At 42.7% G+C, this 72,089-nt stretch overlaps 1 pseudogene; it reads right to left on the bottom strand.

The window, feature by feature from the left end:
* Positions 1 to 15,725: 15,725 nt before the first annotated feature.
* On the bottom strand, positions 15,726 to 55,688 carry LOC148026420 (uncharacterized; annotated as a pseudogene).
* Between the last annotated feature and the right edge of the window lie 16,401 nt (positions 55,689 to 72,089).

Raw genomic sequence — 72,089 nt, 5'->3', positions numbered from 1 at the left:
ACTCTCATCTCACTGAAGGAGTAGTAGTCCTCGTATTCATTGTTAGAACTATCCTCATCTGACTACTTATCATCTCCTAAGTCTTGATAGGGCATTTCCTTTTCATTGGTGACTAAGGCCCAATTATACATTAAGTTCAAGTTGTGTACCCTAGTCCACCATCACTTAGGTTCATCCAAGAGATCCTTGAGTGGCTTGAGATTGACTGTTGGGTTGGTAGCTAGCTTTTTTATTAGATGCTCTAAGATCTCAAGGAGTTCTCGCTTGTTTTTTGGTATGTAGAATATGACAAGGTCGAGTTGTCTATGCGAGCTCCTAGCCATCATGTAGACAGGTACTCAGGGTGTGTCACTAGGCTTACCAATTGCCGTAGTGGCTTGCTCGTACTCCTCGTTATCCGAGAATGGCAAATTGATCATGGCTAGCATGTGCATCCAATCTCGCTAATCCTCAGGACAAGGGATATACTTAGCGAGAGCGTCCCATATGATTTTCTAACTTACGCATCACCCTTCAACATGGTTGAGATGGCATCTAAGTCGACTAGCGTAGTCTTCCAAGTATCCATCTCTACCCTTACTACTTTTGTTTTATTGCCTAGGAAGATCAGACCATTGCCCCAGTCTTCTATGACTTGTGTGCATTGCGCATCCAAGGTCAGTCTAATAGGATTTCATAGTCCACTTCTTTCATATGAAGTCTATGGAGAACTAGACTCCTGCGATCTTCGATGGCCAATTCTTTAATACTCCAAATGTCTTTACTTTCATTCTATTAGCCAATGTGATATTAAATCTAGCATTCTCAATAAGCGGGTTACCCCAAGTCTGGTGGAGCCCCACAAAAAGGACACTAAGGAAATAGGGTTTCTACTGCAAGGAAATCTATCTTGTATCATCAACCACCATCTTTTATATGATTTCAACAAAGAAAACAACACCAAGAACAAGAAATCTTCACGCAGCTTCATATAAACAATTCTCCCACTACTTTAACTTTAACAAAATCCATCATTCTCTTCATATTCTTCATAGAATTCATTGATAGACATAAAAAACACAAAACAATACTCCACTTTGAATGGAAAAATATATCATATGATTCATCTTCAAAGATATCATGGCTTTCTCTCACAATCTCTCATAAATAGATATATTATTTTGCATTCAATTGGCTATCTTCCTCTTTCTCTCTCTCTCTCTCTCTCTCTCTCTCAAGCAATCAATAGTACATCTCCTTACTAAAATACTCAATAATTACTCATAATAATCCTTCTTTGGTCTTGGATGCCCCTTCCAAAAGGTGTGTCTGATATGAAAGCTCACCAAAGCCACTACAGTGACTCTTCATAGCTTATCACTGTCACTTCACTCCAATCTTCTTTTGAGTCTTCAACAGTTGCTTCTTCCACTTACTTGAGCTCTTTTGAAATTACATTCACCAATTTCCAAGGCTAGAAAAATTTTCCAAAGTCTCACATACATTCCAAGAACACTTACAGAGGTATACAAAACATAATAGAACATGAACATAGGCTCTACAGAAACTCAACAGAGGGTTACAGAAGGCCAACAGAAAATATCAAAACCACATAGCTCATGCTAAAATCATTCCAAACTATCAAAAATCATTCAATGATCTTTCAAACAACCTCAAACTTCATCAATCATTACTCCATGCTTCATATAGAAGATAAACAGAACAAAACAGAAGTTATCAGAACCAATCGGAACCTCAACAGAACCTATCAAAACATCACATAGCCTCATATCTCTACTGGAAAATATCATAAGCTTACAAAACATAATCAACCTCATCCAAAACACTCTTAAACACTTCCAAAGCTACTAAACATCATTCAAAATCCATCAAAAATCAACTATTCAGCCCTCAAAAACCTATATCTAATAAAAAATATTACAAAAGGAAAACCCTTTATCCAATAACATGTCTTATAAACATAAGAAAATCATGACAATTTCATAAAGGATATAAGAGGTTCTGCATCTTCACTTCTTAAGCTTTCCATCCACCATCACCATCACTGAAAATCTCTGAAAATATATCTCTCAAACAAATCCAATATTTAGCCACCACTAACTCATCACATATAGAAATTAACACAACACAAACACAAAACAACCATCTGAATGGCACCTCCAAAAGAGAGATATATCGTTATGAATCATGAAATATACATCCAAAGATATCAATGAAGATGATCCCTCTTGAAGGCTTGATGATTATGAAAACGATCCATGGATAAGGATTCATCTACAAAAGTTTTTAGAGGATTCTGGAAAAATTGAAGGCAACACATCCTTTCTGGTAAGACAAGGTATCTGCTAGGCAGACAAAGGGCATGAAAATATAGTACATCCAATTATTGGGAATCAATGTTCACATTGACATTCATGCATAAATTTGGAATGGCCTTTGGATCATTATGTGAATGCCTATGCATATATGCTAGGTACCAAGCAAAGTGAGCCATCAATCTCACTGAAGGATCTGTAGATTGTGAATATTATTGAGCAAAAAGGAGATAATTTTGATATGCTTGACTAGCAGTCATTCACTCCCTTGGAATTAATGGATAATTAATCTGCGGTCTTGTAAGAGAATCAGTTAAGCTCCATCCTCTTTGTCTAGGAATCTTCTGATCAAACCCTGCATATCCACTAACCAACTGAGGGGACTGAGAAATAGAAGTGGTAGGAGATGGAAAAGGAACGGGTAAAAGAGGATGAAGATATGGATAGGAAAATTTATAAAATGAGGAATGAGATAAAGAGGGATTAGCTGAGATTTTAGGCGAATCGATTAAGAAATGTGTTAATTGATAGGCAGGAAAAGTAGAAGGAATATGTATAGATGGTGAAGGACAAGACGGAGAAGGGAAAAAAACTTGATTCAATGAAAGAAAAATAAGTAAAAAACAAAATTTAAGGGGCACCCTGAGGTTGAAAAAGGAGAGGTAAAATGATTGTTGAGTTGGACTTATAAAGGGAAAAATAATCATCATATCGATGGGCCATTTGTTGATAATAAGATAAGCTAGGACCAAATGGACCTAAAGCATATCATCGATGGTAAGCATCAAAGAAAGATGAATCAAAGGGATGTTGTTTGGAAAGATAGGCTAAAAGATCCACACCCTCTATTGGTTAATGTTCTGCACATGAATAGAGGCTTTATTCTATCTTTGGTTTAGGATCACAAAATCAATCATTGTATGCCATGAAGTGTCAGGGCAATCAGCCACTTTGAAGAAATAACACTGAAACATTTCATCTATTAGCAACTCCAAATGTTTGACGTACAAGGAAACTTGTAAGACCCCATCCCCAACATAGCAAGCTAGATCTTCATCATTTGGAATCAACAGATCACCTTGTAAATACATATAATATATCAGCATTGTATCCGAAGTCACAAAGTCTTCAAAAACCATTTGGACTACTTCAGTCTCAATAAGTCAAAAGACCAAGCTCCACTTCATCCATCCTCTAGAAGAGCTAGATCCATCGTTGAGAGCTTAATATAGAAGGCTAACTTTTGTAGCTAATAGTGCACAAAGAATGAGTGATCTGGAGGAACATACTCCTAGAATTACTCAAATAAAGACCATAATAAGTCCATCCTAGATTGAAGCCTTTCCACTTTAGCAGGGAACAAAGGGCATAATGTGGCTTGTTGCTCGTTGAAGAATTTCCAAGTCCGTAGGGGACAAAGAAGGAATTGGACGTATAGTAGGACTCTATGAAGAAGAACGTGACTGAACCAACTGATAGTTAAGTTGCTGAATTTTGATGCTGCTCTATTCTAGGGTGGTATTTGCTAATTTAAGCTCCTTTTTCTGGGTAGCTATCAAAGCTTTAAGCTCTTGAGATCCCTTCAATAATCTATCCCTCTTCTCATTCACATTAATCACTCTGTAAAAGCACAGGTTCCCCATTCTGTTGTGAAGGTCATTTTGGATTGATCTTCTTCTGCAAGTTAGACTTAATTGTATCCGTTGAATCCATCCAAGAGGGAATAGAGATCATGGCCTGCCACCACTGTGTCCAATAGTTGGTCTGTGAAAGGGATAGGGAAACGATCCTTCTTCATCTTGGAATTTAGCTTTCGAAAGTCCACATATATTTGTAGTCTTCTGTTCTTCTTGGGTATTGCCACAATGGGTGAAACCCATTCACTATTAGCCACTAGATAAATAATCTCAACTTCAAGGAGGTTTAATAATTTGGCCTTCACTAGGGCAGAATAATTCGGGCTTCACTAGATTAGAGATCCTCAATGGAATTGGATGCGCTAGAGGGGCCTTCTAGAGTGCAACTTCATCAAGTGATGAATCAAGAGAAGAGTCTACTAAGGAAGATGTTCACCAGGAAACATTAAATGAGCCAATAGAAGATCAAGATTGAATCAAATATATGAATTTGATAGAAATAGACCTTGGTTCATTGAATGATTCATGACCGATCGAATTAGGATCTCTACTCAACATGGAAGAAAGGAAGGACTATGTGTCCTTAATCCAAGAATTCCATGATATATTCACCTAGAGTTATGATAAATTGAGAGATATTCCCCCAATTTAGCCATGCATACTATTTTTCTAAAAGAGAAATGTCGACCTCTCAGTGTAAAAAGTGAGGTGCATCCCTTTTGAGTTAAGGCATGGGTTATTCAAAGAGTTATAAAAATTACGTAAGGCTAGCTTGATATTTCCCATACAACACACAGAGTGGTGTACATTGGTGGTTATTTTAGGAAGAATAATAACAATTAAATCCCACTTTGTGTTGATTTCAGAGAGCTCACAAACAAGTAGTTAAGGATTATTATCCATTTCCATTAATTGATTAAATCTTAAATCAACTAGGAATTAGGGATATATACTCCTTTTTGGATTGTTTTTCTAGCTATAATCAAATAGCCATCAATCACAGAGGAGGATAAGTTAAGACGGTGTTTATAATTATGTTTGAAGCCTTTACATATCATGTTATAGCCCTCGAATTATGTAATGAATTGGGTTCTTGGCAACGCACGATCGACAAAACCTTTGATGGCATTTTCCTAGAAGAGCTAAAAGTTTTCAGTGATGATTTGGGGCAACTACCACTAGGGATAGATAGTTCATAATTTTGAGAAAATGATTTGAGCTCTGCAAGTAGTTTTTCATTGCTCTAAATGTGCATTTTGGAGTACCCTATGGATTACTATTGGACTATGTAGTTAGTTCAACCGGAATCATGACTCGTCCAGAAAATATAAAGTCATTGTTATTATGAGTCCATTGCAAAACCCTAAGGAAGTGCATTGTTTCCTATTTTCAATCGGATATTACTGATGATTCATTAATGCACTAGCTAAAAGGAAATTATCATTGATAAATTTATTATCATTCAACTTTTTTTTTTGGAGTGATACATGAAAAATATCTTTCAAGGATGTAAATCAATAATTGGCTAAATCGCTAGTCTTGAAAGCATCTAAAAGAGGTAAGATGTTCTATGTGTTTTCAGTAGCCATAATGTATAGTATCAGCTATTGCTTAGCTCAAATATGGGATGCGAAATGGTACCATCTCATTATGTTGACCACTCACACAAATTGAGTGTGTCCAAAATTAATTACACATATATGAAAAAATTGTGCCTCAGGATGATCTTTGCCACAACCAAATTTAGACGCTATATGTTGTACAAGAAGAAAGTAGTATTTTATACAAAGGCAGAAGGGTTGAGATTATTATTGAACAAGTTGCAATTTCTCGATTTCCTAGAAAAGTGGTTAATCACTTTGTAAGAATTCAATTACTAGATTTTAAGAGTAAACCATCAAGGTTACAAGACATTGTAGAATGTTTTACAGACTTTAGGGAGCCAATTGGCTAAAGTTAGCAATCTTGAGGGTTTGTTTAAAATAGACACAACCTCCATTCCATCCTAGTGTGCTATGATAATGCATTATCTATCCACAAGAGAGATTGGAGCCTCTTTATCTAAGGCCAAGAAAAGGAAAACTAAACGCCAAACCTTAAAGTTTACCTTAATTGCATGAACTCTATATTGGCAAAGGGTAGATGATATTTATCATCGATGTACTATACCTGATGAAGTTCCTTTCATCTTGGAAGAGTGTCATGACTCCTCTTGTGGAGGGCACTTTGCTGCATAGAAAGCCTTAAGAGCCCAATATTGATGGCCATCCATCTTCCAAGATGCATTTGCATGTGTAAAGAGATGCAATATTTGTTAGAGACATGATAGTGAAGAGAATTGAAAGTACCCATTGACTCCTATTATGGCTTTATTACCATTCGGAAAGTGGGGCATTGACTTTGTAGATCCAATTATTCCATCGTCCTCTATACAAAAGAGGTATATCATAGTAGCGATGGACTATTTTTGTAACGTGTCCACTAGAATCATCCCGGACACGTCTTAGCAGTCCATCGGGAAGGATGTCTAGAAAGCTCCGCCCGGCACTCCCATGGAATGTTACGGGACTTGCGATCTAGGTCTTCCCGCGTCTGCCACGTAGCGGAAGTATCCTGGCCGTTCCCACTTAGGATCGACCTGAATTTGGGTTTTCCTGTTTGGTCATTAGCTAGCAACAACTAGCGTCAGACCCGAGCGAACTACTTTACGCAGAAACGCCTGGTCTGAAGCGGATTCATGCTGCACTTGGTGAGAGGGATGCAAGGCTCGACCTCTCTGCCAAAAGGCATAGTCCCATTCCGTTCCCCTAAAACAGCGTGAATCGGGTAATCGGTAATTCCAAGTCATCGTTCTCATTACTTGTTTCGGTGATGTTGATCATTCTTTTGTTCGTCGAAGACTTTGAGAAAAGTTCACGGCTAACCGGGACCACCCATCCATAGGACGGACCCATGGTCCATCCTCCGCACTTTCCTCAGTTTGTTTTAGTTATGTAATTACCTACCACATTAGTTTGACATATAACAAACAGCTTCTTTGATTAACCCTGTTATGCACTGGTTCCTTCACGTAATCTTATCACAGGACATAAAGAAAACAATGCCAAACAACTTCTTTATTATCATTTTATCCTTTTATCTTTGAAATACAAGGAGTTCCCGCCCGTAGGTGTATTCATAATCCGCCCGAAGGCTATCCAGTAATCCACCAGGGATCACTAATCCAAGTTTCCGCCCGTAGACTAGTATGCGGGCCTCGAGATCCAATCCCGAGTCACGTTAGCCTCTTGTGCAGGGCCCGGAAGGCGAGGGATTTACGGCCAGAGCCCCCTCTGGCACCCAAGCGTCCTCCTGCTCCAAGTAGAACTCAACGGAGAGACCTCTCACGGCGGGTTCGGTCCACGTTCCCGGCGCGGTTAACAACCCCCTTGGTTAGGGTCAGGCAGGCAGTTGGGGGTAACTGAAGATGCCTCTCCCTTCAGGCCTTCAACCTGAAGTATTTAGATATATTCTCATCCTTTAGTTCATTGAGCAAACAATGCAAACAGTGCTTTCTAAATTTTTACAAGCACAATCAATTTCCAGTGATCATTTAGCTGGCAAACTGTTAAGGAGTGACTCCTTTTCTCCGAATGCAACCCGCATTCGATCCGGAATCAATTGCAACTTGGCAAGATTCCTATCATTCTTGGGTTAGGGTCATACCCTACCAATACTTTAGGTTTTGTTGTGGTAGGTTCCAGCGACCATGTCGCTTTAGTTTATTGTCTGGTTATTTGCTTCAAGGCAAATACCTAACTTTCCTTTTCCTTGGCAATTATCGCCCAAGAAAAGTGAGTAACAGGATGATTACTCATCCTCTTGTAAGTTAAATTCTTTCAATAACTTGCCAACCTCATTTCGAGAGATGACAAAACTCTCTTGTGGACAAATCTCAAGTCTATACGATGATGCAACCTTTTTCACATGTGTTGCATCTATTCCACGGGATCATTTCACCCATTGAATGGTGTTTTCTGGTCACGGAATTACCTCCAGCCGAATAGCAGGGTTTAGGGTATCCTCCAACCCATTCCTAATTATGTTGTCCCATGGTCCTAGAAATTTGCAACTCCGTCGGAGTTTCATCATTAGAACGAATGATCCTTAGGATAAAACCTTAGATCATTTTATGCATGAACATCCAATTGATTCGACATTTCGTGAACGTGTGTAAGATCTTTGGGTTTGCGGGTTTAGACTTGGCAACAAGTGTAAAACTAGGTCGAATTCTTATTGCACTTGGCACTTGGGATACCTATCATATCGACTGAGCCATGCCCATATGAATCCCTTGTGTTTTAGGTTACTTAGACAACTCAATATACTTGTATTGCGACAAGGATGAACCTTCTAAAGGTAATAAACTAAATCTACAGTAGAACAATAGATACAACTTCACCAATACGTGTAAACATGCGATTCACTGCTTCTACGCATCACATGGTTCATGATAATTTTATTTTTTCTTGGTGTAGCAAAAATGCCTGATAATCTGAACACTAACTCTCCTAGGTCCTACTAGGACTTACATCAAATAGTCATGCCACTTGCAAGTCCATAGATCATTTTCGTGCCTTCTATTCCTTTTTGAATAACATCTTATGGGTGTTAACTTTTCCTCATAAATCATTACAAGGAAGATTCATCTAAAAATGGGACATGCCATTAATCTTTCCATGCCTAGTAAAAAGGTGTACCTCAATAATTTCAACCTTGTAATGAGGCAACAGTTGTCCTAGGCTCGTCACTTTTGAATACACAAAAGGAAACTTGCTAATAAGGTCCTACAAATGCATGGACACCTTATGCCCTTTCCATTAACTCCATTGAACGTACCAATGATCAATTTTCATATCTTAAGCTATTTCTAATAAATGTTCAAATAGCCAATCCATTTTCCAATTGCATTTAACTTGACTAGTTGAACTCGAGCATGCATGAGTGCTTCCTAATCCATGAAGTTATCGTGATTAATTCAATACTTCTGTGTGGAATCCAAATAGATAAAAACCTGGACTTGTGGACTCCGGGAAATATCCTCGTAAATACCAGGAGAAGATCCTTCCGCAGGCACGTCTTGTGACTTTTTAGGGCCCATCATGACATAATTACGGACTTCCAGGTTGCCTTTTCCCTTACGCAATCGGTGAATTTGCTCGCCCTGGTACACAGCCTCAAGATCTTGTTCTTTTCTCCCTGGTACGCAGGAGATCCCTTTCGAAATGTGGATCCTTGAGAATACCAGCTTGCGGAATTTGGCCTTATGGAAGGCCTCGCAGGGTTGGAGCTTAGTTTGTGGAAATGGACCTTGCAAGAATGGAGGCTTTAGGGTTCTTCTTCTCCTTCCCTAAAATCCTAGGACCGGCCTTGTGGGTGATTGGTGGGAAGGCCTTATAGGCTTCCTCTTCGAAACCCGAGGGGAAAAATTGGGTTTTTGGAGGATCTAGTGGGACGGGGCTTTAAATCCGAGCCTAGAAGGCTTATGGGTGATCGGTGGGAAGGGACTTGTGTTGGGAATCCACGAGAAGGGGGGACTTACACCGGCTAATATGGGTTGTGTGGGAATGCAATGGGAAAGGGGAATTGAATCCCGGGGTAAAAATGGGCTTATAAAGGGACTCCACGGGAAGGGGGCTTTGAGAAGCCCCCTTAGAAGCTTCCTAGAGAAGCTTCTAAGACCTTCTGGCAGCACGTGGCCACGTCAGGGGAGGGTCCAATGATCATGGGAGGAAAGGGTGTGGTCGAGGCGAGGACGGCGGCGGCCTGGTGGTTTCCAGCGAGGTGGCGGCACCCTGTCGGCGGCTCCCCCCAGCGGCCAGCGACTTTCCCCCCCTCTATTACCACACCGCCTGGTCTATGGCGATGGCGGTAGCCACGTCTCCTCTCACCTCCTTCAGCACGGCGACATGGCGACCCTTCCCTCACACGGCCGGCCTCCTCCCTTCACGTCCGGCCCCTCCCTTCACGTCCGGCCTCTCCCTCTCAACAGCCTTCTGCCGCCATGTCCTCCTTTCCCCCCCCCCCCAAGAGGGGGTTCTTATAGGCCTTGGGAAAGAGGGCCTCCACACACGTGGAGGACTCCTCCTCATGCATATCCGTCCCACTCCTCCTTGGCCATTCCTCCCCACACTCCCTCTCCTCCAGCCATGCATCAGCTGGGGGAAGGGATAATAATTAAAAAAAATTTGCCTAAAAATCTCCAAATTGCCCCTTCAAAAAAAGGGTGTTCCCTCGCGGCTTTTTACGGTCTTCAACCTCAGCCTCGTATTTACAATGTGGCGGCCTCATTTTTTTGAGCATGCAGGTATGGATTAAGCTACCAATAATACGATGTAGGTGATACCCTTGCACAGGATTTACACGGCGTGCGGGAAGTCAATATTTACGGTACGCAGTACGCGGAAATATTACAATTTTACAAAATGGTTAAAAGCATGAGCAACGAGGAAGAATGATGCAAATGAGACTAATAGCTTTCTTCATGAATAGATAATCCATCGATTTGGTCTGCCAAAAGAGTTGGAGTTGGATTGTGGAACTCATTTCTTGAGTCAAGTGATCGAAAGATTGATAGATTAAACCATAGATGATTTTAAGAGCTAATGTATACTTTCATGGTATAGAATATGTGGCAAAACTTGTATTTTATACTTTCAAAAGTGTGGCAATTCGTTCTCTAAACCAAAGATATCCTATAATCACTTGGTGATTTTACTTCTATCTTATCTTCTATCTTGCTCATTCTCAAAAACCCCCACAGTTTGTGGTTAAACACACTACCCTTGATAGTATGGGAGCCAAACTCTATGAAGAGGAGCTTGATGTTCATGTTACAACTAGCTAGGCGACATCTCTAGGTGCTAAAGACCTTGTTTTTACCATTCTACAGTGTAAGGTAACCTATTTCTGCCACCTTCCTTGCTGCATTTTGAACTAGACTGCAATACACACCTATGTTTGATCCAATGGACCCTTCATACTCATTGGACGGTACCTACGCTGTCAAAGGGATTTATGGCTTTGGTATGAAAGTGTATTGGCTGTTGTGTTTTGAGTATGTCAGTGGTCTACATATGGGATTGTGAAAGACAAGTTTTAGAAGACACTGCAATAGATTTCCCGTACCAAAATTGACAAATGTTGATCATGCTATATTGGGGAAGGACTCAAGTAAGTCAAGAACTAGAGTTTTCATGCATGAGATTGGAATTAAGCGGACAAGGGAAACTTAACTAAGTCTCAATAGCCTAACTTTAGAGAAAAAAACAAGCAGTTTTATTTGAAACGCAGTAGTGTATTCAAAAGAAAAAAAAAAACAGGACAGCGCCATTGTGGGAGGAGCATGTAGTCCTAGATGTCTTGGGGAGAACCCTTTTGCGAATTGAACCTACTATGATCAATATCATACATTTCTATCATCTCATGCACATGCTGAAGACATGTTTTGCTCACCCATATGTTGAACATATAAAAATTATACGGTGCAGCGAACAGAATTTGAGAAAGAGATAGAGATAGAGAGTACACAACAGATAAGAGAGCAACAGATAAGAGGAGAATTAGAAAATTTATTTAGCTCCAAAAAATTGATATAGAGATGGCTCTATCCACCCGTACGCTTCCACAGTGAAGCTTAGATGGTGATCTAGACAGAAGATAGGTGAAGAGCTTAAGGCTAGCTGGAACAACTCTGACTAGTTGAAAGATAGATGATCGATGGCTGTGAAGGGGTTTAGCTTTTATAGCCCGTGAAGGTGGTTAGGTCAGCATGACCGACCTACCATATGAGCCTCCACTAGTTGGCTAGGGAATATTCTAGGGAAAATTCCCTTTACTGTCAGGCCGGGGGCACTACCAGGGGCCCCTTTTAAGTCCCTTACCCCGCAACTCGATGCAATGTACCTCGAGTTGCTACCAACTTAACTACTTAGTCATCCAACCCAAAGATTAGACCCACAATGGTTACCTTTTTACCATCCGGTCACATAGACCTCATCTGATATATAATCAGGACTCAACCAATGTCCGAGCTCACATTTGGCTTCTCCTCATAATGGGGGCCTTACAACTTTGAGCACCATGGATCATTGGTGGCACCTTATGAGGGTGGGGCATTGAGCATATCTAACAGAACATACGTATATACTTCGTGGTTAAGAAAATAAAACAAAAAGAAATCTAGAAGCTTTGAGCTGGGATAGGTCATCTTTCATACAAAGGGTAAACATAGACATTACATACAGATCACAGATACTCCTACAGATTGCATAGAGGCTTCAAAGTGAGAGCTTGTGATAGTTTACTGTTGTCTAAACTAGGTGTATAGCAGAGTATATATACTGTCCATAAGGTTTTCTAGATTGATTTATGGTATTCAAAGACTCATTGAATAATACTAATGCTCTATGGTTGATAGATGATTGCCAGAACCAAAGTACATGCTTTGGAGTGATTTTTGGGAGGAATGTGTATGTTTTAATGTTGTTGTAATGAATTTTTCTAAAAAGGATGAAATGGATTTTGAAGGTCCATAATGGGTTGATAGAGATATTGATGTTTTTTAATGGATAATAGCACTTCCGGCTAATGATATCCATCATTTACTACAGGGATTTTGTTATATGCATGGTAGTACTCCCAGAGATTTCATAGAGGCTTCAAAGTGAGAGATTATGATAGTTTATTATTGTCTAAACTATGTATACAGTGGGGTATCCATTGTCCATAGGGTTTTCCAGATTGATTTATGGTGTTCAAAGACTCCCATTGAATGCTATTGGTGCTCTATGGTTGATAGATGATTGCCATAACCAAAGTACATGCTTTGGAGTGATTTTTGGGTAGCATATGTATGTTTTAATGCTGCTGTAATAAATCTGTTTGAAAGGGCTAAAATGGATTTTGAAGGCCCATAATGGGTCAACAGACATATTGATGCTTTCTCATGGATGATAGCACTTTCGAGTGATGACACCCAACATTTACTATAGGGATTTTGTTATATGCATGGATATATGAGGCATATGTCATTGATTTTGGAGTAGAGATATTGATGAAAGTTAGAGTATATCTAAGTCATAGTCTCAGAGTGTGTTATGGGCTAGCATCCCAAGTGTTTTCATGCCTAGGATTTGGGCATATTATATGGATGTAATGACATTGCGTTGTTGAGCTACATGTGATACAAGATCTTTGGATTGTGCCTTGATTATTGTCTTTGGACTCATCTAATATTTATATTCTCTTTCTTTCATCCTATTCTAGGACTCAAAATCTCTATCACAAGGAACTTTCAATCGATCCCCATATAGGAAAAAAAGAGAATTCCCCATGGAATTCCCTAGTTGAAAATACATATAAGTGGGGAAAGTAAAAACTAGGGAAAATGGGACATTTCCTAGTGAGAATAAGTAGGGAATCACATAAGACCTTTCCTATGTAGAAAATATTTCCTATATAGGAAAATACAAAATTTTCTATGTAGGGAATAATTCCTATATAGGAAAGGAAATATTTCATATATAGGAAAAATTTTCTAGAGGTGATTCCCTAGGTACTCTCACTAGGAAATCTCTCATTTTTCATATTTTTTACATTCCCTACTTATATGTACCTTCAACTAGGGAATTCCATGGAAATTCTTTTTTTTCCTTATCACTTTATCTACTTTTCCCTTCCTCTTAGACATGCTAATATCAAACAAGAAATTGCACAATAAATTTTTAACTAGAAAATTATATAGAGAATGTCATCATTTCTAAGTAAGAATCAATAATATACATCTAATGATCAAAATAGATTAAACAAATTAAGACATCAACATCTACTTCTAGCAACCAAAAGTAAAATGAAAATAATTTTAAAGGAGCATAGAACTAAAAACTAATTAAGCAACATGTGTGTCTTGATTGTTTTATCTCTTAAATCTCCAATATGTTGCAAAGTAATAAATGTTTGTCTACCCTCTTCTCTAAATTTCAACATGGGTGGCCGATAGATATCATCATATGATGGTATGCGTATCACTCCTATTGATACTCAAGTGATCAAATATCATTAGTTAGTATAACCATTTCAAAAAATGACTCATTGTCAACATAAGAAAGCTGGTAATACTTGATTCTTGGCTTGAAGAAGTGTTAAGGCAAGCAATCTCAATGTCTTCCTTTCTTGCATTGTCTCTTGTGTCATCTTTAGTAACTTGTTTACCTATATATACATAGAGTTAACCAAAGCTCACGATAATACAAGGTTATGAAAAATTTCAATAACACAAAAGAAAGTAATTAGATATTTTGTATCAATTTGGATCACTAAATTTGTACAAGTTTTTGATCCTTAAAGTTGGTACCTGCATCTTGACTTGAAGAAACATTATTGCGAGTAACCTCCTGATCTCCCTTTCTTACATTACCTCTTTTCCCATCTTTTGTTGTTCTTTAATCTATATTTATATATATACACACAATTACTCAAAGTTTAAAAATATGAATAACTATGAACATTTTAAATTAGACAAAGAGACTAATTAAAGCTAGTTAATCTCAAAATGAATCACCTAATAAAGCAAGATGTAAAATATGTACAAATTTTAATTTTCAAAAGACATACCTGTATCATGATTTGAAGAGACATTAGGGCCAATGACCTCCTTAGCTTTCATTGTTCCATTATCTCTTGTACCATCATTTGTGATTTTGTTACCTTTATGTACACATAATAAACCAAAGTTTAGAAACATAAGAGACATTTGTAAAACATCAAAACACGCATTTGTAAAACATCAAAACATCAAAACACGCATACCTTTTTTGCCCTGTTCTTTACACCATCTGATAGTAAATTGAGCAGGTGAAAATAAGGAATTCATTGTTTATACTTTTATGGGCTCACCAACTTCTTCTTCTAGTTTGAAGCATCTTACAAACTTCCTGTTGAACAATGCGCGAGGGAGACGAGGAACGGAGGAAGAGAGAAGAGAAGAGAGACACGAGACACCAGAAGTGGAACCCCAGAAGTGCATCAAGTGAGCACACATTAGCTGCAACATCAGCTCCTTAGCTAGAATAGATAAAACATCAAGTAGAATAAACATAAGCTTGAACAGACGAATCAACTGAAAATAGACAAACAACAACTGGAAACAATGAAACATCAGCTAGAACAACTCAACAGCTAGAATAATAATGAAACATCAGCTGGAACATCTCAACAGCTGGAATAAGAATGAAATGAAATATCATCCCATCAGCTCGAAACATTTCTTATAAACAAAGCGTGGAATAATTTCAACGCATTAGCTGTAATATAGATGAAATGATATGAAATGTAGCATGAAGAGCCAAAAATCAGCTGGAAGAAAGAAACATTTAGAATAATCAAATGATGAACAAAATACCGACAATCATCAGCAAGATCTCATCAGTTTTCTTACTGTTGCTCAGAGCCCAAGCAAACATCTCAGCAATCTGCTTTTGGGACTCTAGGAACATCTTTGTACGCCTAGCCTCTAGATCATCACGAAATCGCTCAGACTCTCTCTACATATGCAGTTTCATCTCTTCTAATATGAGAAAGCGCTCCCCCAAAGTGTGGATCACGGAGACCAATCTAAGAAAGCGCTCCCCCAAAGTGTTGTCAACTAGGGGCTGTTAATGCCTCAAGCTGGACTTTGAAGAAGTCCTATGGTTGAGGAATCTGTCCATCTTGAAAGCCTTCGCGGCCTCATAGTCTATACTATGGCTGCGCTTCTTGTGGAGAGATGTGTAAAAAGTATCATGATCATCCAGAGACCGGTTGCGATACCAGCATTATCACTTATGGGACCATATGCATCTATGGCTAGACAGGTGGCAATGGTACAAAGCATTCCAAGAGCTGCAACTGTGATCCCGTACATGGTTGCTAGGGTATGGATGACATAGATAGCAACATCAATAGCAAATATTGGAACAATTACAGACTTGTAGCCAAGTGCCAAACCAAAGATGACATTGGTAGCAACTCCTGTCCTACAAGAATCAGCAACATCCTCGACTGGTCTGTATGTATTGTTGGTGAAATACTCTGTAACATAGCCAATTACCAACCCTGCCCAAAGCCCTACTCCAACGCAAAAAAATAGTTTCCAGTTTTGAACCATCTTTGCACCACCGTTAGGATCATATATATAAAACATGGATGGTAGTGCCAGTCAACAAACAAAAGCTGCACCGAATGTCATTAAGATGGTGGATATCAGCAAGTGTCTCTTCAGTGTAGATTCAATATCCCTTAGATTTGAGATCTCGAACACATCAGTTGCGAACAAGGTTGTGATGAGGCACACCACAATGCCCATAGAGCTAATGAGTAGGGGGAAGCACATAGCAGTGAAGTCATGATTTGTGCCAAATGATGACATGGAAGCCACAACAAGAGCTGCGCAAGAAGCTTCAGCAAAGGAGCCAAACAAATCTGAACCCATTCCAGCAATATCTTCCACATTATCACCCACATTGTCAGCAATGATCGTTGGATTTTGCGGATCGTCCTCTAGGATATTCCTTTCTACTTTTCCAACAATATCTGCTCCAACATCCGCAGTTTTGGTATAGATTCCACCTCCAACCCTTTCAAATAGAGCCACGGATGAGCATCCAAGCCCATAGCCAGTGATGGCCTCAAAAAGGCCCTCCCAATCATCCTTGTAATAAAGTTGTAACAATTTTATAGTGATGTATAAAACTATGAGGCCATTAGCAACAAGTAAGAAACCCATCACCGAACCTGATTGGAAGGCGATTTTGAATACTTGCCTATCCCTTTTCTGGCTTCCAAAGTTGTGTGAGCTTTCGCATATGTTGCGATCATCATGCCCAAAAATCCCGACACTATGGACGTCAAAGCTCCCAATATAAATGCAGTTGTAGTGAAAATCGATGTAAAGAGAGCTGGGGCACATTCCTGCTTTGGATCGTATCTGCAAGGCTGGGGCTTAGTACTGAACCCCTTCACAGATCCCAGGAACAAGAAAATGACAGCAGCAAATATGCCCATGAAATAAACCAAAAACTTGTACACTGTCAGCAAAAAGGATGTGGTTCCTATGGATATGGCTTGCTGAATTTCAGCGCATTTCCTAATAGCTGCTGCATCTGATTCCTCATCTAATCTATCCTCTTCGTCACAGTTTGATGATCCATTGACGATGTTGTGACTGTGGGTGTCGTTGTTGTCTGATGATCCACAACAAGACAAATAATGAAATGATATTTAAATTATTTGCTCATGGAACCATATTGTATCATACTTACTAATGGGGATAAAAAGATGCATCAAAAGCATGATAAGATTCCTCCTTTCCCTATCATATCTTCTTTTAATGTTTTGTATAAAAACCCTCAACCCATAACCCAGAAGGATTTCTACTAAAAGAACAAGAAACTTCCATTCCACTTACCTTGGAGCCTTCAAATTTGCTGAGTTATCAACTTGAACATGTCTAGCAATAGAAGATACCAAATTGAAGTTATCCTACAAATTATGCAGATCATCATCAACAATCATGCCTCTTGATCCACCCATGTTGTTGGGCTGGAGCACATGCTCTTGACCAGTGCTGCCTAGGCTTGATCTGCTAAGTAGCATGGATGTCCATGGCCAATTTAAGGATATGCTAATCATACCACCTGACCTTGAAATATCAGCTTGATTCACTTGATTCATGATATGGCCAGGTTGATCAGATGGATCAGAATCCTTTGTAGTCATGTTGGCCTTAATCTCGAGGAGGTTGCTGATGTTCAGGATATCTTGACCAAATTTGCCATGATTATCGCATGAAGTGACCAAATTCTTCATGATCTCTCTATTCCTGCAGCCTACAAATCAAATGTTAAGATGGAATATAGTCAATCACAAGAAGTTTTTTTGACATAATTTTCCCATGTGGAAAAGGGAACTGTTTTCCCTTGGTTTCCCCTAATAGTGTTCAATAACATGAGCTTCTGCTTGGGAGCTCCTCTCTCAGCCAACCATCACAACCTGCTGATCTAGGGGCTGCTGCAGCCTATTCATTGCCCTCCACCTACTACTGATGACAGTCTACATGTGGTTCTATCTACTAGTTTTTCTCCTAATTCATCATCCGCACCTCAACTATTACTATTTGAGATCTTTCAAGTCAGCTACAACCAACATGACCTGTCGAGCTGTTGCATTTCCACTCCAAGCCTGTTGACCACTTATTGTGGACTGCCATGTAGCATCTCAATTGCTGCATTTCAGATCTGCCCTGCTTCATCTGCAAATTACATCACTTCATGATCCATGTTTTGCTGTTTTAGTACTTCATCATCAATCTCCTTCAAGCTTCTTCAAGATTTTCATTATTTCTATATCTAACTCCATGAGTCATCTAAAATACAAAAAACAATATGTCTTTGCTATGGTCTTGGCAGAGTTACACTTCCTCTCATGATTTAAAGAGCATCTGATATTATTGAGATGCTATTTGTAAAGCCTTTAAGCAACAAGTGGCCAATTAGCCTAATTTAAAGTCTTTATTTAAAAAGGGATCCATTTCTTGCTAATGTGCAACAAGTGCAGCATTGTACCTTGAACTACAATGGTAAAAAAAACTAGTCAACTCTTTCAGAGATATCTTCTTTCTAGCTTGAGCAGAATCAAGTTTCATTTGCCAACTGTAGAATTCCTTACCTGAGGCGCTCCATCACACCATTCAATAATCCCACGAGCAATCACATTTCCCTACATGCAGAAAAATCAGCCTATTAGCAACATCCTAATAGTGATAAGACATGTACAATTTATTGATTTGACCTATGCTTAAAAGCCACAAACCCAGATGGAAATAACATGAAGTATAGCAAGGGCAGCATTGTATGATTCTCCTAACCTACATGGGAGAGGCAAACTATATTGTACCCATCCTGAAGCTCTGGCCCATTTGATTTAACACACCTCAAACAGCTCTATTGATAGGCAATAACCACTTGAGGATTCAGAAATATTTGGGCTGATCCATTCAACATAAATGTCCCTAATCTCATCAGTTGGTTAGCTAATCTTGGTGATCTCCAAATCAGTTCAGTTGATTAACGAGCGTCATAAGTCACAGTCTTCATTAACACCTTAAATCTCTTTACATTCACATGCAGCATAACATATTAAAGTGAACAAACTGCTTGTACCTTTGAGGTTAACCAGGGCCTTTCTCACACTTCTCTCACAATCGGCACAGTCCATTCGGACTAGAAGCTCCACCATTTGCACGAGAAATTATACCCCACAAGTTAGTTAACAAAATACTGCTAAGGCACAGAGTAAAACCGCTTCAGGAGCTACACTACATTCTTGCAAAGTTAAGATGTTGAATTGGAAAGGTAAGCAAATGCATCATTAATCTCTGCCCATTCCAAGTACATATTCATTCAAATGACAAGATTAAACTCTGTGTAAAGGAATGATCTCACTTCCTTGTAAGGATTAGAGCCATCTTCTTTTTGCAGCTGAGGCCAAAGCTAAGCCTAGCACACTGGGCTACAATAATGCAGCAGCTGAGGCCAAAGCTAAGCCTAGCTTTGCATCTCTTTCATTTGATGTTGAAGCTGCTATTCTAGCTGTAACAATAGTAACAGACAAGGCTGCTTGCAATCGAGCATTTTTTGTTATGAATTTCTGTTTTCTTCGGCCTTTGAACTAGTTTTTGAATGATGCAGTTTTGACCAGATTTCGCAGGCACTCCAAATGCTTCTCCAACCATGATTTTAGATGGAAGCAACTACCCGCTTTCATGAAAACAAATGGTTGTTCTCGTCTCATCCACAGCCAAGTCTTTAGCTCCTCAAGCCTTCTTGGAGTAGAATGACAGCTTCCAGGACTGTACCTAGTATAAGCAAAATATGAATGATTTCTTTAGGAATCAAAGGAGACAAATCAGATGGAGCATGGCATTTATCCAATGCGAAGCTCGGTGACAGCTGAGAACTGTGTGACACTGAAATTTGGTTGATTTGATTGAGCTCATGGAGTGGAGTACAATCAAGTTTTTGTGAGTTGATCAATTGGGATGAGGATGTGCAGCCCTCAACAGTTGATGTGCTCTATGAACGTGCCAAGAAATCATGCATTCCATTCTGGGATGCAAATCCAGGCATGTTGAAGGGTGATCTTTCATACTCCCAAAAGGAAGAGGGATCATCAAGATCACATAGGCCATCTGGAGCATATGATACATTGAAATTCATGGTACTATCTTTTTTGCAAGAGATTTCACAGTAGGGTACTGAGATCTGTAGTCGCCCTGCTGTAGATGTGCACTGCACAGAGAGCTGCTGCTAGAGGCAGAGAGGCGAGGGTAGGGGCAAGGGCAGAGGAAGAAAAAGACGGCCATGGCCATGCATATCATCATCTTCATCAAGCCGATCACGTCCCTGCTCCCTTCATACTGCCCCCTCCCTATCGCCCCTATAGTGATGCCTCAATCGCCCTGCACGAGGTCCCTACCATCGACCTCTCGCCCTTGCTGTGCCAACAAATAGAAGGCAAGAACACCCATTCGGGCCCCTGCTTCTGCCTCAGAATGGCTTCCCTAGGTGCCTTATCACCTTCTCTTACAGCTTCGGAAGGGGGAACTCCTGCGGGAATCACCACCATCGGTGCCATTACCATTGTTTCCAGTGCCGCCATCTCCCCTAGATGTAGCAGAGAAGCATCACAGCAGGGCTTACCATGAGGTGGTGCTAGCTAGGAGTGTCTGAGGAACGTCTCTGCTTGGACGTTGATGCCGTCTCGCTGGGATGGACAGCACCTGTCGATCTCCTCTCTGGAGAAATACATCTCGGTGCTGCTGGATGTGCCGGCGCTAGAGCTACTGCTGCTACCAAGGGGATGATCTGATTGGCACAACACAGCAGGGATCTCGGAAGGTGTGACCGCTGGGGAAAGCCATCAGCATCTGTCATGCTGCTGATGCTGAGGCTGCCGCCTGCGGACCCGGAAGCGAGCAAGAAAACACTTAAAAAGCACCCTTCAGGAAGCTTTCTTGATCCACGACAATGCTTTCAATTCGAGCAGTTCAGGATTACGGCTCACAGGTATAGTGCGAAGCAATTGAGGATGGAATATCTTTTGGTTGGCGTAGTCCAAATCAACCACAACATGTCGATTTGTCAGAAACCCAACCTGAGGAGTCCCTGTCCTACTCTGTACTATGGCTCCAAGTGTACCAAATGTCTCCTGACCTGCAACCTGTGAAATTCACCAGAGAGAGAAACGTATCAGAATTTTCAAACTAGTAATGATGCAATAATTATTTACATATATTGCAACTAAAAATCTGCCAATCTTCACATCTACAGTGTAAAAAACACCATCAGTTGTTTAATTGATATATGATGAAGCATGTACACACTCTCAACATTTCTCAAAGTTTATGGAAAGGAGGGGAAAAATGTGTGGAAAACATCTAATGACACCAAAAACATAGAAACATATGAGATGGTCATTTCTATTTTCTATACACAAATATGGACATCATCATGCTGCAATTGAGTATATCGGTAAACAAAATGATGATAGATTCGAGAGTGATGCCCCTCGAATATCAATGTAGACATATCAATCTGCCACTAAACTGTACACTATCATAATGCATCAAATGCCCTCATTTGATATGCTAGTTTATACAACTCAATTAAATAAAAAATACTAAACAGTTTGTTAGATCAATATAAGACATCAATCTTGATTACATAAAAGGGCCTACAGTTGAATTTAAAACCTCCCCAATCAGAGCTATGGTTTGAAAGTTATGCCCATTTTTGTGCACTAGGGTCACTCTAGACAGGGTGCAGATCGCCGCTCCAAGATAGGCATAGTAATTCCATTCCAAAAAATTCTAATAATTTTCTATCACAAAGGTTAATAGCTCATCTCCAAGAGGACTTTGTCCCCTCCCACTTGAGCCAAAAATCTCATCAATCAGAGTTCCCTATAAAAAGTTACGCCCCTTTTACTGACAGCAAGTCCTGTGGATTGCATCCAGATGGTTGGCTAGAAAGGCAAAAGCAAGGCCCAAGAGGAACTCTAGAGGGAGATTTGAGACTCCTGAACTTCCGGTGCCTGGTGAGTGTTGCATTTTCTAGTGCTTGAGGCCGCTCTCGTGTCATGTAGTGCTTATGGGCAGTTAATTAGATTCAAACGGCTCTAATCCGATGATTTCTACATGGGAGATTCTGATCCCGTGATTTCTACAAATTCATCAATAGCCTTGTCTTCTATGATTTTACTAGGCTGGGAATCTAGAGAGCTATGCGGTGTATGATGATCCATAAAACCACCTCTTAGACTAGAAGTTGGTCAAAAACCAATATGAGAATGTCAACAAGCAATTCGCTACACCTATGAAGTTCTATTTTCTTAGCATAAGACTTTAGTATGGCCATGTAATTATATGCCCTTCTCAATTGCTCATATGCTACCATAAGCTCCAAAATAGTGGGGAAAGGCCCTACCCACATGTAGCCAACAAACCATACTCTATATAACATAAAAGCTTTCTCAAACCACTTCATAAACTATATGAAGTTTACCACCTAGTATTGAGAGAGGAAAGATATGGTCTAAATTTTCAAACACAATTCAATGCATGATTGGAGCAAACATACTCACTAAAAAAATTTAGTAGACCACCCCTAAGCAAGAAAGTACCTGGCAATCACAACCTGGTTACAAGTTGTCTTCATTTGCAAAAAACTGCAAGTTGAATGTCATCTCTCTTCATTCAAGTAGTTGTTGTGGTTTGCGTTCATAAATGGAGCCAATGATCTCTTTCTTTACCTCTTTCAAGTAGACCAACAAAACCACCACTTTTGATGCCTGTAGACATTTGACTACAAAACTTGTCCTTGTAAGAATCAACTCAATTTTGCATCTCTCAAATTTGATCCACTACTAAAAAAAACATGTTGAAGAAAAGGACAAGAACGATTCTTAAAAGAAACATGTTGACAAATTAAAACTAGTTAGAAGTGAAAGGAACTTACATAGCACATAATGCAAAGTATATGTGTCCAAAAGTAGAATCTTGACCAGCTCCTTTGAGCTTTTCCAATGAAGCTTTTCGCAACTCATCCTGGGGAGATCCTGATCCCGTGATTTCTATAGATTCATCAACAACCTTGCCTTCTACGATGCTATCTTTTATATCAAGCTTGAGTCATTTTGTCATCCTTTTGCTGCATCTTTAGCAGATGCAAACACCTGATGTTCAAGGCAATCCCTTAAAACATTGCAACTCAATAACAATAGTACAAAATTGAAGGAACCATGACAAACATAATGGCCATGTTCTATAGTAGCTCACAGACCTCTCATTTATCAGGAGGATTCACCAATAGCTTTTCATTTATTAGAAAAAAAAGTTCCAATCAGTACCTGAGTTGGACTTGGTATTGTTAATGGACTGGCAATTGTTGCTCCTATTACATTACCATCTAGCCCTGCTAGTTGTTATGCAAGTGTCTCCTTTATTAGTCAAAAGGAAACATCTAGAAAGACCTATACTAACCTAGAAATCCAACAAAAAATATGGTATATATATGAATCTAATGTCAGCTAAGTAAATCCAATGTCATCAAATTAACAACATACTAATGCAACAAGAAACATGGTATATATATGAATCTAAAACCATTTAAAATTTCATCACAAAAGTCAGAATAGACTTAGAGAGGAAAAGAGTGCTTACCATTATAAGCTTACTTTTGTTTTGTCGTATTGAATATGTCATTCGAACAATATAATACAGCATCCCTTGCATCCAAACCTCCAAATAGGTTGTAAAACAATCATGCAAGCCCCTTTTCTAGGCCAAAAAAAGGATCATTTCAGATTGTAAATCACTTGCTCTCCAAATGCGAATACAATGCTTCTAGCTTCATTGTGTCTCTGCTCATTGTATCCACCAATTACTAGATAACCAAAGACTAAATCTTCTTTGGTTCTGCATTTAGATATGCTAGCTAAAAAACATGGCTGTTCAAAGCAAATGCTTTACTCAACCATGCCTACATCAAACCCAATTCTAGTTTCAAATGTGAGAGCAACCATGCTGAAACAATAAAAGCAAACTGTACAACATGTGCACAATAACATGAGAATTACTAAGCATGACTTTTGTATGAAGTGTATATCTCAATTAAACCAACATTAATAGGTTGGAGAGCATGGTGCGAAATCTGGACTATGAAGCATTTATAAAATGACCAATGTAGACCTCAGCACACTCATCTTGCACACTGAAGATTCTAAGTTTTCTAAACTCAGAACCTGTAGTCACCATGCTAGTTGTGACTTGTAAGTGAAGGTCTCCATGTTGTGCAACAACAACTTCCAAGTATTTCAGCTGCATTTTTCAACTGGTCTGCTAGAGTTTATAGTTGGTGTAAATCTGCCAGCCACAAGCTTTTTCAAAATGAAAGCAAAGACAATCAAGTTGCATGAGAATATAATTCAGCATATCAATAAAGTCAATGAGCATGTATCATCCCTTCCATTTCAAGGATCTATTGATGCAGAGTGCCATTGCTAGACATCATCGCTCTCATTTTGTGATGATATGCAAGCCCCATTTTTAGCATGTGAATGACACCTGGTCATATACATAAGGCTCCATCTAGTCTTAAGGCAAGAGATACCATGGAATGAAATGTAATCAAAATGGAAAACACTGCTCTCAAGAACATGTGCCTATGATGATACAAGCTCAATATACCTTGGTAATGGTAGGAGCGGTATGAAGCAGCCTCCATTTCTCGAGTAGACCCAACATCTTCTTGTCACAGCACGGACATGCATACATTATCCCTTTGCAGCTAAGTAGCATGTTGTTTCGCTAGGTGTGCCTGCACATGGTTAAGAGTGTTGCAGTTTTAATAAAATTCTTAAAAATTGTAAAATTCATAGATTGATGTGCTCTGTAAAGCAAAGATATGGTAGTGTTGAGGTATGGTGAGCGAGCAAGAGAAAGAGATGACAGCCACATTCCTGACCATATAACCCAATTAATAATTTCCAAGCTCAATATGTAGATGTGACCAATCTCGAATTATGTGAACCTTTATGATACCTCAACTAGGCAAAAGGACAATGAGATTGTAAACAATGCATGACATTTTGAAAAAAATCCCTTGACCAGGCAGTGACACCAAACCTCACAATAATGATCGATCCCTAAATCTATTGTGAATCGCAAAACAATTACAGTTGAGCAAGCTATGTACTAGAGAAAAAATGCAGATTCAAGGTTTGACTCACCTACCCAGATAGTGGCTCGATCACAGATTAGCGTCTCCAGCAAAGGACATATAAAGGCCCAGGTATGTAGCAGGGAGGCACGCAAATGGAGCTCGAATATTTTGCATGACACATAGAGATCGACACTCGCATATGCTGTCACTAGCAAATCTTCCAGATGATGATGCCGTCTTTCTTGGAACAACACGCGCTATTGAATATGTCTCTGTCATCCTTGCATCCTCCACTTTCAAGGACTATGTAGTAGATGTCATCGATGATGCTCTAGATTTCCTTCACAGAGGCCTTAATCTAGTGCAAGAAGCACATGAAAAAGAAATCTCAAATGGAGAAGCAACCACCGCGCACCGGCTTGTCCTGAACCAATACTTGTATTCCTGATTCTGCCCTCTTCAAAAAAAAAAAGATGCTTCTTTGTGTTTTTTTCTATTGTCCTTGCTAATTTCAGCACTATGCTTCTACCAATGCACGATATGGCACAAATCCTTCAAGCTGTGAATATGGACTACAAGCCCTCTACAATACATATTACTTTCTCTATTGTGTATTATGGAGATGTCATATGTGTTGGGCGAAATGATGATGATGAGGCTACTTATCTGAGTGCCAAATAATTTATTTGTGCAATAGAAGCCATAACATCTCAAGCAAGTGCAATTCTTCCATTAGTAGTGTCCAAACTAGTAATATAAGGTAGCCTATTTTGGTTCAAATTTTCTTTCCAATCAAAAGCACCCTCAATCCAAGATTCCTCTTGAATAGTGGCTTTCTGTTTGTGAAGATCCATAGCTTGCCACGTGACTTTAGATGCATTGGTACCACTCCATTTGGCCTAGAACAACCCTCTTCTACTTGCAGATTAATCATTCAAACTTGTCCTAGTTTTGATGGCTACAACCCTACTTGCTTTTTGCATGAAATTACTACCACAACACTTTATAAACCAAATGGAATCAATTTCTATCTTCAAACTTTATGGAGGTGGTTGAGATCAATCATGGTGGTGCAGGTTCAAGCTCCCGGGTGAGTGATTCTTTGCCTAGATGCGCTCTAGACCTCTATTATAGGGTTCTTACAAGGATTTGAGGTCCAACAAGTCAAGGGGGACTAATTACAATCTTGAGGGACAAACATAATGATATATTTTATCTTTCATGCGATGATCAATGAAGGGACATATTTGGTGAATGTGATGCAAGTTTGAATCATGTCACATCTAGAGAGCCATCAACTCAAGGGGAATTAGTATGATGAAATTAAAATCATGCATGATATGAACATCCTATAAAGAGGTTTTTCTCTCATGTTTTTGTTTGTCAAAAATTTTTGGGATTATTTTGCAACTTTCACCAACATCTGACACAACCTTACATCTTCCAATTGGCACACCACAACTCAAGTGTGAGCAATTGTTGGGAAATTTCTAAGGCAATTATCTTGATTCCATTGTAACTCAAGAGACTCCTCAACATTCAGATTCCGTTGTATTTTGATTTCTTTCCCAATTTTTGGGCCATTTCTAAGTCAATAATCTTGACTATAATAGCTTTAGCTATTAGGATATCCCAAGATGTTGGGCCTATCCACCACAAACCTACTAAAGTATGGTAGGTTGCCACCCAAATCTTTATAATGATAGCCCATAGTTGTTGTGCATCCAACCTCTTAAGTAGTTGAAACACCAAGGAATATGTTCCCTCTTTTGGTTTCATTAATCCAAGTCATTTTGACCTCTCAACTATTCAAAACTCCCATGCTACAACATGCCATCGATATTTGTTTCCTTCATGTTCAAGTTAGTCTCCATATTAAAAGCCATCCTGGTAGACCTACATATTTGAATTTTAAGTTGTCCATACTTGCATTGTCACCCCTCACGCCAATCTCAGGAGCTAGGTGCCTCATTTCTTGAAGAAGTTTTGAACCTCCACATTATGTGCCTCAAAAGAGCATCCCTCTTCTTATATTCCCACATTACAAATGCATAGTTGTTGTGCATCCAACCTCTTAAGTAGTTGAAACACCAAGGAAATAATGATAGCCCATAGTTGTTGTGCATACAACCTCTTAAGAAGTTGAAACACCAAGGAATATGTTCCCTCTTTTGGTTTCATTAATCTAAGTCCTTCTTTTGACCTCTCAACACTTAAAAACTCCCATGCTACAACATTCCATCGATATTTGTTTCCTTCATGTTTGATTTAGTCTCCACTTTCAAAGCCATCCTGGCAGACCTTTATTTGAATTTTAAGTTGTCCATACAAATGGCAAGAGGTTGACAAATTGCTGAAGGTTCAAATAAGAAATATACACCTCAGCTATCTATATCAGTAAAAACATGCAAAAAATTGATTGTTGAATATATTGTATGCAAATCAAGAGCAACTATACTGACAAAATTGCCCACCTCTCATGTCCTTTCTTCCTAGAAAATTAAATTGGATCTGAGAGCACATAATCTACCTTCAATAACCACCAATACCTTTCATGGCTTCATTAGCACATGAAACTCGATGGGATCCATTTTCATCTCCTAACACTATAATATTGAAGCAATTGAGGCACACTTTAGAAACTGCATAGGCACAAGTCGTCCAAAAGCTCACATGCCATAACTAGAATCAAACTCTATTTCTATTTCACACGCATCCATTTTCTCTCTCTGTGATGTATTTTGATTGGTGTAATTCAATTTTATCTGTGGTATCTTTGATAACTATATTGCATGAGATGTATTCTCATCACCATATTGGGATTGTACTTTTGTTACTTGTAAGTTGCATTTAAAGATTTTAGCTCCCACAAGCCAACAACTGTGATTTATGAATAGACTTGGAATGGTGCTTTGTCTAATCTTGGATAGATGTACTAGGTTATGAATAGACTTGGAATGGCACTTTGTTGGTTAGACATACTAGGTTATGGATGTAAAGAGCCAAAGCTGACTTGTGAACCTCATCACCTCGAGGAACATTGTTGGCTTAGGAAGGTTTCATAAATGCCCAAATGAACAAACACCTTAGAATGCATAAACCAAAAGAAATGAAAGGCGGATCAAACATGATTTGGGTGCTCCTGATTTCAAATTTGTCTGGATGCTTGCATGCATTTGATTGGTGGCAATGGCTAGCCACTCCTTTTTGTGTACTATAGAAAACTATCCACTCACTTGTCAAATTTAGCAACACTATGATAGTTCTATCCCCCATTGAATATTTGCAACCTCAATTAACAGGTTTGTTGCACACATTTGTCCCCAAATGAATATGAAATGACCCTTAGTTATTCTAGAGTATTGATCCAAATGGAAAATACTTTTGTCTTAATTTGTATGGTTAGGTCCCTTACAAATTACATGGATGTAGCTCAAAATGGATGTTTTCTAACATGGTCACTCTAGAATGAGTTGTGATAAAGAAGTAAAAGTGGATTTCTTGTCTATGGCTAGGGCCCCACCCAAGCTTATAATGCCACCCTCAAATTCATTTGGAGAATTGTTCTATAAGAATTACTACCAGCCAAGGCATCACAATGGGCTGTTGAATTATGTTGCTTTGTATTTTTTATTTTTCTTTTTTATGGTTTTAATAGTCATAGAGTGTAACTCCTCCTCTCTAGGGACCTCTAAAAGTTAGTCCATAAGGGGCCTTACTAGGAGATCCCAGGGTCTTTGAATTATCTAGAGTATACAACATATGTGTCCTGCTATTTTAAGAAATACTAAAGGAAGATTACGACTCTTGGACACTTGTTATCACTATGGCACTCAAAGGCAAGTGCCATCTTGCTCATTTAAAGAAGTTATACAAATACCAACATTTTCTCCTAACAAGAGTAATAGGATATCTCAAAAAATTTGCATCATTTCAACCATCTAGTCATTAGTTGAAACACTATAACTATTCAAAATCTTGATGGTTTCTCATCCAAGGCTCATAGGGTGCTAAACTAAGATTATGTTTACATTGGCATGTCCAAGCTTGCAAGGGTGAGTATTTTACTATTGTTCTTAAATTAACCATGATTTGTAGACCAATTCATGCAAGGAGTGCACGGAAACCTATAAGGTTTTCAATCCAAACATTGCCATGTGTGTCATTATTCAATATCCTATGTCTGCATGAAATATTAAAACATGTGCATTAAATGGTTACATCATCCAAAAAAGTTAGAGAAAAGAGAGTAATATTGCACAAAATAGGTATGTAACTACTTGGTTTGAGGCCTCCTTTTTCTACAACATGGTGGTCATTTCCAACATTTAGTGCTAGGATAAACAAGCCCACGACTATATTTAGATATGGCATTTTGACTAAAAGTGAAGAGGCTTGCATGTGTGTGTATCTATGTGCATGTGTATGCATGTGCACACATGTTCATGTGTGTATGTGTGCATGCATACATGCAAACACTTGTGCATGCAACATGTTCATATGTGTGTGTGGGGGGGTTAGAAAATCTAGGTTCACCTCCATATGGTTACTTTCAATTTCATTAATTTTTATATTGTGTTTACGAGCTAGATTAAAGCTTGAATTTCTTATAATTTCCTATACATAGAATTTTGAGAGAAGGTAGAAAATTCTCTATGTACTTAAAGTTCCCTACTATTACAATTAGGAAGTGGCATTCTTATATAATTCTTTTATATAGGGAATTTTGAGAGAACATAGGAAATCTTCATAGTGACCTATGTTTCCCTACAAGGAGAAGTAAGGAATTACGTTCATGTATACTCTTATATAGGGAATTTTAAAAGAAGGTAGGAAATAGTCTATATTGACCTTTAATTCACTACTATTAGATGTGGGGAATCTCATTCCCTAGTTTTATATAGGGAATACATGCATACGCACATAGGAAAAATTGCAACATTTCCTACATTTTACAAGATTTCCTATATAGGGATTGATTAAAAGTCCCTTGTGTATACCCTCTATATTTTAGCCCTGCGATAGACCTTTAACCTTACACACTCCGACAACGCTATCCAGAGTGACCTCAAACTAGGCTCGACAAACTTGTGTTTGTACAAGAAAACCATCTTCTTATGCCATGTTTTCAGACCAAGGGTCTCCTCCTACAGCCTAGCAAAACAACAACCTTCTAGGAAATAGGTTCAGCACTCCAACCAATTTTGTGTTGTGTTTTTGCACTTGGCTAGTAGGCTTCTCACTGGGCACCACCTTAGCAGTTTGGGCAGCACACTTTGTGGGCGGCCTATTTTTTTAGATAGATGGATTATCTTTATTTTTACATTTCACATTGGGTTAGTCTTTCCAGACCTAGGCAGCACCTCAGTAGTTTGGGCGGGCTCTCTATCATGCTAGCAATAGGACAAATTTGCATTTATTGCAAGGACTCCATTTCGAGGCACTCCTAGTTCTTGACCAACCCGGCGACATTTATAGGTTGAAGACTTGTTTCCCTTTGCATTTACTGCTCCATCTCTCTGCTCAGCATTGTATGTTTCTTTTGGTATGGGATACTCCCCATCTACCTTGCCCAAGTCGGCTTTCTTTTGTGTCATGGCCTGAAGGACTCAGATTACTCCGAGGATGCCTCTTATTGGTTGCTTTCACTCCAGTGGCAGCATCTTATTTACTTTCTTTCAAGTACTTAATTAAAGGACATAAATGGCCGATGTGTATGCTTTGCGGGATTGTGTGGTTCGAGATGATTCAGACCGACCACCATCCTATCACTTTTTCCTGCTATATTCTTCAGGGGCTTCCAATCCCTGATTGGCATTGATGGCATCTTCTGAGCAAGTGCCAATCCTACCCTCTCTACCCCCATCCAATGAGTTGGATGGTATGAACTTGTGAGAGTGCACAACACAAAGAGGAAAGTGATCATGGAGAGGAGGAGACAAAGAGAGAATGCAAAAGAGAGAAAGAACAATGTGACTACAATGGTTGAAGGTACAAGGCTACAACAATCAGCCCCAGACCCAACACACATCAATGGGACAAGCTTCTCTCAAATTAGAGTCTTCAGGCTACGAGAAGTAAGAAGACTGGTGTAGAACACATCATATGTCAATGTTGTAACTTCAAATCGAGAGATAATTGATGCCCAAATTTCTATATCCAAAAGAGAGATGCCAATATCTTCCCAACCTCTGTGGTGGTGCTGATACATCTAACATGCATGAGCACAAAACTTGCAAAACTCAAAAAGAGAAAGAAGCAAGCTCTGGCATTCAACCGATCCCATACAGTTGTTGAATCTACGGCCACACCATCATGGGGATTTACAGTAGGTTGGGATACTGACAAAGACAATGCAAATAATGTCAAGGGTAAATAGATCATAGAATATACAAGAGAGACATTGATACAGGTTACAAAAGATATCGACATTCACGATGCAAAGAAATATGGCCTAACCAAATTAAGTGGATTAATGATGTGGATCTTTGATATTGACATATTCCATGTGATATACAAGTTATTTAAAATCAAAGGGGTTGTCTTGCATGTATGTATACCTTATTGGTCGACTATCTAGTGGATGCTTAACCCAGGGGGGCGATATGGCTATAGGAGACTATGATGGACAGGCAGGGCTGAACTAAAGATGTTTAAAATTCTTTTAATTGGGAGAGGATTATTGGTGACTGATGCATCTAGAATGGCCTTTTATACCTTGGGAAGGGTCCTACAAAGTTTGGTTGACATCTAAGTTCACATGTAGGAGATACAGAATCGAAAAGGTCGATGTTTGGCTGGGACTGCATGCAGTAATGAACAGTTACAGGTTGCGCATAAAATTTTAGGGGCTGAAATCTTCACAATTTGGTCCAAGTGTCTTAGAAAAGTTGTGTATTGCACTGGGGCTACATTTTTTCTTTTTAAAGCTTGGTAATCCGAGTTATGGTTCAAGAGATATGAGTAGTTTTCTATAGGGTGGTCCTATAGGACAATTTTTTGGACAGGATAATATTGAATCAGATGGATGTAAAGTATTGCATGTGACATATGCTTTGACAGAGATGTTTGAGACTGAGATGAGGGTACCAAGGATAGGAAAGAGGATCATGATATGCAGGCATTCAACTGATCCCATACAGCTGTTTAATCTATGGCCACACCATCATAGGGATTTGCAGTAGGTTGGGATACTGAGAAAGACAATGCAGATAATGTCAAGGGTAAATAGATCATAGAAGATACAAGAGAGACATTGATACTGGTTACAGAGGATATTACCAGTGGGGATGCAAAGAAATATGGCCTAAGAAAATTAAGTGGATTAATGACATAAATATTTGATATTGACATATTTCATGTGATATACAAGTTATTTAAAGTCAAAGGGGATGTCTTCCATGTATGTATACCTTATTGGTCGACTATCCAGTGGATGTGTAACCCAGGAGGGCATTATGGCTATAGGAAACTACAATGGGCAGGCATGGCTGAACTGAAGATGTTTAAAACTATTTTAATTGGGAGAGGATTATTGGTGACCAATGCATCTGGAATGGCCTCTTATACCTTGGGAAGGGTCCTACAAAGTTTAGTTGACATCTGAGCTCATATACAGGAGATATAGAGTTGGGAAGGTCGATGTTTGGCTGATGTTTGGCTGGGACTGTATGCTGTAATGAACAATTGCACATTGCGCAGAAAATTTTAGAGGCTGAAATCTTCACAATTTGGTCGAGGTGTCCTCAGAAAAGTTGTAGATTGCCAGTGGGCTACATTTTTTCTTTTTAAAGCTTAGTAATCTGAGTTATGGTTCAAGAGATATGAGCAGTTTTCTGCAAGGTGGTCCTATAGGACAGTTTTTTGGACATGATAATATTGAATTTGATGGATGTAAAGTATTGCATGTGACATGCTTTGACAGAGATGCTTGATACTGAGATGAGGGTACCAAGGATAGAAAAGAGGATCAAGATATGTAGGTATTCAACTGATCCCATACAGCTATTGAATCTGCAGCCACACCATCATGGGGATTTACAATAGGTTGGGATATTGACAAAGACAATGCAAATAATGTCAAGGGTAAATAGATCATAGAAGATACAAGAGAGACATTGATATTGGTTATAGAGGATATCACCATTCGGGATGCAAAGAAATACGGCCTAAGAAAATTAAGTGGATTAATGACATGGATATTTGATATGGACATATTTCATGTGATATACAAGTTATTTAAAGTCAAAGGGGATTTCTTCCATGTATGTATACCTTATTGGTCGACTATCCAGTGGATGTTTGAGCCAGGAGGGCGATATGGCTAGAGGAGACTGCAATGGACAGGCAGGGCTGAATTGAAGATGTTTAAAACTATTTTAATTGGGAGAGGATTATTGGTGACCAATGCATCTGGAATGACCTCTTATACCTTGGGAAGGGTCCTACAAAGTTTAGTTGACATCTGAGTTCATATGTAGGAGATATAGAGTCGGGAAGGTCGATGTTTGGCTGGGATTGCATGTTGTAATGAACAATTGCAAGTTGCGTAGAAAATTTTAGGGGATGAAATCTTCACAATTTGGTCCATGTGTCTTCAGAAAAGTTGTAGATTGCCAGTGGGAGCTACATTTTTTCTTTTTAAATCTTGGTAATCCAAGTTATGGTTCAAGAGATACAAGCAGTTTTCTGCAGGGTAGTCCTATAGGATAGTTTTCTAGATAGGATAAGATTGAATATGATGGATGTAAAGTATTGCATGTGACATATGCTTTGATAGAGATGTTTGAGACTGAGATGAGGGTACCAAGGATAGGAAAGAGGATCGGGATATGTAGGTATTCAACAGATCCCATACAACTGTTGAATCTGTAGCCACACCATCATGGCGATTTATAGTAGGTTGGGATACTGACAAAGACAATGCAAATAATGTCAAGGTTAAATAGATCATAGAAGATACAAGAGAGACATTGATACTGGTTATAGAGGATATCACCATTCGGGATGCAAAGAAATACGACCTAAGAAAATTAAGTGGATTAATGACATGGATAATGGATATTGACATATTTCATGTGATATACAAGTAATTTAAAGTCAAAGGGGATGTCTTGCATGTATGTATATCTTATTGGTTGACTATTCAGTGGATATTTAACCCAAGAGGGCGATATGGCTATAAGAGACTGTAATGGACAGACAAGGGTGAATTGAAGATGTTTAAAACTATTTTAATTGGGAGAGGATTATTGGTGATCGATGAATCCAGAATGGTCTTTTATACCTTGGGAAGGGTCCTTCAAAGTTTGGTTGACAACTAAGTTCATATATAGGAGATATAGAGTTGAGAAGGTGGATGTCTAGCTGGGACTGCATGCTATAATGAACAATTGCACATTGCACAGAAAATTTTAGGTGCTGAAATCTTCACAATTTGGTCCAGGTGTCTTTAGAAAAGTTGTAGATTACCAATGGGCTACATTTTTTCTTTTTAAAGCTTGGTAATCCGAGTTATGGTTCAAGAGATACGAGCAATTTTCTGCAGGGTGGTCCTATAGGACAATTTTCTGGACATGATAAGATTGAATTTGATGGATGTAAAGTATTGCATGTGGCATATGCTTTGACAAAGATGTTTGAGACTAAGATGAGGGTACCACGAATAGGAAAGAGGATCAGGATATGCAAGAGAAGAGATGCAGAAGACGCTGTTAACCGTCAGACGAACAAGGTGGAAAATTTGGAAAAGCTAAAGCAAAAGACAAAGGCCAAGGCAAAGTGAAACGGAAGATGAAGGTATGCCAAGAAAAATCTAGAAACACAAGAAGCGCAAAAAAGTCCTAAATAAGGAAAAAAGGTGCACAAAGAAAAGCGCAAGTCAATACTTTTGTAAAAGGGCACAAGTGCATCATGATTTAATTTGAGGAGCACCGGGCTCTCACTCGTGCAATTTGTAAATGTAGACGGGTGGTGGAAAGGAATCTAGGAAGATAGAAGGACAATGGGAAAAAGGGCCTAGGCCAAGGCCGGCCATGTAGAAAAGGGGATAAGGCCCAAAAGGGATTTAGGGTTTTGTATATAAAGTTGAAAAGTGAATGAGAAGCTCATTCTTGTGTATTGCCAAAAGTGGCTCTCTTCTTCTTCTTCTTCTTCTTTCTTCTTCTTCTTCTTCTTGCTTGCTTGAGCTTGTGCTTGAGGGAGAGAGTGTGAGAATGTGAGGGAGTGAGTGTGTGAGGGTGAGGGACCGAGGAGGATAAGCTCTCCATCTTCTCCTCTCTTCTTCTCTTCTCTTCTCTTCTCTTGTCTTGCTCGCGGCAATGAAGCTTAGAGCTTGGAGCTTGAGGATGGAGCTTGCTTGAAGCTTGCACTTGGATCATGGAGCTATTGGAGTGCACGGGAGAGGAGATAACTCGATCGGCACAGAGGTAGCCATTAGTGCTTGGCTTGGAACGCTTGAAACAATAAGCGGTCCGTGGGTCTTGGCAGTTGAGCATGAGCTTCCACATTTTGGTTTCATTGCTGTGACCAACGAATTCAAGCCTTGATCACTTGCATGCTTCGAATCAAGCATCAAAGTAAGGGTTTTCCCCGAACCGGTGCTTGAGGTAGATAGGTAGGAAGCAAGGGAGTTTGAAGAGGTATTTGATCTCCTTAGCAAGTAGGTTTTTGGTTTTTTGGATTTGGAAAAGCATGTTGGAGTAGGGTAATTATTTGCTTTGTGATTTGGGTGCATTAGGGTAGGAAAAAACAAAGAAAAAAAAGAAAAACAAGTATCGGGGTTTCTGCTGTCATAACAGGGCATGAGGGTTTGATTCGGTTGCTGATTTGAATTTTGGAGTTTATTGGCTATTCTAGGTATATACAACTCTTCCCCTCCATCCATAGCTTTGATCTGGAGGTGTGTGTGATAGGCCATGACCTGAATCATGTGATTCAAGCGATTTATTGTTGCACCAGCCAGAGTTGCACCGCGTTTGGCTAGTCCAAGTGACGATGATTCTGGGATGAGTCCCAAAATCGGCCCTCAGCCCACTACCACTCGGACCACCTGACTCGGGCCACTCAACTCAGATGCATCGAAATTCGGCCCTCGGCCCACTCAACTCGGACACCCATCGCTCGGCCCGTCCGAATTGACCATTCGGACCAACTTTGAAATTCGGCCCTCCACCCTACCAACTCAGCCCAACCCCACAAACAAGTTGACATTTGGCCCGGTCGAATTTACCATTCAGCCCTCGGCCCACTTGACTCGATCCTCGGCCCACTCGGCCACTGGACTCTCAGACAACCACACTCGGACTGGCCGAATTTGACATTCGAACCAGTTACATTCGGTGCTTTCTCATTCAGCCCTTGGCCCTTGGATGAGCCGAATCGAGCATTCGACCCCTGCAATTTGGACCTGTTGGACCAAATTTGGATTTGTCCAAAATTTAACCTGTAGACCCTAAAACTGACCGAGAGACCATATAGAGCCGAAACCATATCATAGATCTATCACTCGGCTGAAATTTAGAGCAAGTAGTTCAAAGTCAGTCCTTCAAAGCACGCATGGAATTTATTGTAATGGCCCTGCGGGCCGGGGGGGATTGCCCCCCCTCCCCAGGGACCCTCGCAAAGGGGGCTCTACCCCCTCCACACCTCCCCCAAGTAGGTTGGAGAGAAAATGCGCGCCGTGACAGGTCCTCCAAATTAGACCCTAGTGTAGCAATGGCTCTACACGAGCATGGATTCTCACTTACAAAAGAGCAACCAAAAGCCCATACCCGAACAGAGACAAATAAAGACTCTAGAACCTCAATGAGCCAATCTAGCCAACAAGGGCAAAAAGGCCACACTGCAAAAACACATAGGTGTTGCATTTGGACTGCATCTAGTCAAAGTGGAAAGCAACAACATCAAGCTACAACAGTGAAAATGACTAGATATAACAATCCTGACAATAGATGCTCCTTGAATAGCACTACACTAATGATCCAAGACATCAATGGAGAATCCACATCTAGTCGTGTAGTTGGGGACTCAAGGGCATTTGTCAGAAGGCTTAAATTTACAAGCCAAGAAGATGAAGACATAGTACCACCTGCTTATCTTAGGGTCAAACTCACCACGAAAAGAGAACATACTATCGATGCTCTGATTGATGAAGTAGCAGATTTTAATATCTTGACCTATGAATCATGGACCCTACCAGGCCAACCAAAGCTCACACCAACTAATGCAACTCTTAGCCCTTATGGGGGACACCCACAAGCACTCATAGGCAAGTGCAAAATCCTTGCGACAATTGAAACTGAAAGCTTGCCTATCCTATTTTATGTTCCTCCAAATAGTGCTAATTACGGGAAGGAAACCCTCCTAGGAAGACCCTTCAAAAGGGCGACCAAGTGTGAGGCCGACTATGTAGCACAGAGGATACACTTGACACTACCAGGTGTGAGGATAGTCACAACCTTTAGCAAGGGTGACCTCATTGAACCTCGAGGGAAAGGCATGGAAGGTGCTGATATAACACTCAAGCCTACTAACGAGAGCAAGGACTTGTTGAAAGAGTTGATACAAGCATAGATTGAACAACGAGAACTAGTGAGTGAGGCCATGCTTGAAACAAGAAGATCGGGAACCAATGCCAAGGACAGGCTTTGAACTTATAAATATCGTAGAAGACCCCAAAAGAAGCCTAAGCCTTATAGATGAAGGCATCGATGGAGAGCCAATACAACGCCGAGATGGATATCCAAAGCATTGCTACATGTTCAAGGGTATTTTGTAGGTAACCGATGGATTGGGGTACCAAAACCCCCTGTTAAACCACTCTATCAGCTAAAGGCCAAATTGCATCAAAAGCAACGAAGCATGTGAGAAATGCGGGATCTAGAGCATGGCAAAGCCGGAAGCTATGGAGGATGGAAGATGAAGATACTACTCATGTTGACATTGACAAAGAAGACAACTGTTACACAAGTGAATTAGGTTTCAAGATTGAGACTTGAACTCATAAACACAATCTTGTGTAGGACTGACAATGACACAGAGACTTGACAGAAAGAGACAAGTACTATTGCATTATCATCATATGAAAGTGATAGTCAAGTACATCATTATATAGGATTGCTTGGTAGCACATTTCATCACTATGCCTATGGGATCTGTCTCTCTTCCTAGAATGAACTGCATCTTCCTAGCCTAGTTGTTCCATACAAAGGGGCATACATAGGGTGTGATTGGCAGATTCTCAACACCCCTCCTCAATCACAACCTGAAAGTACAAAGTATGTAGAGGCTTTAGTGAGAGTAGCACCTGCAAAGTGTGGGCATACCACAAACATGGCAAAACACCAGAGGCTGTTGTTAAAAAGGCTAAGTGTGGGTACCATAAACATGGTGGACATCCAGAGGCTGTAACAGGGGCCTCACAAAGTGTACAGAGATTGTAGTACAAGGCTACATGAGGAGTTTTTTCCAAGCTTATGAAAGGAACATTAAGGCAGGTACAATGCTTTTAAAACAGAAAATGAGAGACAAGGACCGATAGGCCCTTGTGGTCTTTTTCAGCATATGATTTCTCTTTGTCAGCATGGAAAATCTTCTTGTCTTTCATCTTTGGTTCTTCAGCTTTGAATGATGTGGTCTTTTGGTCTTCATGGCTGATCTTCTTATTGTCCTTCTTCCTTTGCTCTTTTATCTTATGGTCTTCTTGGTCTAGTTCTTCTTTGACTTTGCTTGCAACTTTAGTCTTCATGTCCATGTCTTTGTCCCCCTCAAGCAAAGACATCTCATTCTTCATGATGGCCAAGGTAACTGGAGTGTCTTCAAAAACTTTAGATGGAATCATTGATTGTACTTTAGTATGAGCAACTCCGTGTCTAAGTAGATCACAAAAATCTTCTATGTAGTGTAGATAAGTCATGTTAATTTTCATAAAGTGTATCCACATATAAATCTTCTTGGTTATCATAGATATGACCAAGAATCTGCTTTAAATCTGTGAGTAAGTGGCAACCAAATTGATCTTCAATGTGTCAAAAAACACAAGTGACGATAGTGTTAAATCAACACTCTTAAGTATCAAGGGATACTAGAGTTGAAGATGGTGATTCTTGATGCCGATCCTTTGCTTGATGAACCCGTTGTTTGAGTCCCCTCCTTGATGTGTGGCACTGACTTTGGTTAACTTGAGAAACTTGGAACTTGAAGTGAAGTTGAAGCTTTGGAGCTCAAGTCTATGAGAGGTCTTCAAATCTTTAATGGGTCTTTAAGTGCTTCAGAGATCTCCCCTCCTTGATTTGATGGACAAATGTTGTTGGAGACTAATCAAATCAGTGAATCAAAGTGGCAGAGGTTTGGGTTGAGTGTCAGGAGAGAGAAAATGAAGAATTTTTGAGTTTGAAGTATTTTGGCTATGGTGGATTTTAGGGTTTCTGAGACAGGGGCCTGGTTTTTCTAACACTGCAGGAGCTATGGTGGACCATTTTCAAAACTTTTTTTATGGAAATGTAGCTTATGTGATGCTCTACCAAAGCCCTAATCTCCTCGTTCAGATCGCAGCCCGTACTGCACGCGCAGAGACGAATTCCGTGAACAGGCGTAGTTTATACAGATTTCCACGATTTCCGCAATGCTGGACTCGATGATGAGCAATGTTGGACTGTGATGTATCAGGGAGCTTCGCCACGAGTAGAGGAATGTTTCTCCAGAAGGAATCATGGGCTAAGATGGCCTGTAGAGTAAGATATAGAACCTCCAAGTGCTGTATGTCCTGTCTGGCTATGGCAAATACAGAGCAAAGATTGACAGTTTAAGCAATGCTGAGCTAAGGAGTGGCCAATGTCAAGATCTTAAGTGATAGAAAGAAGCCTTGGGAGTCAAGGAAAAAATGTCTAGAAGAGAGCAGGTTCAGATATGACCTATGGAGAGAGATCCAGGAGCTTCAAGTTGACAGGGAGTTGTTGGCTATGGCTGCCATGGAAGCTTCAGTGAGGATAGAGGTAAGAAATGGAACCATGAGCTGGACTTGAGCTGACCTGAGGTTAAGAGGGACTGAGAGAGCAGATAAGGGAGTTATGCCATGCCCGACTGGGCTCTGATACCATGTGAGAAATGCAGGATCTAGAGCATAGCAAAGGCGGAAGCTATGGAGGATGGAAGATGAAGATACTACTCATGTTGACATTGACAAAGAAGACAATTGTTACACAAGTGAATTAGGTTTCAAGATTGAGACTTGAACTCATAAACACAATCTTGTGTAGGACTGACAATGACACAGAGACTTGACAGAAAGAGACAAGTACTATTGCATTATCATCATATGAAAGTGATAGTCAAGTACATCATTATATAGGATTGCTTGGTAGCACATTTCATCACTGTGCCTATGGGATCTGTCTCTCTTCCTAGAATGAACTGCATCTTCCTAGCCTAGTTGTTCCATACAAAGGGGCATACATAGGGTGTGATTGGCAGATTCTCAACAAAGCATAGGAGGAAATCTAAGAGAAACTCTAGGTCTCGAGGAAAGAAACCAAACATGAGTGTTTGAAAGAAAGAGCCTCGGCCTAGCATACTCAATAAGCAGATGTTAGATGTAACCATTGAGCATGCACAAAGACCACTAGTGCTCAAGGAGCTTTTGACTTCCCAAGAGGATAATGAGCACCAGAGGCACAAAGCTACTCATAAGAAGGCTGATTGCTCAACAAAGCAAATGGCACAATCGTCTAACAACCTCGAGCAAATCGTTCAACCAGTGTCCACCTAAGAGTCCCAGATCTCCTATACCCTCTTTTCCCAAACGGACACAAGAAGCACAACTCCAATCGTCAAGGGCAGCTCTCAATCCCAATCTCTATCTCCATTTAAGCTTCTAAATGTCCAAGAGGTGGGACATGGCACCACCTGTAGCTCTCGGCCCAAGGGTATGCCTGTGCAATCTATTGTGACTAGAACAATTGAGGCTCGATCTACACAAGTGAATGCTCAAAGGACAACAAAAGACACGACCACTTTTAATCGATCTAAGAACTTGACACCACAATCCACCAATCGTAGCCAGTCCACTGAACTAGCTACTACTACTTCCAATCAGGGATCACAGTAGTCACAACCCTTGGCCGTGACAATGCCCCTTGCAGAACGTGTCTTTAGTAGTTCATCTGTGGAGGAGGTGTCGCAACCAACTTCCTTGACAACTCTAGCACTTCCAAAGCGCCTAAAGACTAGGCTAGAGGAGTTAAACAGAAGGGAATTGGCTGAAAACCTAGACTCTCCAAAAAGAGAGGCAGTTGTATCCTCATAACCTAGCGAGGCTATTCAGCAAGCTACAGCTATGTCCCATGAGGATACACTAGAGAAAAAGAATGCTAAGGCCCAACCAAGCATATCAATGGCTAACCTAGTTCAGGGTCCTGAGTCATTAAGTTATGCACCTTCACTAACCAAGAAAAAGAGGAGAAAACAGCAAAAACAACAGCAGTTACAGGTGGTTGTGGACCCCAGGAACATTGAGACCAAGAGCATTGGAGAGCTAAGGAATAAAGCATCGAGTCCATCCACCAATGAACCCATTGATGTCTCTCCTAATAGCGGTGAAACCTCAGACACATCCATGTGCTCTGAAAAATCAGAGCAGTTGTTACCATCAATGGTTGCTTGAAACACTCAATCCACTGACAACAGAATTTGCATTGACCAATCAAGAGTGGATACAACATTGTCACAACAGGGTGACAAATTTATGCCAGTCACATCCAAGGAGAACCATGACGCAATAACAAAGCCTCAAGAGAAACATGGAAACCCCGAGAGCATAAGCAATCCTAGTGTTGACCAATCTTGCTCATCTAGGCCTGAGCCCCCAGCTATGCTAAAGCCTAGGCAAAGTCCCAGAACCTTGCATGAGATAGCAACCAAGAAAGCCCTCGTTGAACATAGAAGTGTTGCAAAATGCTTAACTAAGTTGGATGCTAAACTCAAAGTATTCGCACGTGTCTACGTCCTTGTGGACATGGGTGCATTCCCCAAGAAGCAGCTTGGGGAATACTTGCCATTTCCCCTATCCTGGGAAGAGCAAGAACATCTTGACGAGCACTATGACAGGCTCCTACATGAACACATGAGACTCATCTTTGATGAGGAAGCCGACGAGCTACGCTTAACTGTGACATTCAATGACGTGCTCTGCCAACCAAATCTCTTAGAGAAAGAGCAACTAAGTGACAATCAGAGAGTCAAAGTTAGTTTGAAAAACGTTGGTTTGGAAACCGTGTTGCAATGGCTGAACTAGGAGCCCAAATTATGACAAACTCACAGGAGCGATTGGACAAATGGCAGTCTCAAAGAGACCCAACCTATTTGGCACCAACTTCCTTTCGAGTGCTAGCTGCCACTCGAGGTACAGACTTAGCTGGAACTAGCCAAGAGAACTCTCTAGCTGATAAGGTTCTCATTGAGGAGGAGCTACATCTCATGTTGCTAGTAGACTCAGACAAGGTGCCATGCTACTCGATGTTGCAAAATATCTATTGTTATTGATTAAGCTGCCACAAGTACTGAATGTGTGTGCCACATTCCAATACAGTGCGGAGTTCTACAATTGGTTTTTATCCTCGTAAAGTGACATGGATTCATAAATATATACATAAATAAACAATGAATTTTGTGACCTTCTATAGATAATATCAACACACACAAGCAATGATAGTCAAGCGTAGGGAGAAGAGTTGGGTTTGATAGGCTGAGCTCCTCAGGTCCTCCTCTCACCATACATTTAGAAGTTTGTGACCATTCTCGCCTCCAGATCAGATGGTGTAGACGGGGTACTGTCCTTTCTATACACCTTTTCGCCTTTCCGGTCTATCCTTCCGAGGATCAACCATGCCCCATTCCATGACAACCAGACGCAACTTAGCATAAGCCAAGATCTGCTAATGGCTAGAGGAAAAATGAACATCATCATGGGGGCCATCCCTCTACAATAAACATTGCATGCCTCACCTCTCCCCTCCTCATCATTTGCGCTTGATAACCCACTGTATAATCCCTTCCATGCGAATCGTTTTATCCTGCCTCAGGGCCTAATCCTTGGTTCGCATTTTGCAGGTCCCCCTATGATAGCAGTCATGGACCACATAGTGCAGCTGGTATGCAAGGAAGCTCTCAACTGTCGAAAAGAGCATAAGGCATTAGCACCCCTACCAGAACACTACGTGCCTACTCTAAAGAGGTACATGCCAAAGAGAGGCTCCAAACTACACCGCCCAGGACGCAAGCGAAAAACCCCCCAAGCCAAGAGGACGAGGGCTCAAGGGAGCACACAGGGTGTGGCAACACCAGTCGTGCAAGCTCCCACCAGACGCTCGGGCACCAGGTACTCGAAAAAGGAGAGGGCAGCTCGAGACAAGCAAGAATTTGATGCATTGTTTAAAAGCATTTTGGAAACAGTTGCGGCCTAGGGACTATACCATCCGGGTCCCGGTCAACATCTTCCCCGCCCAGCCTCATAGGAGCCCCTCACCGGCATAGCCTCAATCGCCCAACCACCCGAACTCGCCCCGCCTCGTGCAAATAGAGTAGCGCCTATGATATATAAGTAGCTTAACAAAGGCCATCCTGCCATAACTTTTTGTCTTTAAATGGTTAAAGGGGCAGGCTCCCCACCTATATACACTTTCCTTACCTATTGCTAATATATGCCACGTCTTTAACAAGCAACAAAATATGCATCACAATCAGCATCATAGGATTTTGATAAAGTAATATATTGATATGATTGCATCTGTTCATTGTACTTGATGTATGCGACTTGCATATACTCTTATGAAGTGACAACTAGATGCAGGACGACGTAGGTCTTCGTGAGAACGTGTTAAATGCCCAAGTCACTGCAAGACCACCAACCTCACAAAGAGCCGCGACAAAGCCATGCTGTCGAAAGTAAAAATCACCCTTGCGAGTACACACATCGCATGGCCCAAAGCATGATCTTAACCACTTCCTCTTTCTGGGTTACACTCTACGCCGTGCACTCATGGCAGCTATTACCCCAATTGTACCAACATTGCATGTTCCAAAGAGGGTTGCAATATCTCAAGTGTGTCTCCCCATCTCAACGACTGCTTCTCTAACAATGAGGCTAGGGCACAATCATCCCTGTAATATCCATTTCTTGAGCCTTTGAAGCTTAACATTTCCCAACCCATTGAAAGGCTGATAGCCTCAACATATTGCAATGGTTGTACTCAGGCAAATCCAAAAAAAAAAAGAAAGAAAGAAAAAAAAAGAACACAAAAAAAACGAAAAAGGAAAAAAGAAAAGAAAAGAAAAGAAGAACAAAAAGATACGAAGCACCCACGATCACAACACAACACCTAGGGGTCCTCAAATTAGGTACGTCCACCAGTGACCTTGGTCGGATGGCTCCGTCCCTAGTCCCCAAGCCCTTTAGCATCACCCACAATTGTTCAAGGCACATCAAGGGCAGGACATACCTAGGGAGCTTGTCTCACCTATGGTTAGACCTGTCACCCTAACCCATTCGCAAGATTCCCTCTTGCACTCTGCCTTAATACCATTGCAATCCAATTGTAGTAAGCACCGCATGAATGGCCATGAAAAGTACACCATCCTCATTAAGCAAGTCCAATAGCTCCCACCTACAGAAATTGCGGTGTCCCTGTGTTTAATTATGCTACATCGCGTAGTCACAACGCAAAGGATATCTCATACACCTTCACGTGTACTTCTTCTCAACATGGACAACTTTGCTTCATCCACACATTGTTATGAGAAACCAGCCCGCGGTCTTCTAACTACATAATATCTAAGTATGCACGAGCACTCACATAATATCTGCACCAAAATATATACATAGTTTGGGTCCTCAAGTGTAGGACAATACTCTCAGCTTGCTTAGAGTTTGACCTGTCTCCCAAACTATTTGAACTATGTCTTACGCACAATAGAGAAGACTAGCACTACCCCTAGGGAGAGACCACCTATGAGAGTTTTTCAATTGCAGGTATTGAAGACTCCAACAAAAGTGTCGTTTCCTCTTCATCGACACCCAACTCTAAATTCTTCTCCTTTATCATCCTACAAGCCCGCCAAGAATCGTCATGTGCAGAATCCCCAACAAGCCAACACTTGTGTTGGCTATCAGTGCAATCCCCAACAAATAACAACCGTACTACCAACTCCAACAACTCTACCACCAGCCACCTAGGCCACCAACATGTCCCCAATGACCTTCCTCCACATTACCACCAACACTCCACGGCAACCATTGATATCCCTTCCACCCACATCTTCAGTGCATGCCAAAGCCTGCTACCTACGAGGGTGAGTGCCATGGGACTGGCACTCGTCTAGGAGGGGGGTAATGTTAACTATCGGACGAACAAGGTGGAAAATATGAAAAAGCTAAAGTGGAAGACAAAGGCCAAGGCAAAGTGAAACGAAAGACGAAGGCGCGCCAAGAAAAATCTAGAAACACAAGAAGCGTAGAAAAGTCCTAAATAAGGAAAAAAGGCTCACAAGGAAAAACGCAAGTCAATCCTTTTGTAAAAGAGCGTAAGCCCACCATGATTTAATTTAAGGAGCACCGGGCTCTCACCCGTACAATTTGTAAATGTAGACGGGCGCTGGAAAGAAAGCTAGAAAGATAGAAGGACAATGGGAAAAAGCGCCTAGGCCACGGCCAGCCATGTAAAAAAGGGGATAAGGCCCAAAAGGGATTTAGGGTTTTGTATATAAAGTTGAAAAGTTAATGAGAAGCTCATTCTTGTGTGTCACCAAAAGTGGCTCTCTTCTTCTTCTTCTTCTTCTTTCTTGCTTGAGCTTGTGCTTGAGGGAGGGAGTGTGAGAGTGTGAGTGTGAGGGAGTGAGTGTGTGAGGGTGAGGGACCGAGGAGGAGAAGCTCTCCATCTTCTCTTCTCTTCTCTTCTCTTCTCTTCTCTTCTCTTGCTCACGGCAATGGAGCTTGGAGCTTGGAGCTTGAGAATGGAGCTTTCTTGAAGCTTGCACTTGGATCATGGAGCTACTAGGGTGCGTGGGAGAGGAGGTAACTCGATTGGCACGGCAGTAAGCTCACTACACCCGTAGATATGAATGGTGCGTCGGCTATGTGAGAGATAGCCGTTAGTTCTTGGCTTGGAATGCTTGAAACAATAAGCGATTTGTGGGTCTTGGTAGTTGAGCGTGAGCTCCCATAGATGCTTATGTAGTGGAGAACCTAATGGATGATGAGCACGACACAGATGAAGAAGAGTAACGAGTACAAGTCGACATATGAGTTTGTGATGCCACATGATCCAGGAGGATTTACAAGGATTGGGATGCTATGGAGGATTGATGAGCTATCATTGCCAAGGTTGGATACAAAGGGATACATGTTAGTTGGGATCTCCTTCAACAACTACCCCCTAGCCTACCTTTTTTTGTCTACTACTATTCGAGCAACCTGTCCCTAACCAAAATTGGCATGTCTCCAACCATTTGTTGTCTACATTGTCTACAACAATCTACAATTTCAATTTTTGAATTAGTTTACTCATGTATTTCTTATTAAGTATCCTTGTACACACTCACCAAGAGCAATCCGCATCTCGCTCAGTTTCCTCCATCTCTGCACGTAGGCTTTCATCATTCTCTAAATCATCCTCCCTCTCCATAAAGTTACCACTTTCATCATTAACCTGCACATTTGATGATAAGCATAAGCATTAAGCATTAGATGAGGAGGTTGGAAAAATCAGCCTTGAGCTTGTACAATGAAATGACTAGCACAGAAACTAGGCTATCTCATGTTTGCAGATATCATTTTACTATAATAGCTTCCAACTTGTCCAACAATGTGACTGCTAGCTTGTTGTATGGATCAATGTCCATATCATAAATTGTGACACGAGAAGCCATTTCTTGATGATAACATGTACTCTTGATGCCCATTGTTGTTGCTTCTATGTTGTGAAACACCACTAATCTACAGGCAAGTGGTTTTACAATTGGGCCAAGACAAAATAGACCTAAGAATCTTAAAATCTAGAGTAAAAACCATGAGTTTAGGAGGAATCCATACTTGCCTGCACTAGCGCTCAACAATTTGAAACCACCGCAAAGCAAATTTTACTGCAGTGATTGAAGCAAAATGATCATTTAATGTCTCGATGATATCAAAGTTTCTAAATTCAAAAATCAAGCGTGCTCAAAGAAGTACTCTATAAGACAAACTCTTCAATAGCACAAGACAATAAAAATATATGCCTCCAAACATTAACTCTGAAAGTGAATTAAATGACCACCATGTGTTGACAAAGGAATGACAGACTATGAATGTACAAGTCTCACAATACTTGCAAACATCATATATATATACAAGAAGGTCTCTACTACCAAATGTGAAAAGGGGAATTTGAATGGCATTAATGTCAGCACCCATGAGGGCCACATCTCCAAAGCTCAAAGTAAGAATCTATGCATCATGTGCTTCCTACCAAGTATTACCACAAGTTCCAATACAATATCACCAACCACCTATCAAATAATGATGTTAAGTAGTGTCTTCCTAGCACCTTTAATTCTAACTATGATGCTTACTGAAAAAATAAACACATTTGATCAACCATTGTTCATCTTGAAGTTTACAATCTAAAGGGACTGTGGATCATATAAATGAAGATTGCCATTTCGATCACCAACTGCTAGATAATGACCATCTAAGCTAACACTTAATGAATGAAAGCCCTTACATGAGTCTGAAGGATCGCTTGACTCGTTTGAAATTGTCTTTGCTTTTGGTTCAACTCGCTTGTCTATAAAGGAATAACCATTGTTTGCCTTGAAGTTTACAATCTGAAGGGACTGTAGATCATATACATGAAGATTTCCATTCTAATTACCAACTACTAGATAATGACCATCTAAGCTGACACTTAATGAATGAAAACCCTTACATGAGTTTGAAGGATCACATGACTTGTTTGAAACTATCTTTGCTTTTGGTTCAACTCACTTGTCTACAGAGAAATTATAAGAATAGACTTGAGTAAGAGCCACATAGTGAGGTCTACTACCAGACTAATTTTGTATGGTAGTCATGTTCAAGATGGCCATGGTCCTCAAAAGACATGCCACCATGGAATGGATGTGCATGTGTGTAATGACCACATTCCATATGTGCAGCAATTAAAGCAATCCATAACACTACACCTTGACTTGCTATCCTATTGAACACATGTTGTGCTTTTGAAAGCAATCTACATTGCATGTACATATCCACAAGTGTGTTTCCCACATAAAGCTCTTTGTCCCCCAACCCTTTCTGCATACTTCAGCATGTGGATCTATGTCCACTTCCAATGCCCCTATAGTGCCACAAGCTTTTATACCAAGAACCAGTGGTCAATAGATCCATAGGGACACATTCTAATTGCATTTGTTAGAAACAATTCAACACCTCTTCATCGATCCCATTTTCAGCATATCCTTCGATCAATACAATCCAGGAAACCGCATCTTGAGCTAGAAGCCCATCAAATTCTTTTCACCCTTCAATTATGGAGCCACATCTTCCATACATGTCAATTAATGCATTGCTCATTGAGAGATTCTCCAATCCTGCCACAGTCAAATTTTGGCATGTAATCATCGGCCCACTTCCAAGGCTCCAATGGTCCCACAAACTTTCAAGTAGAGAATGAAAGTGACAGTATCCTGATACACCTTCCAGCTGCATCTAATCAAAATAGCTAAGGGCTTCTTCACAATGGCCATGTTCAACATATCCTGCAAGTAGAGCTGACCACAAGACAGCATCTTTAACATGCAATCTGTCAAATAGCTGGCGTGCTTCTTTGAGCAAGTTGCATTTGGCATACATATCCACCACTAGTGTGGTGTTGACATGGAACTCTTGCTCCAAGCCTTTTTGAATGATTTCTACGTGTAGCTCTCAGCCTATTTCCACAATCCCTATGGTTGCACAAGCTATCAAGTAGTAAACATATGGGTGACAGCATTTGCATGCAATCCTTCGAGTTGCATCTGTTTGTAAGAATCCATTATTTCCTAATTGAGACCATGTTCAATATATCTTGCAATGAGCGTAGTCCAGGAAACCACATTTTGAAGTGGTAGGCTCTTGAAAACTTGGTGTGCTTCAGTGAGGGAGTGGCATTTCCCATACGAGTCCACCAGGGTGCCATACACATTACTTTATGTATCCAATCCATGCTAGACGATATCAGTGTGTGTTTGCCTACCCATGTCAACATCCTAGAGCCGAGAGCAGGCATTGAGCAAAGCCACATACATGAATCAACTAGGCTGTCCACAATGCAAGGGCATCTGGTGTTAGAGGTGGAAGGCATGGCGTGGCCAGCCGCAGTTGATGTAGGCAGAGATGAGGCAAGTCCAGGAGTGCTCGATGGGGCACGGCAGGCCATGGAGGAATACACAACGGGTATCATGCAGGTTCCCTGAGTCGGCAAGCATAGCTACCAGATAGTTTCCCAGGACAGGGTGGGTTTCCAGGTGCTGGAGGTGGAGGTATGCATGCAGACTCTGGGCTTGGATGGTATTTTTGGTGCATCGGCAGTGCTGTAGGAGGCAAATCTCTCTCTCTCTCTCTCTCAGAGCAGCATGTTTAACTTTGCAAAAAGAATTAGGGGCTTAGCCTTGCTAAAAAAAATCAAGCTTGTATGATTAGATATTTTTGCTGAAAGGTGAGAAGGATCGAAGCTTGCACTCTAGAGCTATGGCGGGAGAGCAAGAGTAAGAAAGAGAGACGCAAGAAATGGGAACTCCAACAGTCACAATGTGTGATTGGGCCTTCCTTTATTCAAACTGTCACTAAAAGAATAAAGAATAAAGTGACGGTGACGGGCACGCGCCACCTGCAGTGTGCAGTGGCGGTGACTGTCAGTGTAGTAATACACGGGCGGCTAGGCGAAGGCTCTTTTACCCCCAACAACCTCCCACTTAAAGACGAATCTTCCCTAGTGAGGAGTGAAAAGAAAAAGAAAAAAAAGACAGTACAACATGTACACATGTACAACAGGATGAGGAAAGATGTCATCTCATCCCACACCCATCAACCTCCTGAGGAAGGCAAAGCACTCTATAGGGAGGCTTTTCATGAGTAGATCTGTAGGATTCTAATCAATCGAGATCTTGAATAGATCAACAGACTTGTCCTCAACGACCCCACATATGAAGTGATACCTCACCTCAATGTGTTTCGTCTTCGCATGGAAGACCGGATTCTTGGCTAATTAAATAGCACTCATAGGATCCGAATGCAGTGTAGGGATAGCATCAATACTAAGGTCAGCAACTAAACGACCCAACCAAATGGCCTCCTTGCAAGCCTTAGTGACTGCAACATACTCGGCCTCTATAGTAGAAAGGGCCATGCATTTCTACACCCTAGACATCCAAGAAACAGCACCTCCAGCATATGTGAATACATAGCCGGAAGTGGACTTCCTACTATCTACATGTCTTGCATAATCAGAGTCAGTGTACCCCACGACTCCTATATCTTGGCTACCACTTCAGGTACCTCATGATACCCTTCATGGCATCCCAATGCTTCTTTCCAGTTGTAGCCATATAGCGTGCCACAACACCAACTGCAAAGGCAATATCTGGACGAGTGCCTATCATGGCATACATAAGACTGCCCACTGCGGATGCATAGGGAATCTTGGCCATCTCGGCCCTCTGCTCATCTATCTGTGGACAATCAGCCTGTGATACCTTCACATAAGAAGGCACTGGATAGCCAATAGGCTTTACGTCCTCCATGCGGAAGTGCTCAAGGACTTTATGAATGTACTCTCTCTGTGACAAGTAGAGGAGTCCCTAATGCCTATCGTGTCTAATGCGCATACCAAGTATGTGAGCAGCCTATCCTAGATCTTTCATCTCAAAGCTCTTCTTGAGCTGAGCCTTAAGAGCATCTAGCTCATCATGAGTTTTCCCTACTATCAACATATCATCGACATAGAATACCAAAATCAATAAAGAACCATCACGAGCTTTCTTCATGTAAAGACACGGATCCATAGCACTCCTGCTACAGCCCTGTGACTGCATAAAGGCATCAAACTTATGATACCACTCCCTAGGTGCCTGTTTCAAGCCATAAAGACTTTTCTTCAATTTGCACACTAGGTGCACCCTGCCAGGTTCTGCAAAGCCCTTAGGCTGCTCCATATAAATCTCATCATGAAAGTCCCCATGTAAGAAAGTCGTCTTGACATCCATCTGGTATAAATCCAAGTCAAGCTGAGCAATCAAAGCCAAGACTAAGTGCAGGGTGGTCATCTTAACCATAGGAGAAAAGACCTCATCAAAGTCCACACCATGCTCTTGCTTAAAACCCTTTGCTACCAATCTAGCCTTGTATGCCGGCTTGGGGTGTCCAGGGGTACTTTTCAGCTCGTACACCCACTTGCAGGGCAAAGCCTTCTTGCCCTTAGGCAAGGAAACCAAATCCCAAGTCTCATTCTTATGCAAGGATTCTATCTCAGACTACATAGACCTCTCCCAGGAGTGACTGTCACCCCTGCGCATAGCCTCATCATAAGTGAAAGGCTCTCCTGCATCTCTAACCAAGACATAATGCATCGAGGGCTGAAATCTATCAGGTGGACGTCTATCTCTAGTAGATCGTCTCATAGTAGGCTTTGCTGCCTACCCAGCTGCCTGTCAGACACCCTGACCATGAGCATCGGCTGCAGCTGTAGGCTGTCCAACTGGTTGTGTGGGAGCTCTCGGCTCCTCCTAAAATATGACCCTGCGGATCTCAACAACTCTCTCAGGTTGCCTATGCATCTTGTCTTCATGGAAGACTACATCATGACTGCGGATGACTTTCCATGCCTGCGGATCCCAGAGATGGTAACCCATCTTGTCTACATCCCCATAACCAAGGAAAATGCATTTGACACTCTTAGGATCTAGCTTACTTCTCTTGTCCCTGGGCACATGGAAAAATGCCTCACATCCAAAGATACGGAGATGGGCATAAGAGGGAGTGTAGTGGGAGCTTACGCTCAACTGCCAAGACCCATAGACTGCTTATTGCTTCAAGCATTTCAAGCGAGCTCTAATGGCTATCTCTCACCTAGCCGACGCGCTGTCGATCCTACGAGTGTAGTGAGCTTACCTTGATGCCGATGTGAGTAGCCTTCTCCCTCGCACACCTCGGTAGCTCCATGATTCTTGATGCTAGCTCAAGCATCCTCAAGCCTCGTCCATCTCCAAGCTCCATCCTCCATAGCCGCACGTGCGAGAGAAGAGAAGAGAAGAGAAGAGAAGAAGAGAAGAGGAGATGGTGAAGAGCTTCACCCTCTTGATCCTTCACTCCTACACACTCACTCCCTCACATTCTCACACTCCCTCTCTCAAGAGCACACACAAGCAAGAAGAAGAGAAGAAGAGAAGAAGAAGAGAGCTCTTGTTAGCCACACACCAAAAGAATGAGCTTCCATTCACTTTTTGAACTTTATATACAAACCCTAAAATCCCATGGGCACCCATCCCCTTTTTTACATGACCGGCCATTGTGGCAATGTCTTTTTTCCATTTCCCTCTTCTAGCCTTGTCCTCTAGCCTATACCCATCTAATATTTTACAATTGACACAGGAGGGAGCGTTGCGCTCTTTTACAAGAGTTTTCCAAGTTTTTTGAGGTGCCTTTCATTTAAAATTGCGCCTTTGGTCTCGGCTTAGCTTCTAGAGGTCGCTTGCGTGTCTTTGCTTTTTCCATGCTTTTTTCGCTTTTTCCTTCATTTTTCGCCATTTTCCACCATCTCGACTTGGGGTTAACATAATCCCCCTCCGAGACGGGTGCAAGTCCCATGGCACTTCTGTGTTCTTGTAGAGTGGTAGGCACTTGGGCAATGATGGTGTAAAGGGAAGGGCCACATGTAGATTCAGGTGCATGTGGAAGCTAATGTTTGTCGGGGAAGCCGGATGGATAGCGAGTGGTTGACAGGGACCTCCGAAGTTGCTGGTTTGCTGCTTGTGTGATGCTTGAAAGGAGAAGATGCAGTGCTCTTCCTAAGGGGAGTGACTACCTTACTGTTATAGTGCAATGTGCTCGTGCTAGTGGAATGGGGAGGCGGGTCTAACCGCAAGCAAGCCTAGGTGATGTCCCACACTTGAGGACCCCATTTGTGTTAAGGGAGGTGCAGTGCAAGTGGCTTAGGATGACAGGTCTAACCATAGGCGAGTGTTAGCTCCCTAGGTATGTCCTGCCCTTGATGTGCCCTAAGCATGAAGTGGGGAAGCAAAAAGGGCTAGGGGATAAGGAGCGGAGCCGGCCAACCGAAGCCACCGGGCACGCCTAACTTGAGAACCCCTAGGTGCAGTGATAGTGCTCTATGTGGTGTTTATGTGCTTCTACAAGTGAGTCCTTGTGTGCTTTTCCTTTCATGTTATTCTCTTTTTTTTTTTTTGTAGTTGTGGAATGACAGCCATGCCTAATTGTCTTCATCTGAATGAGGAGGGGAAGGGGGTCGGATGGATTTGCTCAAAAACTGGTAGCTTTGCATGTATCCTTTCAGATTCATGCGGACATGGAGAGAAGTGGTGGAGAGGAAAGGGTGATTGCACCTAGTGAATTGGCTGTCATTCATATCTTCTAGGGGGGCTAGGCAAAAAGAGGGGAGGAGACTAGCCCTCATCATGAGACGAGCCATGGCGCAGCTGTCAATAGCGTTAGGGTCAAAGAAGAGGGGAGGTAGGCCGCGCTCTTGTGGAGTTGGGTCCTGCTTAAGGAGTAGCTTAAGTAACCTAAGATAATTACATGTTGTTACAAAGGCGGGGTAAGGGCATGAGGAGAAATCCGCAAGTAAGCGTGTCATAGAATCATCTAGGCTTTCGGAGGTAAAGAGAAGGGCATGCTCAAAGGATACTACATTAGAGTTATAAATAATAGGGAAGTCGTATCGCTCGTGGAGGGTGGCATCAAAATCCACACCTACCCTTCGAGGGTATGCCATGTAGATGGGGTTGTTCTGGTCGAATGGCAGGGTGTTACAAAACGCCATCCAGGCGAGCATGCTGATGTCGCATATACTCGCCTCCTCCACAAGGGTTGGCTTTTGTAGCCCTGTACAATGTGTGGGACTGCAAAACTTTGTTATGCCAGTAATCAGCCACTTCTGTGCCCTAGGAGGTCAGGGTTTTGTCTCGCTCTTCTAGTCATCTTTGCCCCAACTGGCTATCGATTGCAATCACCTCATCCATCACCTTGAGCAGCAAGACCCTCCGCAGACTGCTGGGTAGGAGAAAACTAAAGGTAAATGGATCCTTTCCTTGTTCTTGTATCTCCCACAGCACCAGTTCTGTGTGGAATCCCGTGGGGATATTATCAGGGCAAGGTGGGAGGGGTGCGGACGGCAACACGGCTGGTTTGGCTCTCAGCTATTTCCTGGCTTTCTCTACTAGCTTTCTGTGTCTTTCCCTAAATGTGGCTTGTCTTTCCGCAGATGGGTCCTCTTGTGATGGCTCTTGAGACTACGGCAAGGGGGGTTGTGGGACTACATCCTCCTTGAATCGGTTCTTGTCGATCTCAAGTTCTACTTCCTCCCCCTGCCGTTCTCCTTATGGTGCTTCCTCTTTGAATCTAAGGGCGTCGATTTCCTAGGGGGTTAAGCCGGCTAGCAATAGGTATTTCTGTTGCTTATCCAAGCTCAGCCTAACCTATGCAGGTAGGGATGGCATCTGCAATCCAGCATGTAAGGCTCTGCGTGTGATGCTGAGCTTTCTTTGCGTCACCTCCAATGACTCTCCTTGCACTGAGCGGGTGATGTCCATGATGGTGTCGAGGAAGGCTTTTTGTTGGGCACCGAAGGCCACTTGGGCTGCTTCTGCCTTGCTCTTTGCAATGATTTTCTCCTTCTCTACCAGAGCAAGGCGCCGTGCTAGTGTCTTCACCCTCTTTTCATTATGCACAGCCCACTCCTCTGCTCTTTTGTTCATTTCTTCCATGCTCTCTCCTTGCTTTAGGGTTAGTATCATGAGTTTCTGTTCTTGGTCCTCCAACTCCCTAACCAGCCTCTGTTGCTCTTCTTTTTCAGAGTTTAGTTGATCTATCAGGCGCTCAATTTCCTCTTGCTGCTCCTCTATGTCTTGTTTTCTCTCCTCATCTCTGGCATTCAGCTCAGCCACAAGCGCATCAACCTGAGTAGATTTCGTAACAAGCTCCTGGTATTGCACTATCAGGAGCTTGTGCTCTCTTTGCATCTTCACTAGCTCCTGTGTTTCGTTTTCAAGCTGCTGTCTCCAGTGCTCCTCCCTGTCATCCTTAGCCTTCATTTCTTGTTTAAGATCTACGATCTCCCTTTGTTGCATGGCTATCATCCTCCTTTTATCCAGCTCTGGAAGGCGGCTACTGATTCCTTCTCAACTGCCAACTCAGCCATGGCTATCTTGCGTTCCTCCTTAGCTTTCTCCAATTGGGAGAGTAGCTCGGCGACGCACTCTTCGTAGTTAGCCAATGGCGTCATCGTTGTGTGAATGGGTGAGGTTGAGGCTTCTACTTTCTGCCTTTTAGGATCTTGTCTGGATTCTGCATCAGTAGCTAGCCTCTTTTGTCATGTGGCCGTGGTTCCTATGCTCTGTCCCTGGGCCATCTCTTTGTTGATGAAGTATTGCATCCATGCCACAAAATTTGACACGTCGGCAGGGGTTGGAATGCTAGGGGTGATGGCGGTGGGTTCAGTGGAAGGCACCAAGAGGGTAGGAATTGGATGAATTGGGGCCTTGCCCTTGCCCTCAGTGACTGCAGGTGGCACGACCTCTGGCACCTGTGTGCTAGACCCTGGCCTTTCTTCTCTCTGTGGGCTCCAGTTCCCCAATTCATCAGCTCGGCTTTGTTGCTCGATGGACCAGCGTGTGGCGTCAGCCAGGTCCTCTTCCTCCTTCCTTCTTAGTTCTTTCTCTTTCTCATCCGCATTTCTTCTCCTTTCCTCCTCCGCTTTTCTCTGCTCTTCCTTCTTTTTCTCTTTTTCTTCTTTTTCCTTTCTTTTCTTCTCCTCTGCTTCCTATTTCGATGCCTTCTTTGCTTTCTGTAATTATTCTTTTTCCTTCTCTTCCTCCTGTCTCTTCTTCCTCTCTCTCTCCTTGGCCTCTTTTAGGGACTCTTTCTTTTCCCTTTCCAAGTCTTCTCTCTCCTTCTTTCTACCTTCATCATCCTTCTTCTTTCTCTGCATTGTCCTCTTCTTGGGCTTCTTGGTTGTCTTTTTGCTTGTTTGTCCTTCCCCTTCTTCCTCTGTCTCAGTTCTATCGGTGGACCTATCCTTGTCCTGGTGAGGAGGCAACCTCTCTAGCGTTTCTCCTTCTCCTTCTTCTACATCCTGTGCTTCCTTCACTGCCTCCTAGATGAACGCAGTCAAGACACCTCCATACCTAATGAAGGAGGCTTTGGAGGAGGCTTTCTTTCTTTCTGCAGCTTTAGAGGCTAGAGATTCTCCTCCTCCTGGCACACTTCCTAGGGCCAATGCTTTGGCTGCCTGGTCGATTATTTTTCGCACGTACCCATTCCAGTCTACTTCGTCTAGGGTATGGGCTGCTACACTCTCCAGCACATGTACGCTAATTCGATGCATCAATGAATTGTAGCGTTGGCTGGAGAAGAGCACATGTATCAGCTTGGCTTGCATCATGGCTTCTGCATCAGGGATATCAAGGATGCTTATGCCATCATTTGTGAGCACATCTTCCTTCTTCATTTTAAGCATGGCATAAACATCCCTTTTCTGTTTCCTCTCTGTCTTTGGCTTCAACCCCAAAGCCTTCTCCACCAAGGCTGGGTCTAAGCGGACCTATACCTACTTTGCATCTTCTCCTCTGCCCACCGTCACAGTACCACATTCTCGATCTGGGTTGTACGTTCTGAGGAACTCCACGCACTTCATGTGTCTAGCTCCTGCGAGAACTTTTCAAGATACTTCGTGAGGTTGCATTGTTCAACCACCCTCCTGGCTGCTTCCTCCTTGGCCACCACAGCTTCTATGTTGTGGATGGTTTGAAATTTAAGCTGGCTGAAGGCGCGGTTCTCTAGATGGATGCGGTATTGCTCCCTTTCCTCGTATGTGAATGAGAGTCGATGGGCACGGTCTTGCTGACTGTAGCATTTTATTCTCCTACCATAAATCATAACTTTCATTAGTGCTTTCTACATATTAATTTGCTCATTGCTAGAAAAGAAAAACTCTATGCTTTTTGAATGAATTCATTAAGAAGCAATGTAGATTTTCCTTTTTAGACTTGGACTGTTTGCCATTTACTTCAAAGTTTTCATGCCCATTTTCCTACCCCATCCGTTTTTTCATAATACATGTTTATGTTTTTCATTGATTTTACTTTGATTCATTTCTCATCTGATTCATTTCACCTTACCCCTTTCTCATCTGATTTATTTCACCTTACCCCCTCCCCTTCCTACTTGAGAAGAATCCTTCCTAGGATTGAGGGTCAAAAGGTGAAGGGCTTTCGGCATGGTGGTATAGGAGTTGCTTGTGAAGGAGCCAAGTATAGAATTTTGGATTGTATTCCAATTGAGCTTCGCGGTCCAAATCAAAGGGTTGAATTCCCACGTGCGTGGTGTATGTGAGAACATATGTGAGGAAGTCACTAGAGTCGATACGGCTAGCAATGTGTAACTCTTCCTCAGTCAACAAGCGATCGAGGTAGGGGTGTTCTTTGATGTGTTCTTGTAATATTTCCGCGTACTGCGTACTGTAAATATTAACTTCCTGCACGTCGTGTAAATCTCGTGCAAAGATTATCACTAGTGCCAGCAGCTAATCTATAACCACACGCGGGAAATGGAGACACTCCACCTTAGGAAAATAAGGCCGGGGATTCAAACCCGCATAGCCACGGGAAAACAGCCTCTTGGGAAGAGGTCAAGAGGATAGGTAATTGCAAATTTTTTTATTATCTTCCCCAGCCGATGTGTGGCTGGGGGAAAGGGATGGGCTAGTAAGGGGAGCATGAGGAGGTGGAGGGAGAGAGCCATGCAAAGGGCCACGTGGGGAGGTCCCCTCTCCCCCCCTTGGACTATAAGAACCCCCTCTTGGGGGGGGGGGAAGAAAAGGGGGAGAGGGAGGAGGACGTGCTGAACGTGTCGTGTGAAGGCCGTCGCTGTGGAAGGGAGGACAAGGCGGCAGAAGGCTGTTGCCATGTGAGGGAGGTGGCCGTGTGGAGGAGGGACGGCTGTGGAAGGAGAGGACGGGCTGCTGCCGCCGTTGGGAAAGGGGAAGGAGACCAGGCCGTCGCCACGTGAAGGAAATGCTGCCGCCCAGTCCGCCAGCCTCCCGCCGCCACAGTCCGCTGCCGTGAAGCCGCCCGGCCACCTTAGTCCGCCGCCGCCGCTGGATCACGAACCCTCCCCTCTCCCGACGTGGATGTGCTGCCAGAAGCTCTTAGAAGCTTCTCTAGGAAGCTTCTAAGGGGGCTTCTCAAAGCCCCTTCCCGTGGAGTCCCTTTATAAGCCCATTTTTACCCCGGGATTCAATCCCCCTTTCCCATTGCATTCCCACACAGCCCATATTAGCCCAGTGCAAGTCCCCCCTTCTCGTGGATTCCCAACACAAGTCCCTTCCCACCGATCACCCATAAGCCTTCTAGGCTCGGATTTAAAGCCCCGTCCCACTAGATCCTCCAAAAGCCCAATTGTTCCCCTCGGGTTTCGAAGTGGAAGCCTATAAGGCCTTCCTACCAAATTTTTCCATAAGCCCTCTAGGCCCCAGGTCTTGTAGAGAAGAAGAGGGGTCCTTAAACACCTTTCCACAATATCTTCAACCCTCGGGATTTTGAAGAGTAAAAGAGGAAGCCTATAAAGGCCCTTCCCACCAATCACCCACAAGGCCGGTCCTAGGATTTTAGGGAAGGAGAAGAAGAACCCTAAAGCCTCCATTCTTGCAAGGCCCATTTCCACAAACCAAGCTCCAACCCCTCAAGGCCTTCCATAAGGCCAAATTCCGCAAGCCGGTATTCTCAAGGATCCACATTTCGGAAGGGATGTCCTGCGTACCAGGGAGAAAAGGCCAAGATCTTGAGACTGCATACCAAGGCGAGTATATCTATAGGCCGCGAAGGCAATCCGGAAGCCAAAATCATGCCTACAATGGGCCCTAAAAAGTCACAAGACGCGCCTGCGGAAGGATCTTCTCCTAGTATCTACGTGGATATTTCCCGGAGTCCACAAGTCCAGGTTTGATCTATTTGGATTCCACACAGAAGTATTGAGTTAATCATGATAAATTTCATGGATTAGGAAGCACTCATGCATGTTCGAATTCAACTAGTCAAGTTAAATGCAATTGGAAAATGAATTGGCTATTTGAACATTTATTAGAAATAGCTTAAGATATGAAAATTGATCATTGGTACGTTCAATGGAATGAATGGAAAGAGCATAAGGTGTCCATGCATTTGTAGGACCTTATTAGCAAGTTTCCTTTTGTGTATTCAAAAGTGACGAGCCTAGGACAACTGTTGCCTCATTACAAGGTTGAAATTATTAAGGTACACCTTTTTACTAGGCATGGAAAGATTAATGGCATGTCCCATTTTTAGATAAATCTTCCTTGTAATGATTCATGAGGAAAAGTTAACACCCATAAGATGTTATTCGAAAAGGAATAGAAGGGCACGAAAATGATCTATGGACTTGCAAGTGGCATGATTATTTGATGTAAGTCCTAGTAGGACCTAGGAAAGTTAGTGTTCAGATTATCAGGTATTTTTACTTTGCCAAGGAAAGATACGGTTATTGTGAACCATGTGATGCGTAGAAGCAGTGAATCGCATGTTTACACGTATTGGTGAAGTTGTATCTATTGTTCTCCTTTAGATCTAGTTTATTACCTTTAGGAAAGGTTTCAAGACAAGTATATTGAGTTGTCTAAGTCACCTAAACCACAAGAGATTCATATGGGCATGGTTCAGTCGATATGACAAATATCCCAAGTGCTAACTAGTGTTTAGCGCGATAAGGATTCGACCTAGTTTTACACTTGTTGCCAAGTTAAAACCCGCAAACCCAAAGATCTTACACACATTCACGGAATGTCGAGTCAATTGGATGTTCATGCATAAAATGATCTAAGGTTTTATCCTAAGGATCATTCGTTCTAATGATGAAACTCCGACGGAGTTGCAAATTTCTAAGATCGTGACCCAATATAATTAGGAATGGGTTGGGTAAGAAGAGACCCTAAACCCTGCCACTCGCCTGAAGTTAATTCCGTGACCTGAAAACGCCGTTTAATGGGTGAAATGATCCCATGGAATATATGCGACACTTGTGCAATAAGTTGCAATGTTGCATAGACTTGTGGTTTATTCACAAGAGAGTTTTGCCATTTCTTGGAATGAGGTTGGCAAGTTCTTATGCAAGTTTAACTTGCAAGAGGAAGAGTAGTCATCCTGTTACAACACCTTTCTTGGGAAAAATTGCCAAGAAAAAGGGGAGTTAGGTATTTGCCTGGAAGAAAAAGGACCAATCAATAAATTGAAGTGACATGGTCGCCAAGATTTACTATTACCTAAGGTATTGATTAAGTTGGGTTAACAGGGTATGGCCCTAACCCAAGGATAAAAGGGTGAACAAACAAATCCTTGGGGATCTTGCCAAGTCGCAATTTGATCCCAAGTCGAATGCTGGATGCATTCGGAGAGAATGATTCACTTTTTAACAGTTGGCCAAATAAAACGACCACTGGAATTGATTGTGCTTGTAATAGTTTAGAAAGCACTGTTTGCATTGTTTGCTCAAGGAACTAAAGGATGAAAAGATATCTAAAGCTTCAGGTTGAAGCCTGAAGGGAGAGGCAGCTTCAGTTACCCCCGACTGCCTACCTGACCCTAACCAAGGGGGTTGTTAACCGCGCCGGGAACGTGGAGCGAACCCGCCGTGAGAGGTCTCTCCGTCGAGTTCTACTTGGAGCAGGAGGACGCTTGGGTGCTAGAGGGGGCTCTGGCCGTAAATCCCTCGCCTTTCGGGCCCTGCACAAGAGGCTAACATGACTCGGGATTGGATCTCGAGGCCCGCATACTAGTCTACGGGCGGAAGCTTGGATTAGTGATCCCTGGTGGATTACTGGATAGCCTTCGGGCGGATTATGAATACGCCTACGGGCGAGAACTCCTTGTATTTCAAAGATAAAAGGATAAAATGATAATAAAGAAGTTGTTTGGCATTGTTTTCTTTATGTCCTGTGATAAGATTACGTGAAGGAACCAGTGCATAACAGGGTTAATCAAAGAAGCTGTTTGTATATGTCAAACTAATGTGGTAGGTAATTACATAACTAAAACAAACCGAGGAAAGTGCGGAGGATGGACCATGGGTCTGTCCTATGGATGGGTGGTCCCGGTTAGCCGGGAACTTTTCTCAAAGTCTTCGACGAACAGCAGGTTGATCTTCAGCATCAAAGCGAATAACGAAGACGATGACCTAGAGTTACATCCTACCCGATTTACGCTGTTTTAGGGGAACGGAATGGGACTATGCCTTATGGCAGAGAGGTCGAGCCTTGCATCCCTCTCGTTTCCCATTCTCCTTGAACCAAGTGCAGCGTGAATCCGCTTCGGACCGAGCGCTTCTGCGTAAAGTAGTTCGCTTGGGTCTGACGCTAGTTGTTGCTAGTTAATGACCAAACAGGAAAACCCAAACTCAGGTCGATCCTAAGTGGGAACGGCCAGGATACTTCCGCTACGTGGCAGACACGGGAAGACCTAGATCGCAAGTCCATAACATTCCATGGGAGTGCCGGGCGGAGCTTTCTAGACATCCTTCCCGATGGACTGCTAAGACGTGTCCGGGATGATTCTAGTGGACACGTTACAGTTCTTCCATGGGTCAGCCACGAAGAGTGGTTAACACTCTATACGAGGTGGCTGCGACGTAAGTGGGATCATACTCTACTATTTTGATGATGCGGCATTGGTTAGTGTTGGTCAGTATGCGGCATCCTTTAACTTTCCATTGCAACCTAAGAGCATACCACTACCTCAAGAAGGGTGATCCAGTATCAGTGAGTTGTGATAACTCCGCGATTTCTTGGTCAGCGATAGCAGAAGTGGTTCGTGGATCGTATGACGTGATAAGGCACTGTTTGATGGCTTGCTCCTTGGAGATTTCGCTGTTAAGCAACTCAGCAGCGGAGCGAGAAGCTTTTGTGAACGCGAATTCAAAGGTTTTCCAAGAGCAAGGCATATTTTGCACTTCAGTTGGCAGACCTAAGTCCAAGCGGTCATAGCTTAGCGCGAGTGACACGAAAGTGTCATCTAATATTTTAATACAATCCACCACGTCATCCCCGGTGTCCTCAGCGAGGTCAACGGCTAGCGCTAAAAAGGATTTTCGTTCATAGGAGGGCATAAGGCCGACATGTGGTTGAGGTTTGACAGAACAAGAACTTTTGACAAGGAAGATGGGCGGTTGGGAGGGTTCGTGATTTTGTGGTTGGGCCACTTGGATGTTGAGTGGATTAGGAGCAGCCATGACGGACAGGCTGCTGCATTCAGGTTGGAGTTGGGGAGGTGGATTGACTTCGACGGGTGATGACTCTTGTGAGGAGCCTGCGGTTCGGGCCAGTAGGCTTCTGGGACTCTCTTGGGCTTAGTCGTGGATAAGGCGAATGGTTGTGGTTCAGGAGAGCACTGCGGCTTGTGGTTTTGAGGGTTTAGGGAACGCAGTTTGATCAAGCTTGAGGGCAGTGTATGAATGGTGCCTTTGGCCGTGTGGGCCTTAGTGATCCACAGCCAGGTATTTTCCTCGTAGTAGCCTTGCGCATGTAAGAGGGCTTTAGGGACCCATCTTTGCTTGATCATGCGGCGCTTTCTATGACTGCATCTTGGCTTCCTATGGTTAGAGTTTTTGTTCTTATGAGGATAGAAGTGTCGATTCCTAGGCGACGGTTGCGGCTGCTTGGGCTTCCATTGAAATCTAGGCTGTTGAGCCTGATGCTTTGCTACTGTGGGCTGTGATTCCAGAATTCTGGGAGGTGGCAGCCGCGCACTACCCCCTTCGTAGATTTGGTCATGGAGAATTCTATCGGTGGCTTTGCGGACGGTGATGAAGTCGCGTAACCCTTGCTAAAAGCTGTGACAATGCGAACATTGCCTATTGCGAGGTGGATGTGCTGCGACTCATAATCAACATTGCAGTGAGTCTGCTTTTTGAAAGTGTGCCCTAGCAGCGACTCCGTGCCTGCGTCTTTAGCATTTGGAAATACGTAAAAAATCATTGTGACAGTCTCAGACTCAATAGAAACAGCTACTTTGCACTTGTCGAGGAGTGCGTAGGAATGGGCCCCATACGGGCTTAATTTAGTATTCGTGGGCTGAAGTGGTGGTGTGCCAAATTTGGTCCAATGATCGTGAGTTAGGACATTGAAGTCTGCTCCCTCATCGATCAGATCGTTGAAAGCGCAGGTTTGTTTTGCAGTGACCATTATATGGAGGTATGTGGGCTCTATGGCTTCCTCATCCTCATCATCAATCTCCATAATTGTGGCCACTCGTACTTTGACAGGCGGTTCTAACATCGGGGGCTCGTGCAAAGGATGGGTGGGAGGGTAGTACTTCTTGACACGACTGCCATTAAAGAAGCCTATTCCCTCACCATCTAAGGTTTCGAGTTCGACATTGCCTGTGCGGCTGATTACACGAACTTTGAAGGGTCCAAGGCCTCAAAATTTCATTTTCTGTTTATGTCCCTTAACGGAGTAGAGGAGCACTAAGTCACCCTATTCAAAGTCGCGCTGCTTGACATGCTTGTCAAACCAACTCTTGCGATGGGCCTTCTCACATATAAGTGCATGGATGGCTAGAAGACGGGTCTCTGATAGGCGTTCAAGCTCAACTAGGCATTGCGTCCATGCCTCCTTCCCTTCCCATCGTTCTTGAAGGGCTATTCTCAGGCTAGGAACAAAGAATTCTAAGGGTAGGATTGCTTCTATTCCATAGGTTAGCCTAAACGGGGTTTGACCGACAGTCGTTTTATAAGCTATATGGTAAGCCCACAAAGTCGTCATAAGTTTGTTGTCCCAATCACTACGTGAGACTGAGACTACTTTGGTCAAGACATTGACGAGAATCTTATTCGTGGATTCTGCTTGACCATTTGCCTTAGGGTAGTATGGCGATGATTTATGATGGATAATGAGAAAGGTGGACAGGAGATGCGCTATCACTTTGTTGATGAAGTGTGTGCCTTGGTCATTGACCAGTTTGATGGGGCAGTTGAATCACGAGATCACTTGCTCCCATAAGAACTTGGCAGTCTTCCTAGCATCGTTTTTACGTGTGGCTCTTGCCTCTGCCCATTTCGTGAGGTAATCCATGGCCACAATGATGTACTTGGCTTGTGAGTACTGCACCGCAGGACTGATGGGTCCTATGAAGTCGATTCCCCATTTTTTGAAGGGTTATCGAGTAATAATTGGGATCAACTCCATCTGATCCTTGCGAATTAGGACTTTTGTCCGCTGGCGCTCATCACAATGCTTGAAGAATCACGTGGCATCGCAAAAAAGCATGGGCCACCATAGTTGAGACTACAGCACCTTCCGTGTTGTCGTGTCTCTGCTAAAGTGTCCTCCCGCAATGCCGTTGTGTGCCTGTGAGAGTACATCGTGCATCTCATGCTCACATACGCATCTACGTAGCAATTCGTGTTGCCCCAGCCTATAGAGTTAGCCTGCAATCAGCTGATAGGGCTGGATCTTAAGGATCAAGCGCCTAAGTCAAGCTTTTTCTATTGGTCACTCAGGTAGTCCGTGCTCAAGCACTTGGACTATGTCATCTGCCCAATATGGCGTTAGATCAGCCTTAAATAAATCTCTCTCGCTGGACAGGTGAAATAGATGGGCGTCGGGTAATTCATCAACGATGCCTTGTGCTGTTTTCCTTTCTGCACAACCACGAAGAAATCGAATTCCAAGAGCAAAATGAGCCATCGAGCTATGTGTCCTATAGCACAAGGTTTGTTTAGATAGAGCAGGGCTTGATGGTCCACAAAAAAGATGAAGGGTGTGGGCAATAGATAATGCTGGAATTTCTTCACAGCGAACACCATGGCTAATCCCTCTCTTTCTGTTGTCAAGTAGTTCATTTCCGTCTCAGTGAGTTGTCTGCTAGCAAAGCTCACTGGATAATCTAAGTTGTGCTCACCAGGTTGGCACAACACTGCCCCCACGGCAAACTTAGAAGCATCGATGTGCACGTGGATGGTAATGGTCCAATCTGGGGCTCGTAGGATTGGTGCTATGGTTAGAGCCTTTTTCAATTCTTCGTATGCTCATTGGAATGCCTCGGTCCACTCGAAGACAATCAGCAGCTTGTACAATGGTCTGGCGATCAACGCATAGTTCAATACAAACCGCTGATAGTACCCCATATGGCCTAAGAAGCATTGAACTCCCTTGTAATTAATTGGGGGTGGAAGGTCAATAATAACCCTGACTTTCGAGAAGTCAGTGACAATGCTTTTCTTCGACACTATGTGCCCTAAGATGCATCCGTGCTTTACCCAAAACTGGCACTTTAAGGGGTTCAAGGAGAGACGATATAAGTGACACCGTTCAAAGACTGCACGGAGTTTGTCTAAGTGTTCAATCCAAGTCGAATGGACACACAGGTCTTCGACAAAGACTTCTAACTCCTTACAAAGCATGTCCTTAAAGATGGTACACATGAGGCATTGGAAAGTGGCAAGGGCGTTAGTCAACCCGAAGGGCATGAGTATGTAAGCAAAGACGCCCCACTCAGTGTTGAAGGCAGTCTTGTGCCTCTCTGCAGGATGCACTTGCACCTAGTTGTACCCTGAGAACCCGTCCAGGCTTCCTTGCCTGCCACCCTCTCAAGCATGTGCTCGGTGTACGGCAATGGATAGTTATCTCTCTTTGTAGCAGCGTTCACCTTCTTGTAATTGACACACACTCGGATTTTTCCATTCTTTTTCATCACGATGACTATGGGTAATACCCAGTCTGTGTGCTCAATTTTGTAAATGAATCCCGCTCTCATCAGCTTGTCAATTTTCTCTTTGACAGCATGAGCGTGTTTTGGATTCATAGGGTACGGTCGTTGCTTGACCGACGTTGTGTCTGGCATCATGGGTATGTTGTCACGACACTCGGATCTATCCCCTTAAGCTCTTCCAAGGACCAGGCGAATACGTCTATGTACTCTCGCAAGAGAGCGACAATACTAATTTCTTCTTCCTCAGTCAAGTCGTCGGCAATGAAGACTGGTTGGGGTGTTTCCCCTTCCTGGGCTAGATTCACCTCCTTGACCTTGGCTGGTCCCTCGATTGGTTCGTTGGTTTTTCCTTAACGTTTGTCACCTAATAGAAATACTACCCTATCCCCTATTTTGAATTTCGTGAAGCGCTCAGGGAGGTCCTGCGGTTTTTGTTGTTCTTCCGTTCGCGTATCCCTGGGTTGTTTTACATTTTCCTACCTTAACCGTCTGTGCCTCAGGTGGACAGGTAGGTCCCCCTTCGTGCGTCTAGTCATGGGCGGCCTAGGGATTTCTGGATCACTGTCTGAACTAATCTTTGACTCAGAGTCGGACTCTCCATCCTCACTAGAAGAGATAGTCTCCCCTGGTGGACGCAGTTCAGATGGTGATTCTGTCCTAAGGACCGGTGTCGTCCCTGGCTGGGCTAAGCCTGCTTATTCAAGGTCTATTGCTCCTACGTGTTCCAACCAGGTGTGGTCACATTCCCTGCGCATGACCCCTCGCTCTATCCTAAAGATATTTCCTTTCTACGACTTGGATTCTGCTCATATTTGCTCTATTTCTTGTCCTTCAGTGTCATATTCTACGGTATCTACTTCACCCTCAGTTCCATCACTGAAGGATTGGCAGTCTTTGTATTCATTGTTAGAATCCCCTTCATCAGACTGCTCGTCCTCTCCTGGGGCTTGGTATACCTTTTGTCATTGGTCAGGGAGTAGGGCCCAGTTATACATGAGGTTTAAGTCATGCACTCTGGTCCATTGCCACTTGGATTCACCTAAGAGATCCTGTAGTGGTTTGAAGTTTGCAGCTAAATTGCCAGCTAGCTTGTCTGTCAAGTATTCCATCATCTCCTAGAGTTCCCTTTTGTTAGTTGGGACTTGGAAGTTGACAGGCTTAGGCTTTCCCCAAAGGGTTCCTGCCATCATGCAGACTGGTACGGAGAGTGTGTTGCTAGGCTTGCCGATCCTTTTCATGGTTTTCTCATACACCTCATGGTCTGAGAATGGCAGGTCGATTGCAGCAAGAACGTGCATCCAATCCCGCTCATCCTTTGGGCATGGGATATACTTGGTCAAGGGCCCATAGGACTCCTTGACCTGAGTGTTACCCTTGAGCATAGCAGAGATGGTGTCTAGGTCGATCAGTGAGGTCTTCCAAGTATCCATCTCTATCCTTACAGCATCCATTCTATTGCCAAGGAAGATCAAGCCGTTACCCCAATCTTCGATGACTCTAGCATTGCGCATCGAGGGTCGTCCTAATAGAATATCGTATTCCACTCCCTTCATGACTATAAAGTCAACAGAGAACTAGACGTGTGAAATCTTTACTGGCCAATTCTTAAGTACCCTGAATGGCTTTACTGTCATACCGTTTGCTAGTGTGACATTAAACCTAGCAGTTTCGACAGGTGGGTTCCCCTAAGTTTAAAGCATTGCGTGGCTAAGCACACTAACCCCAGCTCCCGTGTCTACGATTTCCTTTCTTGTTGTGTTGCTTAGGGCTAGGACCGGTAAGACTGCATGCATCTCAGAACCTTCCGAGAAGGCATTGACGTGTAAGGATTTAGGCACAAAGTGCAGCGTCAAACTCGGTATTTGCGTTTCTGCATCATGGTCTTGAGGGTCTGCCATGACCTGCTCTTGTGACCCTTCGACCCACTGCTTAAGATCTTGCCATAGGGTAGGATGCTGCCTAAGCAGATCTCCTAGGCTAAGTGTTATAGGGGTAGTCACTAGCGTGGTCAGGAGATCATTGGATGCGCATCTCTCCCCTAACCTGGATTGTCCTGGACAATGGTCGTGACTGATCTGCGGCTCTGTAGCATCAAGGCTTGGTCTTAGTGGCACTATTTGTGGTGCGGTTGCTTCTACCGACTTAGGTTGAGGCAGTGATATTGGGGTTCTTACACTGGAGAGATCATCGATCTCGTCCTCTATCATGGGCTCAGCGTCTTTGAGATGCTCTTGAGCCTCCTTCACCCATTCCTTCACCTTTTCTATGGCCTCTAACTGTCGCTTCGAATGCGGGTATTCTCCTACCTTAGCGCTTCCCTTTTTGGCCGTCTTAGGGGCTGAAGTCTCTGCCTATGTGTCTGAAACCTTCTTTCCAATAGGCAGAGTCGTAGCACTCTCAATTTTTAGTGCAACTTTAGCTTCTAATCTCTTCTTTTTCCACCTGTGGCTTTTCTTCCGTATCGAGGCTGCGTCAAGATTGCTAGGTCTTAGCAGAGAGATGTCGACATGCTTCGTTTGGGCTCGGGTCATGACCTGCAATGGGATGGGTGTGGCCTCCCCATCGAGGTTTTCGACACCAAACAGCCCCAACGAAACAGATGGTACATTGGCTGAGCTAGAAGATGGCTTTTGCTTTGGGCAATCTATGAATAGATGGGTGATTCCACACTCTGCGCACCTTTGGTCAGCCTTGTCTCTGTTTTTGCTGCTCTCTTTCAGGATAGCGTGATGAGACATGACCGGGGTGACCAAAAGTCCAACAGATGATTGGATCTTGCATCTGCCCTCCTAGGCCTCTACCTCGTCCTCTTCCTAATGCCATCACCGGCACGGGTCGATAGTCCATGAGGACAGTGTTGCCCTCATCGTCATGCGAGACGTAAGGGTATATCTAAGTTTCTTCCTCACTTGGCTCCTCCACGTAGTGGACTGGAGCATCGCTTGGTGGATGGGTCACATAAGGACCAGGTGGTCTAGGGATGCCCATAGGATTTATTTCCATCCTAGGAATAGTTGGCTTCATATCATTAGGCCCGGGAAGGGCCAATGGGGCTCCCCTTCTAAAGAATGGCTGCGGCCTGTTCGCTAGGTAAGGCTGGCCATAAGGTTGCGAGTACGAAAGTCTTCTTGGTAATCTACAATGTGCGACGTCATGGCCAAACCTACCGCAGTTAGCACAAGGTCTTGACCTAGGGTCTTGACACTCCGTCGGTAAGTGGTTTCTGCCACAGTATACGCATTGGACGTGCAGGTGCGTTGGTCATCTCAACATGTCTTGCAACTTGGCTAATTCCATCTTGACATCAGCCAAGCCGTGGTTTGTCTCGGTGGCCTTCCCCTTATCTTGGGATGATGGGATTGATCACTCACTAGAGGTTGACACTCTCTCTGAACCTCGCGAGTTGGTCTCCTCTACGTTCGAGCTCCTAGAGCTCCGCTCTTTCAGCTAATCATTGACTCTGATGGCTTCCTCAAACACTCTAGCTACCGCGTCTCGCTGCAAGCTTGAATTGCCTGCCAAAGCCTTATATAACTCCTCGTCTCAAATTTTGCTGATGAATACAGTCGAAACTGCTCTTTCAGTCAGTCGCTCGCCCAGAGGAATTCTCTTGAAGAGACTCCTCACATGGGTTATGTAGTCGCGAATGTCCTCCTTCTCTTTCTGCTTGACGTTCATCAAGCATACTAGTAGGTTATTAGAGTATTCAGGCTCGGAAAATCTCTTGATGAAGAGATCCTTGAGGCCATTGAAGTTGGCTTGCTCTACAGCATCCAGGCTCGTATACCACGTCCTACCCTTGCCGCCTAGGCAAAGCCCAAACGCTTGGGAGCGTTGAGTTAGGTCATTGAGGTCGTTGGCTTCGCAAACTTGCTCAAACTGCTCAACAAAGCTATATGGGTCATCATGGGGTTGGTACTTGTCAAGTTGCTTGGCAACGATTGGTATTTTGGACTGGCTCTTTGAGCCTTGGTTCGCCCCTAGTCCTACAAGTAGCGATGTCGCTAGTGCCGCGGCACTTTGTTCTGCAGCCGTGTTATCTAGCAGTCGCTTCATGAGAAGCTCGCTCAACGTCAAGTCCCCCTCTAGGGCTCTCTCGTGATCTGTTCAGTTTCTTCCTGCTAAGTTCAACACTCGCTGCACCTCGCGCAACTCTGTACTTTGCCTTTGGCTTCTAGCCTACTGATCCCTATTGTATTCGGCCATGCCTTGCAATGCTTTGTGGGCTAGTTTTCTCTCCTCTTCTAGATCTACGATGATAGCATCTGCTGTCCTACCACGGTGCTCATACCGGGCGTGTGCGTCGTAACTGCTTACTAGCTGAATAGCATCTGGGAAGACGTTCAAATCGAGTTCCTCATTAGACTAGTGGTCTGAGCTTTCCTTTGCCATTGTCGAGTTGTCTTGCTCCACCAAGCTCTCGATCAGGTTCAGTAGACTCGTTAAATCCACATCGTCAGTGCCCCTTGCTTGGTCCTAATCTGCGCTTTGATGGTTTGCTTATGTCTTGGGTCCTCTCCTATTGATGGGTTCCTTGAGTGGTTTATCTGAGTGAGTTCCTTTAGTTATTGAATATAAACCTCAATTTATGATTCCTCAGTGCATGTGTCGTTTCTCGTGCACTTGTGCTCAATCAGGATTTCAGCTTTCTTAAGTGTACTTCAAGTGCGGAAATTCAATGTGAGTGCAGTAAGAAATTCCTCGACGTCTTACACACTCGCTTGTTTCGGGCCTGATAGGCTTGTAGATCAATTTTCTAGCCGTTTTGTCAGGGTTTAGGGTTTTTCTCATATGTCGCCTTGTTTGTTTTTGGTTAATCAGGTTTTGCAACTCAGCGGTTCCATCTAAGTCCTTGGGTCTCGCAACTACCTACTTCTAGCCGCTAAGCGGCTACTCGCTATGATTTTTTCCTATTACGTGTGCCAGAATCAAGTTCTAAGTGCCCGGAGGGTCTCGACAGTTTGTGCTGCTGCGTATTAGCCGGGTCAGATCAAATTTCTAAAAAAATTGATAAAAAGTTGCACTCTGACCAATCGGTTCAAATTGCAGGGTCCGAGTAGGTCACTCGGACGGGCCGAGGCACAGGGCCGAGGGCCAAATTTCAGGGTTTGACTCGGACGGTTTTGATTCGGATGGCCGAATGGAAAATTCAGACAAGGTGATTCGGATGGGCCGAGCCACTTGGGCCGAGGACCGAATGTGGAAAGTGGCTGAGGGCCGAATTTGAGGCTCGAACGGGCAGGAGGCCGAGGCCAAATGTGCCATGTGGAAAGTGGCTGAGGGCCGAATTTGAGGCTCGAACGGGCCGGAGGCCGAGGCTGAATGTGCCATATGGCCAAAAGTTTGACTTAGACAGGCCGAATGGGTGGACTCGGATGGTTTGCCTCGGACCGTCCGAGGGCAAGGGCCGACTAGGGTTTGGGCCGAGTGGGCCGAGTGACAGGAACCGAGGGCCGCTTCTGGGACTCTGCCTAGAAAAGGCCACTTGGACGGGCCGAGTGCGGCACGCGTAAACAGCACGAACACAAATCTGATCGATTCACAATATGTAAGCAAGCACAATGGCCATGCACTTCTAGATCTTATCTAGGGGAGTAGAGGGAGAGATTCATATACCTGAACGGGGCGGTAAGCGTGTCGGTGATGCGATCGAATCGATGCGGGCTGGAGCTCTCTCTCTCTCTCTCTCTCTCTCTCTCTCTCTCTCTCTCTCAAATGGCACAAATAAGCTCTCCCTTGGCCTCTTGGCTCTTATACCCCTTCCCAAGTGTGGTGTTGATGCCCCCAATCACTCACTTGCTGATCTTAAGCATCACTAGCGAGCG

The sequence above is a fragment of the Lygodium microphyllum genome, chromosome 13, assembly GCF_053477565.2.
Source record: "Lygodium microphyllum isolate KBCC chromosome 13, Lygodium_microphyllum_v1.1.10, whole genome shotgun sequence".
In the NCBI taxonomy this organism is placed as follows: domain Eukaryota; kingdom Viridiplantae; phylum Streptophyta; class Polypodiopsida; order Schizaeales; family Lygodiaceae; genus Lygodium; species Lygodium microphyllum.
Note: the sequence above shows the minus strand (reverse complement) of the source record. Positions and strands in the feature narration are given on the sequence as shown.